Source organism: Anguilla rostrata, chromosome 5, assembly GCF_018555375.3.
Source record: "Anguilla rostrata isolate EN2019 chromosome 5, ASM1855537v3, whole genome shotgun sequence".
NCBI classification, from domain to species: Eukaryota; Metazoa; Chordata; class Actinopteri; order Anguilliformes; family Anguillidae; genus Anguilla; species Anguilla rostrata.
Window position 1 is genome coordinate 55,514,699 of NC_057937.1, and position 72,089 is coordinate 55,586,787.

At 48.4% G+C, this 72,089-nt stretch overlaps 3 protein-coding genes across 3 annotated transcripts in view; 1 reads left to right on the forward strand and 2 right to left on the reverse strand.

The window, feature by feature from the left end:
• The window catches only part of ankrd11 (ankyrin repeat domain 11), a 117,712-nt gene extending 110,783 nt beyond the window's left edge, over positions 1–6,929 (reverse strand). Inside the window, exon 1 of the mRNA XM_064337255.1 lies at positions 6,554–6,929. The gene's annotated coding sequence lies outside the window, so the exon portion shown is untranslated. The remainder of the gene's footprint in view (positions 1–6,553) is intronic.
• A 1,895-nt stretch (positions 6,930–8,824) lies between these two features.
• On the forward strand, positions 8,825–16,575 carry spg7 (SPG7 matrix AAA peptidase subunit, paraplegin). Its single transcript, XM_064337257.1, has 17 exons — positions 8,825–9,303; positions 9,600–9,702; positions 9,840–9,929; positions 10,572–10,813; positions 11,056–11,195; positions 11,574–11,676; positions 11,810–11,935; positions 12,047–12,209; positions 12,540–12,713; positions 12,859–12,983; positions 13,130–13,232; positions 13,667–13,777; positions 13,878–13,993; positions 14,488–14,644; positions 15,017–15,180; positions 15,675–15,752; positions 16,138–16,575. The coding sequence occupies exons 1-17, from the start codon at positions 9,052–9,054 to the stop codon at positions 16,345–16,347; spliced, it is 2,457 nt and encodes an 818-aa protein (XP_064193327.1). The 5' UTR covers positions 8,825–9,051; the 3' UTR covers positions 16,348–16,575.
• Positions 16,576–18,742: 2,167 nt separating this feature from the next.
• On the reverse strand, positions 18,743–34,810 carry cdh15 (cadherin 15, type 1, M-cadherin (myotubule)). Its single transcript, XM_064338014.1, has 14 exons — positions 34,338–34,810; positions 27,208–27,381; positions 26,569–26,724; positions 26,036–26,180; positions 25,560–25,741; positions 24,722–24,850; positions 23,686–23,871; positions 22,611–22,855; positions 22,048–22,190; positions 21,341–21,571; positions 20,672–20,911; positions 20,165–20,307; positions 19,411–19,617; positions 18,743–19,039 (listed from the first exon to the last, which is right to left on the reverse strand). The coding sequence occupies exons 1-14, from the start codon at positions 34,392–34,394 to the stop codon at positions 18,743–18,745; spliced, it is 2,535 nt and encodes an 844-aa protein (XP_064194084.1). The 5' UTR covers positions 34,395–34,810.
• Between the last annotated feature and the right edge of the window lie 37,279 nt (positions 34,811–72,089).

Here is a 72,089-nt window from a genome sequence, read left to right on the forward strand (position 1 = left end):
CTGCATGCTAAGGCTGCGCTGTCTCGCTCTGAGTTTCAGCCTGCGTAACAACACTGGGAATCTCTGCATAGCAAAGAGCGCTAGCAAAGCCAGGCTAGCAAACGGACTGGGAAAAGTGACCCTGAGATAGAGATCTCACACGTGCGGCTAGTCGCCTAAACGTATATAAACATTGACCAGTTTACTTTTTATTATTGTAGAGCTGAAAGCTGAAAGAAACACTGGATCACAGTGAAATGCTGCATAGTCGATACAGCCTGCACATTCCCCCCCAGCTTTCCCTGATCAGATCTTCTGATGTTACGTAACTGCTGCAACAGTAACACGTCAGGCAGGTGATCGCACGAGGAGGTTCACATCTGAACAATAACAAAGATTCCAGAAGTTTCTTTTTGCGTGAAGACGGCGAGCGTCCGTGCAGCGCAAGCCTGAGCTGAAACAGCTCCGCTCTTATTTACAGAGGCCGGACGCAGAACGAAGCGCTCCCGCTAGCGTAGCACTGTGAGGCTAGGCGGGCGACCAGGGGCCGGGGGGGGGGAGGTGGCAGTCAGAGGAAGGCAAGGCTGTGGGGACTGTGGCTATCTGGGGACTGAGTTCTGAATTCACAGACAAGCGGTTCTCAAGTCGACCAATTAAAAACGTCTAATGAAATGTGCGTATTCGATCCCGTGGCCTTGATATGATTGGCTCCCCTCTCTCAGATCTCCTCACGCTACCCACGCCGCCCCACGCCGGAACGACCTCTGCCACCACACACCGCGCGCCGTGTCACGCTACGCGACGCGACGCTATCGCGCTACGCTAACACAGGCACTCGCTGTGGACGCAAGCACGCCTCCCCGCCTCAAACTGCCACCACAGCCAGCCGGAACACATGGTAAAGAGCCAGTGAGTAAACAGCACTGCAGGAACCAGGAGAGGAATGACAGGTCTACTCTCCCGTGCTTGGCTGAGCACGTAAGCGCGTTACAGCTTTTTCAATTAATCATCGCTTCCCTCCTTCAGCTGAAAGACTAGCAAACGCTCAGGGGCGTGGCTCCAGATTTCCTTCCAACAGAAAAACTATTACACCAAAAAAAAACGTTCCTCCAAAAAGAAGCAGCCGCTTAAAAAATATCATCCTAAATGGCCCGTGCAGGCTGGAAAACAAATGCTACAAACAAGAACCTTTCCCTCCACGTAGCAAAGAGGTATAATGCCAGGTTTTCAGAAATACTGCAGCGCAAGACACAAACAGAATCTGAATCCCAGAGCAGCCGAAACACTGGAGCCTACTGTGATTAACACGCCCCCCTCCCACCCCACAAATCCTGACCCCTAGGTCCGGGGAAGGATAACATGGAGGAGTTGCTGCCATTCTGTTCTTAAAAGGGAGGGGGAGGGGCCCATTTCAAAGGGGGCTGAATGGCTCTCAGCTGTCCGTGGAGAGTGAGAAGCACAAGGCCCCGGGCATAAAAGATTTTTTTTTCCTCTGACGGAGAAAGAAAAGCAGGAGCCCCATTACCCATAAAAACAGAGAGACGGGCAGATGGGGAAACAGCCATACACACACAGCGAGGACAGGGAACCAGCCATACACACACAGCGAGGACACGGAACCAGCCATACACACACAGCGAGGACAGGGAACCAGCCATACACACACAGCGAGGACAGGGAACCAGCCATACACACACAGCGAGGACAGGGAACCAGCCATACACACACAGCGAGGACAGGGAACCAGCCATACACACACAGGGAGGACAGGGAACCAGCCTTACAAACACAGCGAGGACACGGAACCAGCCATACACACACAGCTAGGACACGGAACCAGCCATACACACACAGGGAGGACAGGGAGCCAGTCATACACACACAGCGAGGACAGGGAACCAGCCATACACACACAGGGAGGACAGGGAACCAGCCTTACAAACACAGCGAGGACAGGGAACCAGCCTTACACACACAGCGAGGACAGGGAACCAGCCATACGCACATAGTGGGGACAGGGAACCAGTCTTACAAACACAGCGAGGACAGGGAACCAGCCATACGCACATAGTGGGGACAGGGAGCTAGGTTTACACACACAGGGAGGACAGGGAACACAGCCTTACGCACATAGTGGGGACAGGGAGCTAGGTTTACCCACACAGCGAGGACAGGGAGCCAGCCTTACACACACAGTGGGGACAGGGAACCAGGTTTACATGCACTGTGGGGACACGAAAACAGTCCTACTAACCGTCAGGACAGAAAATCTGCCTTCCACACTGTGGGGAAAGGAAATCAGCCTTAACACACACAGTGAGGACCGAGAATCAACCGTAGACCACGTTCACACGGATCACGTTAGACGGTAGATAGCAGAGCAGATCTTTGGGGACAGTACAGAGAGAGAAAAGGCAGGACGGCACGACAGCAACTAAAATGCACGTTGCTATGGTGACGCGGCTCGGAGGTTTTGCTATAATACAGGCCGCTTTCAGCACGGATAGAAAAAAGGATGATTGCGCTTGTTTTGCCGCCCTAACCTAATTTTACCGTTGTGCTCTCGTCCACTAAAATGACGTCCGGTTTGTCATTCACGACTCCGATCCATGTGAACGTAACATTGCACACACTGTGGGGACAGGGAATTAGTCTTACACACACCACCACAGTGGGGACAGGGAACAAGCCTTATGCACTCAGTGCGAAGACGGAATTAGGCTAATACACATACTGTGGCACGCAACCAAAGGGTGTGGGGGTTGGGTCTAAGCCTGGAAAACACTGACCTCTTTAAGTATGTGATTCAAATAAAACCCAACAGTGTGGTTAGCCTTTCAACGGCTACAAAGCAGCACATGACATCATGACTTCCCTGACACTGCTATGACCCACTGTACTGTACATCTTTGGTGACGTTAGGAGGACACGAGACAAATCTGTGCATCTGACCACTTGCACTGAAGAAAGGTAAGGCCCCTTCATTTGAAACCGATTCTCTGTAACGAATCACACACAAGGCAAGGAGACGAATTATCGAAGACAGAACAAGTACTCTACTTTGCTCAGAGTAAGAATCGGTTACCGAGAAATTTCTGCAAACCGTATTTCACACGAGAATAAATGTACCCACTTTCACAAGGCCACCCTGTCATACCACGGAGGTCAGATCCATCCCCGTTAAAGTTTTATTCTTTCTTTCTTTCTCTCTCTATCCCCATTTGCCGTGTCATCACACCGGGCAATTATTTTTGCTGGGGCCCGCAGCTGCAGAAATCCTAAAGAGCGCGCGTTTGACTCAAAGGTACCAGCGGCATTGATCCGTCCGCGGCTCGATCGCCACGGTGAACCCTGGGCTAAGAGGGGGCAGAGGCAGACACTGGCTTCCCCTCACTGGGAAAAACACCAGTGTAAAGTCCTGAACACCCAATGAACCAACACAACCCGCACTTCACCGTAAAGCCCAACACACACACACACACACACACACACAGGCCAATGCAAACCCTTGAACATGCAATGAAACAACACAACCTGCACTTGACCGCACACCCCAACACACATGCACACACACCTCTGGACTTGGGCCTGCTCACACAGAGCGCAGACAAGCTGCGGTTTCACACGTGGGTCACATGCCGGAGCGAGTAACACGTGGGCACGTTGCTGGATAAGAACACGGAAACACCAGAAACCCCAAAGCGAGTGAAGTGACTGACTGACTGACGTCAGCGCAGCCGACCAAAGGGGGGGGACGCGGATGAACTATCCCGCCAAAAACGCTCGCAGATAAGCACGCCGACCGCAGCCGGCCTCGACCCGAACCTGCGGATTTTCCTAGCCACCGAAGACAAGCTCCAAAGGGAGCCCGTTAGCGCCCGGCTAGCCGCCGCCATGCGGTCACCGCCAAAGACGGACTGGATTCCCCCGAGAGGACGACGCCGCCATTCCGGCTCCGTGAAGGCCTGCCATTGTTTTGTGACGCCAGGCTTAGGTTTCCCTCCCCCTCTCTGCACGGCGTCTTGTTACAGGGCTCCAGAGGAGGGCGGAGAAAGCCGCGTATGAAGACGATATGGCCTGGTCCTGCGTTCCGGGGGGGGGGGATTTTGACCCGGGACAAAAGTCCTACTGTGCCCCCGCCTACCCCCCCAGACCTTTCCCCCCCTATCCCCCACCCCCCGAGCCACTCCAGTCTCCCACGACTGGGCCAGAGCCGAGGCACATGATGGGAAGTCTAGAAAGCGGCCCTGCAGCAGGAAATGAGCCTCCAGTAACGCAGCTCCAGTGAGCTCCCGTGACCTGACATCACCATTTCCTGTCTCGGGCACATGCCCTGGGGCGAAGTGCTGAAGGACACCCCATCTGAGCTAATCAAATGGAGGCTCGCAGGAGTCTCGGTCCCAGAACACAGCCAGTGCCTCTTCTGGCTCAACGACAGCCAAAAAAAACATCACCCCATCGATTAGGTCACAGAAACACCCCACTATTCCCAAAACAAAACCTGCATTAGGTTTGCATTTCCCCCTGGTCTAGACATAAAATATAGATGTCTAGGTACTGAAGACTAAGGGTCATGTAGTGAAAGCCAAACATGTCCCAGCTGAGAGGTTTACAGTTAAAAAGCTAAACCACTAGGATGATTATAGAAAGTGGCTGGTGCTTTGGCAATTGTTTGTCAATGACTGTGTGAAAACTTACCAGAGAGACCACGTTCTCTCATATTTCCAAACCTAACCTCGTTTTCACAACTTCACATGAATCTGTTTGCCCATAGCTCTGAAACCAGGAAGGAAGATGTTGCAAAATAACTGAACGAAAAAACAGACGTGAAATTAAGAGTTTACTAAGCGGAACTGACCAGCAATCGTTACGAAACCACGACACGTTTTGCTTGATATGTTTGTCTGCAGTGAATATCAGTGCTACTCCACGTATCAGTATCTCGTGTAGGAAGAGCCACAGATACGCTGCAGAGTTCCCCCGGTGTTGACACTGCACCAATACACCACCGCACGTGAGCCTCCCCCGCCTCCGCGCATCATGCGTTAATCCATGCCCGATTTGGTAAAGAACCGTCCAACAACTGTGATGCAGGCAGATATTTTGATCTCAGCAGGGCGCAGTGCCTTCAAAAGCTCGAATAGCCCGTGCCGGATTTAAGACCCCGTCACATAGGAGGTCGGTTGGTTTAGATAGCATCGCTCTCTTTGATTTTCTGCATCCATTTCCTCAATTACTCTCAATGGCCTTCCTATATGTGGTGTGAGCCCAAGCCACTCCACCCAGAGTACTGGTGCATCCTGTTCGCAAATAATGCGTTTTACGCAAATGTAATAGTTCAACTAACGTTGATCAATTTAAGACAGTCACTCGTACCAACAACAACATAAGGAAACGGCAACTTAGATGGTTAGTTCTCTTGTACCATTCAAGAGCAAACCAGTTATGTTATTCATCTAACGTAGAACATTAAAGGACCATCCAGTGAACCGTCAACAAACAAAATGCTTCTGCAACAACGAGAAACTACAACCCGACCCCAGAATGAATTTTCTGCTTCGTGGAGCAATCGAAAGCACAGGCGACTGCACCATATAGCATTATGATTTCACAAACACAGTTCACTGCACTGCTTCACTGCCATCGCCATTGCATCCGTGTTTGGCATTTTCCCGTCAGATATCCAACTATGAACACCGTTCTTCGACATTTTAAACTCAAAACACTGCCAAATGTTATCTGCATACCTACCTAGCCTAATTTATCAGCCACATTAACTGAGGATAGAACTGTTTATGCAACCATAAAATATATTTCAAGGAAATATTTGGCAGAAATCAAATATGATTTTGAAAAATGTTGCTATATAATGTTATACCACCAACATGTGCAACCAAAAACTGCTGGTCTGGATGTTATTTTGAAAAATGTTGCTATATAATGTTATACCACCAACATGTGCAACCAAAAACTGCTGGTCTGGATGTTATTTTTCCCAAACACGCTCATTTGCACTCAAACGTTGGGTGTGCACAGTAAAAAGGGTAGACAAGCTGACCAACCATCTTAAAACCGGGAAACCTAGGTAGCAATCTAGATATAGCCACATCTACAACGAACAAAATAGGCAGATGCGCAGCATCATAACATGCAAAACAACTGATATCACAAAATTAACTGCCTCGGTGCTACCTATCCGCAGGTTGCAGATCCTATGAACTCGATAGTAACGTTAAGCACGACGCTGACTAACTGGCGTAGCTGGTTCTTTAAATATATTCAGATTCATTCCCACTTTGCCTAACGTGAAATTATCGTACTTACTCTTGCTAGCTAGATACATTATGTTACTACGGCAGGCCAAAAATAGGCAGCTTTCTGGCTTGCGACCGTCGTTAGCTTGTTGGACAGACTACCGTTTAAGAGCTCGTCTGCAATGCTAGCTAGCTATTCAGCTAGTTAACTAACGTTGTTTAGCTAAAGCAAAGTTACATTCAAGAACACAAGTTTGGGCATTAGGTTGTTATGCTTGCAACTGTGCTATAGAGACAGCGACTAGGAAAATGTATCTTACCTTTAGCCAAATCTGAATTGCGTCCACTTTTTTATGGTCAATACTCCAATCCGAGGCCTTGCAGCTCAACAGACTGCAGTTCGGAAACATCCGACGAAAGCGGCACACATCTCAAACACAAGAACGGCTGCTCCAAATTCCCGTGTACCCCAGATCGAAACAAAAATCTTTAGACTCCTCCAACAGTCAAGTTTACCAAAGGTTTTAGGCGATCCACGTCTTCCCAAGCATTATTGTTTGTTGAAGGTCTGTTTCTGAAGGCTTGTTTTGATTTACCAGTATTCTGCAATGTTTAGTTTTTACTTTAATCCTCTCTGTCCCACTCCTTACGAACCGTTTCCAGGCGGCCTTTGACTTGGACTGCGTTGCTGACGAAAAGGGAATGAGTCGTTTTGAAACATGGGATGTGATTGGCCACTGAATGTAGGCGGTTTCTATTTTGTGCGCGTACGAAGTTAACGCCATTCTGGCTCAGGAGGTGGCGCGCACATTTTACAACAGTAGTGTCGCTCTGGAGCCAACATGGTACCGGAGCACTACAGTTTCACAGCATGGACCCGATCTCCATTAGAGAGCTGGAGCACTAAGCAGAGGAAATGGAGAACGCTTAGAGGTTTTGTATAGGTTAGACATGTGGCCAGCAGCGCATCGCCAGGACGAAGATGAGAGAGTATATATAATTGGTTGGACCCTGAAGTTGGCGATTCTGTGTTTATTGGCCTATTTAGATTACCACTAATGTGACGACAAAACATAGACTGTGTTTTGATTACCCCCAATACTATAAATGAAAAGACCATATTTCAAAAATGTTCATGATGGTTCACGAGAGTAATTATGCGAGTTAAATGTTTCTGCAACAACTTCTTCACGGTGGAAAAGGAATATACTTTCTTATGAGTGCAGCTCACAGCGAAGTATGTTTTATTATTTTGTCGTGAAACAGCGTATCTGCTGAGCGCGTCGGGTAGCCTGTAGCCTATTTTATCACATGGCAAAGTCAATGGAGGTCCGCAGAGGCATATTTCTAGTTTATTCACACTTTTCACATCAATTGCCAGCTACACAGCGCAAATTTTGTTATGAACATTTAAATTACTCAAACCAATTGGACACCCCGTCTCCAGTGTTCACACACGGTTAGTCTACTGTAGCAAGTAGCAGTGTAAAATGTTTAATTACGCATACTGTGCATATTACAATGTGAACCTACTGTCCCGAAAAATATATCTACATGTTGCACACACAAATTAAAAAGTATTACACGAGCAGGTGATTTGTTTATATTTAGGCCTAGGTCTACGTTATTTTGTTTTTGTAACATTCGGTTGTGCACTTATTATGAAAATCTCAATTATTAACAATAAATATATAGTTGAGATCAACCCCCAATATTTCTTCTATAATTAATTGCATGTAATGTAACCGAATTGCAAATATACCGATTTTTAATGAAGTAGGCTAGTCAAAAGCAACGCTTAGATTAGTCTTAGAATCCATCAACCTGCTTGGAGTTAAAAAAAAAAATAGGAGCAACATCTGGAAGAAACCGTATTAAAAACCGATACACTTCCTTGTCAACAATCAATATACAATATTATTCAAGACAAATATGACGTTAGTCGTCAATACATGTCACCACACTTATCTGAAGCTCGGGATTGATTAACTTTTGTAAATAGCGCTCTCTGCCGGATATGCTGCAGCCTGCATGTGTGGCGCAGACAAACGGAATCTTAAAAATGTTTACGCTGACGTTACCTATCTTTCTACCGGTGCTGCTGAAAATGAATAGTAGCTAAATTCAACTGAAATGTAGGCTGGCCGCACACATTGGTGTTTGTTGTTGTTTTATGAGACAAAACAAAAATATTAATACGTTGGTATTCCATACCAAAATATGCATTAATATTCATTTTATTCAAAATAAAATGCATTTGAAATGCAAATAAAATGTTTGGTTAAATAAAATGCATTCTGCTTACAGAATGTACAGTACAGATGTTGTTATTGCCATCCCATGGCATTTGTTCCTTGCTATTTATTTATTTAACATAGAGCGGGTTCTTACGAAATTCACACTACTTGCGGCACGTATTGATGACATCATGCAGGTTAAAGGTTGCCAAGTAATTTCCTGTCCTTTAAAATAAGTAAAGAGTATACGATAGTATTTAAAACTATTCAAGTTAATGGCTATCCATAAAATTAATTTAGTCGTGCATATATATTTATGTTTGCATTTATGGTGTGAGCGTTAAGCCAAAGGTGAAAGTTCATTAGTGGGAGGGATCAGTTTGAGGTTGAATAACAATTACCTAGCAGAAGCTTTCCAGTAGGTTACACTAATATTTTTTAACTGGACGTTAACTTGCGCGATCTAAGACAGCGAAATGATTTACAGTGTATTCGGCGTCATGTCTTGCCATAGTATCATAACATAATATTATGTTAGTTAGCCAGTTTGCTGCTTGAAAGCATAATAGCTACATCTGAAAATGGCTGCATTACTTTTGCAGCTGAACAGAAAATCGTGCAGGAATCTCAGGAGCAGGTCAATTTGGACTTCTTTACAAAACACCAAAAGCCGACACTTGGGAAATACCAGCGTCTTTACCACTACCAGGAAAACGGCGCAATGCACGGCTTTTGATACCATCTGCGTAAACTGTAAACTTTCCAGATATGTATGTTCCTCACGGTCGTTTTCAAAGCAACAACTTCGTGGCCTCAAAACTGGAATTATACAGGTAACGTTAATGTTATAGCTGCTCGCTGCTTGGTTCCATACCATACGCTTTATCCAGCTAGTTTTGGATACTAAAGCGTTTAAGTTTGAATAATATTTGACTTATAAGCCAATACCGATGTCAATACAGGGTAGTGAATTAGCTAGGATATCATGGAAATTACCAACTGCCTTTGCGTGTTACAAGCTAACGGAGTGCAAGTAGCTCACAGCTAAAATGACGTACAAAAATGAAGTTTCATCTTTCTGAACTTGGTGTGCTTTTGCTTTTTTATGATTATAACAATTCTCTTGCAGCAAGTCTTGCACCAGCCACCTAGCCCAATGTTGCTTGCGATCAGCAAAACCTTATTTAAAAACCAGCTGGTCAAAAACCCATTTGGAATATGGAATATTTTGGGTAAGCTTGCGGTCATTTATGTATAAGCTTATGTATGATACTATTGGCATTTTTTTAAATTGTTAACTTGCGGCGACATTTTCGCTCAGGGAAGGCTTGTGTGCGGTGTGCTCATGATTGAATACATGTTCTTTTAGGTTCCATTAACTACTTCAGCACTACTCAGTCCAAACAAGACAGAAACAAGAGGGACGGACCTAAAGGAAAATCCCCTGAGGAAGATGAAGGTAAACAAAAAGGAAAAATAAGTATATGGACTTAATTTTTATTAGGGTTTTACTTTTTGGACACATGGTGGAATTATGGAGCTCTTCCAAAACTCGCAATGCAGTCCTGGCCTGGTCAGTGCTGACTATGGGCAGGTCATTAGTGGGTAATTCTGAATTTTCCATGAATGTTTCCTAAGGACGGAGGTTTAAAGTCAGGCAGGTATTCCCGTTCTCCTAACCCAGTTATTACACTGATCTGTTCGCACCAGCTGTTTAAAATTTGTTGTCCTATGATGGATTGGCTTTGAATAACTTGATGGTGGATCTCATTTGGCTCAAAGAATTCTGTGAAGCATTGCACAGTTAAGTAGTATGCATTTGCTCACATGACTATTTCCTTGTTAGCAGAATGGGTAGTCGAAGTCTGTCTCAACTGAAGTTAAAATTTAGATAGACGAACTGTGACATTCCCAAGTAACAAAGCGCAAAAAGTGGGGCCTTTTAGTTCTTGAACCCACTTTGATGACGCTGGATAAAGCCTAATGAGTACTCTTAAAGAGAAAATCCGCATGGCGGTTTGGGTCCTCTGTAAGAGTGCGGGAGTCGAGAGGCAGGCGTTCGGTCTCGCGTCTCGCTTACCGCCCCCGTCCGCTGTCGCAGAGGACAAGAAACGCCGCGAGCGGGAGGACCAGATGTACCGGGAGCGACTGCGCATGCTCTTCATCATCGCCCTCATCATGAGCCTGCTCAACACCATCAACAGCAGCGGCGGCAACATCTCCTGGAACGACTTCGTCAACGAGATGCTGGCCAAGGGGGAGGTGGCGCGCGTGCAGGTGGTCCCAGAGAGCGACATCGTGGACATCTACCTGCACCCCGGCGCCATCATCTTCGGCAGGCCGGTGTGTCTCTCCCCCCCCCCCCCCCCGACGTCATCACAATCCACCTGCTCTTTGGGGATTTAAAAAAATGAATACATTCACAGAAAATGTGTGCTCTTCATTATTTATTTAACATAAGACCAAACATCCAGCAGTGGAGTATGATGATGTCATCGTAGCAGTGATGGAGTCAAGTGGCTGCAGTAGCATATGACGATGTCATCGCAGTGGTGATGTAACGGACGGTTCTCCGTTTTGCGCAGAGGATGGCCCTGATGTACCGCATGCAGGTGGCCAACATCGACAAGTTCGAGGAGAAGCTGCGGGCTGCGGAGGAGGAGCTCAACATCAACTCCAAGGACAGAATTCCCGTGTCCTACAAACGCACCGGCTTCTTTGGGAAGTGAGTGGCGGCGGGGGGGGGGTGTCCGCAGCAGCTGCAGGGTGCTTCTCCAGGGGTGTGTCCCGCTGAGTCACCTGTTCCTGGAGTGACAAATCAGATTGAGTCTATATTACGAAAGAGAGTTCCACAGGATGAGGCATGATTAGGCGTAGCCTCAACCAGAGAGGAAGGGGCATCTGATTGCAGGGTTTTGGCTACCAAGTCTTTTAGTATCAGGGCTGCTGATCAGTTTGGGCTCCTGTGATTGGTCCCTGCCTGCTGCTTAGATCTCCAACTGTTGCGGCTCAGTGGGTAGGTTGTGGGTTGAATCGGGGCAGGGAAAGTGCTGTGATGCTCTGTGTGCTGTGTTCTGATGCTCGTCCTCCATTGCCGTTGCAGTGCCCTGTATGCCCTGGGCATGGCAGCCATTGGAGTGGCTGTCCTCTGGTACATTTTTCGTCTGTCTGGCATGGGGGGCAGAGAAGGCGGATTCAGCGCATTCGTAAGTACAGCCCTGTGATTGGTTCACAGTTCCTCCTATAACCCCTGGGTATTCCGAACTTTGGGCAGGCATGCTTATTCTGGCTGTCACTCCTCCTCCCACTTTCGGTCCCGACCCCCCCCCCCCCCCAAAGAACCAACTGAAAATGGCACGCTTCACCATCGTGGACGGGAAGTCCGGCAAAGGCGTGAGCTTCAAGGACGTGGCGGGAATGCACGAGGCCAAGATGGAGGTCAAGGAGTTCGTGGACTACCTGAAGGTGAGGGTGCAGGTGGCTCCTGAGCCTGGCTCGAGAGGAAAATTTGGGAAATGAAGATCAGAGTGCCGATGGTCTGCAACTCATCCACCCTATGCCCTTCTCCGTTGGCAGAACCCCGACAGGTATCTCCAGCTGGGGGCCAAAGTACCCAAAGGCTCCCTTCTCCTGGGGCCTCCCGGCTGCGGGAAGACTCTGCTGGCCAAGGCCGTGGCCACCGAGGCCCAGGTCCCCTTCCTGGCCATGGCGGGGTCAGAGTTCGTGGAGGTCATTGGGGGTGAGTTTGTGGGCCTTTCTGTTCTCCTAGAGAAAGCCACGGTCTTGTTTACGAAAGCTATTTGATACATAATTAGGAAATGTCCCCAGGTCAGTAAATGCAGATTTTGGTGACAGTATTACAGCACACCTCCATGTAGACTTTCCATGGAAAATTTGAACCAGGCAACATTAGGTCTTTGTCAGATGGCAGGTTGCTCCTGACCGAAAAAGGTTGTATTTGTGTCCTCATGAAGTTGCTGGGTGATGGTGGGTGATGTCATCATGGCCTTTGCAGATGTTGGGGGCTGGCACACTGGCGCATGATAGCGGGCCGTTTCTCTGTGCGTAGGGCTGGGAGCTGCCAGGGTCCGAAGCCTGTTTAAAGAAGCCCGCGCCCGCGCGCCCTGCATCGTCTACATCGACGAGATCGACGCCGTGGGCAAGAAGCGCTCCACCAACATGTCGGCCTTCTCCAACACCGAGGAGGAGCAGACCCTCAACCAGCTGCTGGTGGAGATGGACGGTGAGCTGAGGGAGAGGGGGGGGGGGGGGGCTCTGCCTGGCTTCTTTAGTAATTGGAGCAACTGTAGTTTTCCCTCTCCACTTTATGGTTTTTGTGAAGGGGGTTTAAACCGTACTTCTTTCGCTCTTGTTTTCGTTGCTTCCAGGAATGGGCACTTCAGACCACGTGATTGTCCTGGCTTCCACCAACCGAGCGGACATTTTGGACAACGCGCTGATGAGACCGGGGAGGCTGGACAGGCACATATTCATCGATCTCCCCACCCTGCAGGTGCGGACGTGCCAGTTCTCTCTTTACATACAGCAGGCTCCGCAATAGTATAGAAGAAAATGTGGGTTTCATTTCTAATGTAATTGAGGCTAATGCACAAAGCTAATGCCGTGAGTCTGTCTGTCTGTCTGTGTGTCTGTCTGAAGGAGAGGAAGGAGATCTTTGAGCAGCACCTGAAGATCCTGAAACTGTCCCAGCCCGCTGACTTCTACTCGCTGCGCCTAGCCGAGCTCACCCCGGGTTTCAGCGGTAACCACTTCCTCCGTTCGCTTCGCTGTGCATAAACCCTGGGTCCTGCCTGACCTCTGACCCAGGAAGGAAACGATCACATCCACACTGACTGCTACACAACACCATACAGTTCAGCTGCCTTTCACACTGGTCAATATATTTCACTGAAGTCAAGGAAAAACTTTGGCTGGGCATGCTGTGCATTTACCAACCATAAGCTGCGTGTTCTTTGGTTGTCCAACAAAACACTTTCCCTGGGTTCAATTAAAAAATTTGGACAGTCCTTCCAGAAAATTCTTACTTAATTTCATGTTCTACATAAAGTGATACATGACCACTGTAAAGTCAATTGATTATGCCCCTTTGTAAGCTAGCCTGCATGTTAGTGGGAGGACTAAAAGTGTGGTCCAGTTGGTTTTGGTTGTACTGAGCACGGTGTTCGCGCTCTGCAGGAGCGGACATCGCCAACATCTGCAACGAGGCCGCGCTGCACGCCGCCAGGGAGGGCTACAAGTCCATCCACACCTTCAGCTTCGAGTACGCGGTGGAGAGGGTCATCGCAGGTACCGCCCCCGACCGCACCGCAGTGAGCCCCAGACCCCCACAGCCTGGCAGCGGTGGAGGTTCCCAAGTCTAAATCTAAATCTTATCTTGGGCCTACAGGGAGCGTAAAGAAGAGCAAGATCCTGTCCAAAGAGGAGCAGAGGGTGGTGGCGTTCCACGAATCGGGCCACGCCCTGGTGGGCTGGCTCCTGGAGCACACAGAGGCAGTCATGAAGGTGAGCTCACTCAGGCCGTAGCTAACCCTCACAAGGGCCTGCATGGGGAGACCGTGACCTATAACACAGCGTTTAGGCTAAATCTAATGGGTCCCTCATTACATTTGCTACCATTAATTCCATTCTAACTATTACACCAGGCCGGCCAGCAGAGGATGGGCTTCACCTCTGTAGCAGGGTTCCTTCTGAGAATTCTGCCCATTTTTTTTGCTACCCTTTCAGTGTTTTTCTTCTTTTTGGGGAGTTCATTTTATTTATATATTCCCTCAATTGCTAGCATTTGGGTTTTTTTCTTTTTGTACACTTTTCTATTTAAGCATGTTAGTGACAATGTCTCTGTAAAAAGCAGTGTACATGTAAAACTGAGTTGAACTGAAGCACATTTGTGGCAGCGCAGCTGCAGTAACAGGGATAGAGTGCTGTCTGTGTTAGAGTGATGGAGCCGGTCTGAGGTCTGGAGGGGGGCTCACCTGCAGTGTGACGCTGTCCTCCAGGTGTCCATCGCGCCCCGCACCAACGCAGCGCTGGGCTTCGCGCAGATCCTGCCGCGGGACCAGTACCTCTTCACCAAGGAGCAGCTGTTTGAGCGCATGTGCATGGCGCTGGGGGGGCGGGCCTCCGAGGCCATCACCTTCAACAAGGTCACCACGGGTGAGGCTCCTGTCCGTCACCACTGGGCCCCGCCCCCCGCGCTCCTGTAGCCCTGGCACATGTGTGTATGTGTGTGCGCGTGCGTGTGTGAGACTCTTCTCTCCACCCCCGTGCTCCCGGCGCCACGTGTGTGTGCATGTGTGCGTGTGTGCGTATGTGTGTCTGCGTGCGTGTGTGTGTGGTGTGGGGTGCGTGAGACTCTTCTCTCCACCCCCGCGCTCCTGTAGCCCTGACGCCTGTGTGTATGTGTGTGCATGTGTGTCTGCATGCGTGTGTGCGTATGTGTGTCTGCGTGCGTGCCTGCGTGCGTGTGTGTGTATGCGTGCGTGTGTGTGTGTGTGTGCATGACGCCTCTCTCCGCTCCCCCGCCAGGCGCCCAGGACGACCTGCGCAAGGTGACGCGCGTGGCCTACTCCATGGTGAAGCAGTACGGCATGGCGCCCAGCGTGGGCCAGGTGTCCTTCCCCGAAACGGAGGAAGAGGGCGCCATCGGACGCCGGCCCTTCAGCCAGGGGCTGCAGCAGCAGATGGATCTTGTGAGTGACTCCCTGCTGCCCGGTGCAGTGTCACTGCTGCTGCCGTAAAGCAGGACTGTGGGGAAAATCTCTCAACCAGGGGTTCCCAAACTTTCTTCTGAGGCAACATCAAATGAATGAGCACAAATCTACGCAACCCTAACACCTTACCCACGCACACGCCTTGTGCCTCACAACACCCTTAAGCCATTACTATACTGGTGATATCGCATGACCTCTCCTGACTCATTGCTTTATTATAGGTTGTTTGTTGCCTACATTTACACATTTTAAAGAGACAAAAAATGACTAAATTGTGCTACATTTTTTCTTTCACGCAAAATGTTCTGGCGACCACATCGTCAGATCACACCACAGTTTGGGGACCCCTGCTCTAAGCAGTCTTTGCTTGCTCTTTGGTTTAGCACGAGGATTTATGTGCTTAAAATTGAGCTGAAGTGGCAGGAATGTGCAGATTCACCCTCTGTTCTGCTGATGGTTTTTCTGTCTTTCAGGAGGCAAAGTTGTTGATTGCCCGTGCCTACAGACACACTGAGAAATTACTCCTGGACAACCGAGACAAACTGATCGTGGTTAGTGCTTAACTTCCCTTGATCATATCCAGTTTGGTATTGTTGTTACTCTGCATTGGTCTTTTTGGGTGCGTGTCCTTATTCCAAAATGTCTCAGCACTCTGTATTTCCCAGTTTGTGTTTTCATTTGGGCAGCAATGCTTACCCCAGGGCGCTGATGTTTGAATTTATTTGCCCTTGTGTGTGTGTTCAGTTGGCCAGCGCTGATGTTTGAATTTAATTTTCCCCTCCCCGTGTGTGTGTTCAGTTGGCCAGCGCTGATGTTTGAATTTAATTTTCCCCTCCCCGTGTGTGTGTTCAGTTGGCCCCAGAATTTATCTCCCCTGTGTGTCAGTTGGCCAGGCTGATGTCTCTGAGATCTACTTCCCTCCCATTGTGTGTTCAGTTGGCCAACGCCCTGCTGGAGCGGGAGGTGGTGAACTACGACGACATGGAGGCCCTGCTGGGGCCCCCGCCGCACGGCCCCAAGAAGATGATCGCCCCGCAGAGCTGGATCGAGGCCGAGAAGGACAAGCAGGACACGGGGGAGGACGAGCCCCCCAGGCCCCGCCGGCCCCCGCCCAAGGAGGAGGAGGAGCTCAATCTCAACTCCTAACCTGGCCCCCCCGCTCCCAGAGAACCATCCCCTCCCCCCCCATTTCTGCCCCCGTGGAGGAAGAGCTCAATCTCAACTCCTAACTGCCCTGCTCCCAGAGAACCACCCCCCCCCATTTCCGCCCCCGTGTTCAGTGCCTACGTGGAGATGCTTGTGATTTTTCACCCCAAAGATGCTTCTTAACCATCACATCTTAAAACCGCTCCCCCGCCCCATTCAAGTGTTAAAATGTCCGCTATCTGTCCATCTCTGGAAATCCCCTCGTCTCCTCCCTGTCCCTCATTTTCCACAAATGTCTCTTCTCAGACATCTTAAAAATCTCATAATCTGGCAGCCCTCAAAAGGCCCTGTAGAAACCGTAGACTGTGTCCACTTATCCTAACTTTGCCGTGCTGTGGAAAACGGGTGGGGCAAAATGAGGCTACGTGCAACTAAACAATCCTTCAGTCTGCACCACGTCCTCTGCCCCCAAACTCTGAATGTAGGAAATGAACCTTAGCCTGAACTTGAACTGAAAAATATTTTGGATGAAATACTGCAGCGTCGGCATATTATTTAAGGATTAAGCTTGGAGGAGTTTCTGTGAAATACTTTGTTACTCCAGTGATGGGGATAAAATCTCCAAATAAAGTCTGGTGGTGTTCCCCGCCTGAGAAGTGGAACTGCAACGTCTCTTGTCAGTTTTATTCTGATTCCAGGAAACCAGGAAATTGGTTTGCAATCTTGGTAGTATACAAAGAAGCAAACTCAGGCCAACTAACAATAAACAAAAAATGTATTTATTCCAGAAAGCAAGAAGAGTGAGCTTGTTAACTCTAAAGTCACTTTTGTATGCCGTATTTCCATACACATACGTTGAAATTATCTTACACATATATTTTTAGACCGTTTCCTCTGACTGAAATAAAAATCTTAAATTAGTTCAAAATATATCGTGTGCCAAGAACATTAGTGTATCATTGTAAGATACAATTATTTCCTTTTTAACACCAAATATATAAACAAATATAAAAACTAAAATATTACAATGATGTACACATTCTGAATACAATTATTTCAAATCCCTGTGAGTGAACCAAAAGCCTATATTCTATTTCTGTATTTCATAACCAGGCCTAATTACATTTTAAAAATGTTTTTACAAGATGCCTGCACTCTACAGACTTAGCCTTCCTTCTACAGAAAATAATTTTTATGCAGTTATTTTTACATTGTACACGAGTATATTTTGTGCTTGTGATATGTTGGTTATTTTGTATTGGTGCAGAAATGATAGTCTAAAGACAAATCCACCTAACTCACCCTACAGGTGAGGTCACCATTGCAAAGTTTTCAGTCTTGAGCAATCCTAGTAACCCTACTGGCTAACACTGCAAAATTAGTTTCCTAGAAAATTAGCTTGCCTAGCTCTCTTCCTGCCCTCAGTTTCACATGGTAATATTTCAAATGTAAACTAATGTATAATTTGCCATTGAGTGAAGTGTTTGCTAAGCAGATGTGAAGCAATATTCATTTGCTGTATAAATGCCCGTCTCTGTATCTCCCCCAATCACACCTCTCGACATGCTCTGCCCCTCCCTCTCCTGGGACAGGTGATTGGTCCTCACATCCTTCAGTTCAGAACTTCAGACCCCAGAGATGTTCACTGTCAAATCAATACTCTCAAAAAAAGTCAGCTGTTCCCCAACATGTGTTCAGTTATTATTTCTAATATTTCTATATATCTTTTTATATATAAATATATCTTTCTTTGTAAAAAAAAAAAACATAATAGTTTTAAAAAGTTGTTTAGGCAACTGGAGCAGCAGAAAGTCTGGTTCTGCTACTGCAAAACCTGTATCCCTCAGAACCTCCCCAACACGACCATCACACAGTACGCGTGGTAAAGGTCAAAGTTCAACACACTGCCACCTGATGAGCGACAGTCATACTGCAGCCGGTTGGACTAAACAGGACCAAGAAGAATCTCATTTCGGGTGTGACTCAATTTAAGGTGTCACCATTAACAGTGCAAAAAGAGTGCAGTCTGAATCCTGCTACTGTGTGTAATAGTGCAGTATGTTAGGTATCCCTATTACAGCCCCAAAAATGAGGGGTGAGTTCAGGGTCAGTCTGAGCTGGGCACGGGGAGGTGGTGAGGGCAGCTGGAGCAGGGTGGGGTAGTGGAGGCAGTGGGTGGCAGTGGAGGCAGTGGGGTGGGGTAGTTGGAGGCAGTGGGGTGGGGCAGTTGGAGGCAGTGGGGTGGGGTAGTTAGAGGCAGTGGGGTGGGGTGGTTGGAGGCAGTGGGTGGGTGTTAGGGATGGGGTGGGGTAGTTAGGGGCAGTGGGGTGGTTGGAGGCAGTGGGGTGGGGTAGTTAGAGGCAGTGGGGTGGGGTAGTTAGGGGCAGTGGGGTAGTTAGGGGCAGTGGGGTGGGGTAGTTAGGGGCAGTGGGGGCAGTGGAGGCAGGGTGGGTAGTAGAGGCATGGTGGTGTGGGGGGTGGGGTGGTTAGGCAGTGGGTGGTATCGGTGGCCCGGCTTCAGGGCTACATGCGGCCAGCTGAGGGCCAGCGCTGAGGTGGCCGAGTCTGTCGCCGCGCCGGCCGAGGCGACGGAGCTGAGGCTGCCCGCGCGCGAGCCCTCGCCCTCGTAGTCGTAGACCAGCGCCGTGTCGTAGGGCGGGGCGGTGGGGTCTCTGTCGGCCGCGTCCACGCTCTGCAGGGAGAGAGACGCGCAAAGACACACGCGCAAAAAAAAAACTTAGGGTTGTAACTAGGCAGCTGTTTCGTAGGTGACTAGGTGCATTAACTGTCTTAACGACTACTTGTATTTTTTCCATAGATTGCGTTGTTGCCGTTCTCGTTGTTAGTGTTAATCAGTTTAACCACCAGGGTCCAGGTTGAACTATGCGGTTGTTCCCTGCACTTGAGACCAGCGCCTTCGTAGGGCCGTCGGTGGGTTACCTTGTCGTCGCGATGGCTCCAAAGCCTGAAGGAGAGAAGAGGCAACTCAGCTTAACACCGCGAAAAACCCTTCGCCCCTCAACACGCCTCAGCGACCCACACGGGGGGTAAACCCGCCCTCACGTCGTCGATGAAGTCCTTGATGTCGGTGGGGTCCGGCGGCGGTATGCGCGGGCACCAGGAGGTGGGCAGGGTCTGGGGGGCGTCCTTCCGGCGCGGCTGCCTCCCCTTGGGGGGGGCGGAGCCTGGCGATGAGAAGGAGGGCGGGGCCAGGGCTGGGGGCGGGATGAACGCGTCGGGGTTCCTCAGCTGATCCAAATTGTACCCCTTCTGGAGATTAGAGAGAGCAGTGCAGCTATTATCAGCGTTAAAATGGACACCAACAAGGTCTAATATGACTGACAGCATGTAAAAAGGTAACCTGTACAAGTCACCCTTCCTAAGGCATTGCTATTTTTTATAATTATTTATTGGTATAAATCTATTTAGTTTGCATTATTCATTCAATGTATAATGACACTGCATTTTTAATATTTTGACCAGTTGTCATTTTCTGAAAATAAATTTCTTGAATACATTGAATAGTTAATGAAAAAATGTCAAAAGTTAGATTTTACACAGACACCTACCCCTGTGAAACTGAAAATTTGATGTGGTCTGTTCATTTTTTCCAGAGCTGTGCATGCATTATCCGGAGCAGCTTAAAAGAAATCATAAACCACAAAGATTTAGGCAATGAACACAGCCAATAACAAGCCAATTAGCCACCGGGCTAGTGTGTAAAATTCAAGCACAAGGTTGAGAAAGAAAAGGAGCCAGGTGAGGTCACAGGGGAACACAGGAAGTGGGGAACACAGAACGAACGCTGGCGTCAGACCTCGTCCTCCTCTCCGCCCCCCTGCTCGTCGTAGTTCATGACGTTGTCCCGGACGTCCTCCTCCGACTCCCCTGCCAGAAGCCCCGCCTCTTTGACGGGCCGCTTCCTGCAGCTCCACACGGTCAGCGCCAGGAGCAGCAGCACTGCACCGGGAGACGCGAGACGGGACCGTGCGAAAATGAGGATTTCAAACAAGCACAAGCGCTCTTAACTGAAATCAGTTCCTCTTCAGTAAGGGTGGGGTGCAGTACAGGAAGAAACGGCATGACCACAATGCATCAGAAACACGTCATTTTAGGATGTAATTACATAACGTTGAGGCCTATGCCCATATGAGAATAAAGACGATTCAACGTGGAGCGTTTTTTCACATAACAACAGGACAGCAATATCTCTGCATTCTCTCTCACAAGCTGTCAATCAGAGTTACGTGTATCTGTTGCAGTGCTACAATCTCCCAGCAGGGGGTGCTTGCGCGTGCGTGAGCGGGATAAACTGGGCACGTACGGAGCAGGAGCAGAACGCTTCCGATAACGATCAGGAGAGCGACGAAGCTGAGCCCCGCCCCCGCGCCGACCAGCGCCACGGCGACGGCGTCGCAGTCCCCGGCGGCCCCGCAGTCGCACAGGGTCACGTTGACTGCGTAGACGGCGTAGAGGGCGGGCGTGCCCGAGTCGGACACCGCGACGAGGACCACGTGCAGGCCCGACTCCATCTCCACCAGCGGCTGCAGGACGGTGTGAGTTTCTGAGAGAGAGAGAGAGAGAGAGAGGAGGGAAGAGGGAAGGAGAGAGAGAGAGAGAGTGAGAGAGAAAGAGGGAGAGAGAGAGGGGAGGAGAGAGAGAGAGTGAGAGAGAAAGAGGGAGAGAGGGAGAGAGAGAGGGGAGGAGAGAGAGAGAGGGGGAGAGAGAGAGTGAGGGAAAGAGAGAGATGAAGAGAGAGAGAGAGGGCCCATTATGAACACACCCTCTTTCTAGAGCAGAGCTATGCCTAAAGCTGCCTTGCTAGCCTAGCTCAACCCTGTAAATGTTCAAACCACACCGTGCCAGACTAGCCCTGGGCAAAGCAAGATTAAAGTCTCCTGTGTGCTTGTACAGCACCATGGTACTCTGCATGCTCCTGTATAGCGTAATGCAGATTTCACACAGCTTTAGGTTCCTCTGTTTGAGCTCTTACCGTTGACCTTATTGAGGGTCCAGTTGGCTGCCGCCGCCTCATCCTGCAGCAGGAAGTAGAAGGGGGCGGCCTGGGGAGGCAGGTCCTGGTCCACGGCGCTCAGAATCAGGCTGGGGGTCGCGTCTGCGTCCCTGCACATGGTCCCCGTCTGGGGGACCAGCAGCGGCGCAAAATCGTTGGTCTCCCTCAGGGTGAGCTCCACTGTGGCCGAGCTAGAGACTCCACCGGCGTCTGATGCACACACACACACACACACACACACACACACACACGCAAGGACACACATACACACACACACACACAACAAAAGAGTACTGACTCACAATGCTGTGATGGGGTGATCACAGCAAGATGAACTGTGCTTCCAGCATTCATACAGGCTGGGAGTAAGTCCTCTGTGGCGCATACAGAAAGTGCTGATGGGAAATGGAGTCCATAGCATGTCAAACACACTTCAAAATCAAAAAGCCTGGGCACTCTGACATAACCTTTGGAACAAAGAAATATGCCATAAAAATGAAAAACGCATTCTTCTGTAATGCCATCTCACAGCCAAACAGGAATCTGTCTAGAAGGTTCCACAATGTTCTTAAAACATTAACTGTTAACTGGGTAAGCGCTCCCTCTGTCATTGCCATTCGCTCCACATGGGCTGGACTGGGAGGGGTGAGGACCCTACTCTGGTGATGTCAGTTACAGCTCCTCACCCGTGTCAGTGGCTTTGATCACAGCGCGGTAGATGTTGTTCTTCACGTACGGCGACCGCAGATTGAACTTCCTCCTGGCTCTGATTTCTCCGGTCTGGGGGTTAACCGACAGCCACTTCTCAGGGTCGTACTGGACATCAAACCTGATCGAGAGACAAGTAATGTTACAGCGCCCATCCGCAAGTGCTGCTCAGACATTTCAGACAAATTGCACGATAGGCAACCAAACTACATTATTTTGATGCCCTTGTTCGTTTATGCTTATGTTTTGGGTATTAACAGTAGGACTATGTTCTCATACTAATGTTTACTGTGCTTACATCTGCCAAATAAATGCAATGTAATGTGACATTCAAAACGCAAAGCACAGTCTGAACACATTAAAAAATGAGATAAGTGTAAACTGATAAGAAACAGCCGTCCTCGTTAATGTTACAGTACGCTGACCAGGTGCTCTGCACTTGGAACAAGTGAGAGTGTGTCCAACTATGCTAGAACTGCCAGGTTCAGGTTCAGGTTATTTATTTTGTAGCCGTAGGTAGATCTGCCATGCACACCTTTACCTGAGGTTTTTGTTATCCGGGCTCTCTGCGATGTTCCGGGCCAGAATCGTACCCGGGTCGACCGACTCCGGCACGTTCAGCCTGAGGGGGTTCACCCTGAAGCGCGGGGCCTCGCGCTCATTGGCCACCGTGACCGCTACCGTGGCGACGCTGGCGGGCGCCTGGGGAGCCTTGGGACTGAGCGGGACCTCGTTCGCCACCGTCAGAGCCAGCTCGTGCTCCACCTGAGACTCGTAGTCGAGGGGCTGTGGAACAGCACGCAGTTAGCCTGAGAGCCACTGAGCGGAGGCTAACGAACATGGTAAATGGTAAATGGACTGCATTTATATAGCGCTTTTATCCAAAGCGCTTTACAACTGATGCCTCTCATTCGCCAGAGCGGTCAGGGGTTAGGTGTCTTGCTCAAGGGCACTTCGACATGCCCAGGGTGGGGTTTGAACCGGCAACCCTCCGACTGCCAGACAATCGGTCTTACCTCCTGAGCTATGTCGCCCAGCAGCTAGCGAACAAGTAGGCTTGTCACTGTGGCAGAAGAAACAGAGGCTACTCCTACTATAGGTCTGGCAAAGCTATTCCATGCATTTACAACTGTACAAAATCCACCACTATCTGATGTTCATGAGTTTCCTGCTAGTTTCACTGACAGAACTCAACTTGAATGGGAGCTACATTATATTACATTACATTTAGCCGAAGCTCTCATTCATAACTGCTCACAAAAGGGGCACAACGGGAAATGTCCTGCTAGTCTTGTCTTCTAATTCATCGGATATGTGAGAGCAGACTTTTACATATAGTACAGGGTACTATAAATACAGTACACCCTGGTAAAAAGTTCTCACAGGAAATCTAGGCAGGCAGTTCTACAGTCTACCAGCAGAGGGCGACAAGGGTCACATGTGAGAGAATTGTGGTCCAAGAGTTCAAACGAGTCCACGATCATAAATTAGCTCACATGTAATCATGTCAGTGGTCCACAAGAATGTATGAAAAAAATAATAAATAAGTAGATTAAATAAATATTGCGTCAGGTCCTCTCTGGTCTCTTATTTGCTGGTTACCTGTGATCACTTACCTTCACAACAGACAGGATGCCTTGGTTAGTTTCGGGATCCGTTCGAATGGCGAAGTGTCCGTGTGGATCGCCCTTGGCGATGGTATACTGGGCCTTCCAGTTCACCGAGCCGGGCTCGTCTCTATCTGTGGTGTTGACTCTGCCGATTTCGTCCAGCTCCCTGTTTTCCACGGCGGTCATTCTGTACTGCAGGCAACAGAAACAGCGACTGCTGATCGAGAAACTGCTGACATCACGTTATGGTCAGAAAACAGATCTGCTGAGAATAAAAACCAAGACTCATAACCAATGCATTCTCCTTTGGTTTATGATTTTTGTTTTACTGGATTCAATTTTGAAATTCAAATTATTTCATCTTTGTTGATATTGATATTTTACAGTGTATTTCTGAAAACTCTCATGGCTGATTACATTATCATATACAGGAATGAACTAGTGTGAACTAGACTTTGAAGACTACAAACATCCAACGTGTAATAAAAACTTAACCACTAACATATCTGCGTTTTATTTTGATAACCAAAAAAGCCATGTTGTGATGAAATAAGAACAGCAGTGATTGCCCTTCAGACAAATCAGACAAAACAAACTGAACTCCACTGCACCTACAGACGACTCAGACAAAACAAACTGAACTCCACTGCACCTACAGACGAATCAGACAAAACAAACTGAGCTCCACCGCACCTACAGACAAATCAGACAAAATAATCTGAACTCCACCGCACCTTCAGACAAATCAGATGAAACAAACTGAACTCCACTGCACCTTCAGACAAATCAGACGAAACAAACTGAACTCCACTGCACCTACAGACGAATCAGACAAAACAAACTGAGCTCCACTGCACCTACAGACAAATCAGACAAAATAATCTGAACTCCACTGCACCTTCAGACAAATCAGACGAAACAAACTGAACTCCACTGCACCTTCAGACAAATCAGACGAAACAAACTGAACTCCACTGCACCTTCAGACAAATCAGATGAAACAAACTGAACTCCACTGCGATCTGGAATTAACGGGACTTACAGAGGCCGGGGTAAAATGGGGGGCGTGGTTATTGATGTCCGTCACATATATGAGGGCGGAGGCCAAGTCGGACAGCCCCTCGCCAGCCATGTCCGCCACCTGCAGCGTCAGCCTGAAGCCTTCCACCACCTAAAAAACAAACGGAGAGAGTTGGCGGTCAGCCACAAAATGAAACACAACGGCACATCCACGCATCATTAGAGGCAACAATGTTACACTGTGAGACAGAACTACAGAACTGTACAAGAACTAGGAAGGAAACAGGGTCAAGCGATTCCATTCAACCCTAGTCAATATGGTATTTCCACCACAAGATGGTCGCCACGCCCCGGAAATGCTATAACTGAAGACCTGTGAATTATGTCCTGTGAGTGTTCCACAATGCTTATACAGTTCTGTGGATAGAAGAACAGCAAACATCCTGTGTAGTGCCTACTGCCAACCACTGTTACTTTTTACTAGCAGTCCATCGGCTGTGTTGTCATTTCATCAGATGGCACAGCTGGTGGACATACAGTTTGTTATCAGTTGATGCAGGCAGACTGCAGGTGCTTGATTGTCCAGAGGTGTCGCTATTGTGCAATGAGACAATCCTGCCAACTGAAACCCTCCTTCCTCAGGCCAAGCAACGGGCAACTATGTATGGCTTTGTGGATACTGCGGGCACTGGTACTATTAGCAGTCAATGTCAGTGCATGAGATGCATCCACACTCCTGGATGAGCTTACGCACCAGCCCCAAAATGTGACGGCAATCTAGGCCATCGGAGTATGTCACTTCCCGCGTGGGGTACAGATCGTGGCTGATTGGACACGCAGGAGCGCAGGGCCCCACCCACCTCCCGGTCCAGCCCCACGTCTCGGGTGTAGATCGTGCCCGTCGTGTTGTTGATGCCGAACATGGTCCTGTTGATGCGAAATGGCGGGATGCTCTCCTGCTCCACGATGGAGTAGCCCAGGAGCGCGTTCTCCGTTTCGGGGTCGTCCGCGTCCGTCGCCGAAACGCGGACGACGGCGGTTCCTGCGGGGGACGTGCGGTCTGGGGTGAGCAGCTCATTCGCGCGGGCGGGAGCCAATCACGAAGGCACGCGCCGCCTCCCCACCACAAAATTAATTTCTCCTTGGGGACCGATAAGGTAATGTCTACTCTCGTCACTTCATCCCAACTGCAAGACTGACTCTCTGAGTACAGCTGTTTAACACAGTCACTCTACAGAGGGGCAGAAGCTAGTTAGTATAACAACAGAGCCTTGCCAGTTATGTCATGCCAGTGTGTGCAAGTACGTATGCTGGAAGGAGGTGGATACGCCCTTACCTGGTATAGAGAATTCCGGGACATAGCCGACAAACTCGGACTGCGTGAAGTTGGGCCTGTTGTCGTTCTGGTCCAGCACGACTATTTCAATGGTGGAGGGGGTCTCCAGGCTCTCGCCGCTCGGTGAAAGAGCAAAGGCCTTGAGCTGAAGAACACCGGAACGCTGCAGTTACCCTCCCCATTGTATGATATTATCATACAATATGTTAGTTGGTGCATCATTTTCTTTTCATTGACTTTTATGTGAAATTACTTACTAAAATTTGTTCTGGTGCAAATCTTTACAATGTCTGACGGAAACATTCCCCGTCACATTCTGTGCAATGCCACCCATGATGCCACTGTTTACTGTGATGCTACTAAAATGACTTGATGGAGAATCTAGATTATTTGCATGAAACAAGTTCATTGGTTTAATGAAAATTCCATTGAGAAGCCTGTCCAATGGGAGGCGCCTGTCTCTCTGTCGTACGATGGCTATTGGTTTATGAGAAGTGAAATAATTTGAGTGCTGTGAAGAGACTCGACTTTACCGTGAAGCTGCTGTGTTGCTCCCTGTCGAGAGGCACCAGACACCTGATCCATCCGGTGTGAACCTCAATTTCAAAGATGCCCTTTGGATCTTGGTCCACCCCGCGTCCCTCCAGCCTATAGATCACCTCCGTGGTGAGCACCTTATCTGACTTAATCTGGAAACGAGAAGAAACAGGACGAGCCTCTACAGTGAGAAACAGTAGTGTGGACTACCTGTGAGGGGAAAGTATTCAGACCGGAGGACTCTTATTATTTTTAAAAACTGTTTCTGACTTGCCACCACAATTAGGAAGGAATCATTTGTACCTCTCTTTCCACCGTCGTCCCGCCTGCACCCACACAAGGTTCATGTACCCCTTCCAGGTACCCATGGGGCGAGTATTTGAGATTAGCTAATCGAGAAGTTACTCATGGAACCCAGACTGAACTAACCCCAGCGTACCCCTGGGGGTCCAATTAAATTCCACCTCTGCAGACTCCCTGACAGGATGCATGGCCCAGAAATACAACATCCAGGATGCATTTCTGCAGGGCGGATCCACCAGACAGCCACTGAACAAGCCTAATGGACCAGACACAGCCACAACCACATCCCCCACCCACCCCACCCACCCCAATAGCCTGTGAGGAGAGGGTACCTCCACCAGGTTTTCGGGGATTTGTTTGCTGTTCTCCGAGACCCGTATGGGAGGGATGATCCAGGCCCTCTTCACCCGACTGAGGCCCATGCTGTCCCCATCAGGCCTTCTGCCCCAGGGGTACAGGACAGCCGGGCTGGCCTCCTCCTGGCCGAGCTGAGCAGTGCAACTGACCTGAAATAGCCAGTCAAAAAAAGTCAATCAAAAAAGTCAGTCAAAAATCCAGTACACCTTTACATGCATCCATACATTAATTGTACAATACAGTGCAAGCCAATATATGCCTTTACACACCATTCAACACTTCTATTTGTAAAGGCACATTGCAGTGGCACACACAAGAGCACACAAAGTAAAACTCATTTGAAGCGATCACATAAGTCGAACAGATGTGAAATGTAACTGAATTGATGAGGAGTTTTTTTATCTGAACACTGAAGTTTAACAGCATTTGGAGCCAGGCAGTCACCTGCCTGGGGTTTATAATTTAGCAAAACATTCCACCTGACCGCTATAACATTTCACATTCAACCTGTCCTCACTGGCTGGTCAGACCGTTAAACCATACATGCGTGTACGTGTGCATATGCATATGTACTCCTTTAGGCGCTAGGAGGCTGGTGACCTCTGGAGACCCCGTCTCTAATGTGGAATCCACAACCTGGCGTTGGCAGAGGGGGGTGGAGATCAGGTTTCGGGACCACCCGTGGGGAGAGGCTGGATACCCCCAGGTCTCCCGCCAAGTAACTGACACAAACACTCCTTTACCATGTGTGTGTGCGTGTGTGAGTGTATGTGTGTGTGTGTGTGTGTGTGTTGGGGGGCAATGTCTGCTCAAGTGATAAAAGGAAAAGTGAAGAAAGGAAGCTTCTTCTTATGTGCAAGGACAGATGAAAACTGCTAGTCAGTACAAGCACAATATGCAGCATAACCATAAAAGAAAGCAGATGCTCTCTTGGAAGTGGCATATTTTCAAAGAATCCTCTTCTACACTGTATCAAAATATACATATATATATTAAATATATTAATATTTAAATATATTAAATCAGAGAGAGACGCTCTTGAATAGTGTTGGGTTACGTGATGCAGGGCAGCCACGACAGAAGTGTGGAGAGTCGATAAAGAAAATTTACAATACCCCACTGCTAGGCGGCTCACCCTGTTCAGGCGGTGTTTTATTGAGCAGATGGGCACTGCAGTCCAGTACTGATTCCAGACTGTCTCTCCTGCTGCTCATCAGCGCCCCCCGATGGTCAACTGGGTGCCAACAGCCTGCCTGCTCGAAGTTACACATCTGTGCAAGCTCAACTTTTTAACTGCAGTGTGAAAACGATACAGCGGCTTGACTTCACACGTTTCTGAGGAGAGACTCTGCTTGTCAGCATTTCCCCCCAAAACGATAGCAAAAGGTTGCAGGAACGAGCGTGGCTGGTGAACGCAATCTGGCGTTCCAAAGTAGGAAAAAAAAAGGGGAGGGGGAAACATTTTTAATAAAAATCTCTGTAAAATAGTCAGTCTAAAAATAAAAATATTCTGTCCATTACCTCCTAATGGTGATCAGTGAGGAATAACAGCAGATATCTGCGGATATACAGCAAAGCACAGACTCTGTGGTAACTCCAGACTGAAATACCGCGTACTGCTGTACTACTGTATTTCAGCGGCGGGTTGGCATGGCGATGAGCGCACGGTGCCCCACAAGGTCGTCCCCGCGGCATGCCTCCGTCCGGCTGGCGAAGCCGAATGCCAGGGATGACTGGCGTGTGCCAACTGAGGGCCGGCACTAATCTTAGAGCGTCCCAGACACAGGCGGCCACGGGCCACGCAGTCTCCAACGCCAACGTACGGAGGCGATCGAACACGAGAGGCACCCGCGGGCCAATCAGCACCCGCTCTGGAGCACTTCTGCTTTACTTACACAGGTGAGCCCCGCTGAGATTTTTAAAAAAAACTCTGTCAAGGGAGGCTTCTGGCTGCATTTAACAGTTATGAGTTGGCGACCAAATACGTACAGTACATCACACGTTATCCATTCTCGCTCGTACAACCACAGGAAGGAGCAGTTGATTCATATTTCACAGTATTTACCGGATATTAACTGAAGCGGGAAACCCAAGACGCGCGGATGGCCACGTAGCGCGCAGGTTCACAATGCCTTTACCAGGCCCCGAGGCAGAGCCGCAGCAGCTGGGTGTCACCCTATCAGTCAGCCAACACACCCCGGGCTCCCCATTAAAAAGCTGGGGTTACCGGCAGCGCACCTGCCCCTGGCCTCTCTGACTGCTCCCCAGTGTGTTCAGGGGTTCTCTGAGAACAGTACTGCTGGAGATCTGTACGCCTCACATCAGGCCCTGTCCCCAGTCTGTCTGTAACAGTCATGCAGTTAGAGCAGGGGTGCACAACAAGGGCCAATCCATTTCAGGGTTTTGTGCCAACATTTCCCCACATTTACTGAATTGGCCCAATCATATCTTGATCTGACATGTGTACAAGCAACAGCTAGAGTCACAGTCTGCAAGTGTATCCGAGATTTTCACTGTGCTCAAGCACAGGAGTGAAGAAGTATAGTTTATAGAGCTGTAAGAAATGGTAATCGGTTGGAACAAAAACCAGCACGCAGGCCCTCCAGGACCGGAGTTGTGCACCCCTGAGTTAGAGAGACTAACTTATCTTAACTATCTTATCACTATATACATTTTTTTTAAATGAATTTTTTTAGGAATGTATGCATATATTTGTGTGCAACTCATCGTAAATGTTACTTAATTTAACTTAATGTCACTTTAATAGCCATTCATACCACCATTTTCATGATAATACGATATTTATGATTGGACAGTTGCAGCTTATTTTTAGTAGTGAAATTGGGGTCGCGCGGGGCGAGATGTTGGAACCGTCCCATCTCTAAGCTTTATTTGTTTACCAGGGCCAGGGACACGGGACGGGGAGGGAGGGGCGGCTGGCTCCAGATTTCGGGGTCAGTTTCCAAACTAGATTTAACACGGAGGTACTGACACAACTGGTGCGTTCAGCAGGCGAAGCTCCTGCTACTTCCCTAATTAAAGGACCTGTCTTAAGAACAAGCTCCATGTCAACACATTTCGGGAGTTTGTTTCAACGTGGCTTTCATCTCAGGCAGTAGCTGTGTGATGCAGGTTTGTTTTATGAAGCATCACAAGCAAGCATTACACCTCAATCAATGAAGGATTATTATTCGACATTATTCAAAAATACACTACACGGCCAAAAGTATGTTGACACCCCTTCTAATTAGTGGGTTCGGCTACTTCAGCCACACCCACTGCTGACAGGTTCGTAAAAATCAAGCATACAGCAATGCAATCTCCATAAACAAACATGGCAGTGGAATGATTCGTACTGAGGAGGTCAGTGACTTCCAACGTGGCACTGTCATACTGCATGCCAACTTTCCAACTAGTCAGTCTGCCAAATTTCTGCCCTGCTTGAGCTGCCCCAGTCAACTGTAAATGATGTCACTGTGAAGCGGAAATGTCCAGGAGCAACAACAGCTCAGCTGTGAAGCGGTAGGCCACACAAACAAGCTCACAGAACTGGACCGCCGAGTACTGAAGTACGTAGTGCACAAAAATCATCTGTCCTCAGCTGCAACACTCACTACTGAGTTCCAGACTGCCTCTGGAAGCAACGTCAGCACATTAACTGTAAACACGAGGAAATCGCCACGTCTGACATCTAAGACCAGTTTTAACGTAGTGAGATATCGTGACGTACTGCGCTGCGTTTAGGAAGTCCATGTAAATCAGACGGGGGCATCGACGTTCCCGTGTTAATTTTACGCTGCCCCGTCACGACGGGACGCGGCTTTTCTGTCGACGCAGCCTCCGGGTTTAACGAGGCTTCGTTAGGCGCTCCGTCTCCAGGGAGACGGGTAATTGTCTCAGGTGTGGTTAATTAAGTCTCTTGTGAGCGCCAGGTCATTTCCTGCGCCTGTAATGGGCACACACGATTACCGCAAGCACACCTGCGCCCGGCGCGTGAAATCACAGGAGCCATCAGCGCTTTCAGAGATCCGTAAGCAAAGGAGGGGGGGGGGGGGTTTAAAATATGGACGTGATTTCAGGTTGACTCAATTTACCATGGGTTGGCAGGAGGAGGGGGCGGGCAGAGTTACAGAAATTTTCCATTGAATGTCATCCCCTTTCACCTATACAAAACAACCGAATCCCAACACTCTTTCACCCCACCAAAACTGTGCTGAACTACAGGTTACCATGGTAACACCTCCCAGTCAGATTCTGAGAGATGGTGATAGGTGAGGATAGGTGTGGGTCGACGGATTCTAATTTCTCATACTTTTCAAGTGCTCCCACGAAGAGAAAAACCGCATTGCCTTCAGATTGCATGAACGTGCACATTTCTGACTATATTCTAATCGGGTAATATTATGCTGCAGTATATTACACAGAATAACAGAGGTTCTTTATTAGGCTTGGCTTGGTTGTTGCCTGTGTGTGAAAAACAGCTACTGCGGGCTGGTTACATCCATTCCAGCTGTGGCTGCAGAAGGCCTTCATCTGTCTAACTGCGCTCAGTTTATTCTTCCAACATTCCTGCTATTCCTCCGGCAGATCGATCGCTTGCAGCCTCACGTGCGGACTCCCACGGCCCTAACCCTGACCCTAACCCTAACGCCAACACCGGGAACATCGTTAACAACACAACCCTGCAGGGCAGTAGATGGCAAAGGAGAGAAGCGGAGAATAATTACAACCACAACATAAACACATGTATTGACCTCGCTCGTCTGAGACAGAGACGGGAGAGACAACGCTGGGCGTGAACAGCAGAGTGGGACATCTCACACCGAGAGCTCGGTCTCTGCCACCCTTCAGTCAATTTGGCGAAATGAGTAATCCGCTCCAATTCACCACAGGGTTGTACGTAAAGCACTTCACAGCGCACATTATCTTCAGTCAGCCTTGGGCGAGCACTGCTATGTCAACTACAGATGAAATGACAATTGTGACAAAAACCTACAGGGGAAATTGGGAGTCTACACAGAAACACAAGTACCAATTGATCATCTTGACAAAACTCTAGAAGGCAACAGCACAAAAGACGACAAAAGGAAATATTATTCCTTTCTAAATGGCCCGACTTCCTCAGGACCATTTTTTAAAATCAGACTGAGAATGGAACCTCTGGTGCATAACAGCAAGAAAATGGAACCAAGAGAGGGCAAAGGAATAAAAAAGATCCCATGAGCTGTGAGGAAAGCAAAATGTGTAACTATGACCAGTAGAGGAAACGGAAAACACTAAACGTAGCTTAAGTGGCCCCGAGCAGCCAAACAGAGCAGGAGGAGCGCGTGTGAAACGGACATTCCCCATCTGGACCGCCGTCCATCTGGAGCGATCGTTTCCAAACGAGCGATTTTCTGGTACGGAGTCAGCGCTGTTGTGTTATACCGCCTGAGCCGCCTGGTCCCCGAATTTCATGGTCTGGGGGGGGGGGGCAATGTGGGGGTGGGGGGCGCGAGGCTCCTTGCCTCACCAGCCTGGATTATGTGGAGCAGGACGTACGCCGAACACACGCATCCTCACAGCAGCTGTCGAACCACCACTGAGCCGCAATCAAAGCACCCCTCGCTCAGCGCGAAGAGCACTTCATTGCCCACACTGGGACTGTTCCTGAGGACATTCCTCAGAGATCTCCCCTGAGTGGGGGCTTTCACATTTGCAAAATGTTTACGCCACACGCCCGCCCCCCTCCCCCTCCAAATTGAGAACAGTCCTGGGAGAAACATCTCTGGCATTGGACCACGGAATCCTTCACCCATTACGTTTACGTTCCTTCACCAACATTGGCATGGAGGCCACTAGTGATCCCCTGGTCATCAGCCGTAACATCGCTCGGTTCGCTGCCGCCTGTGTCCCCCTCGCGGCGCACGGACCCACTACGCCGAAACCAGTCGGACGCCAAGAGTCTCCGATGTCTCATCTTCGGTCTTGGGAGGAAGAGTCATCCCCCTGCCCACCGGACCGTACGCACACAAGCACGCATGCTATGTTGGCGCCATGACACACTTTGCGCTGACCTGGCCGTGAAAACCCACACGTGCCTCGGCGCCTCCGTCTCAGCTGAGTCCTGCTCACATTTAGCTCTGATCAGGGACGCGTTGCTCTCGCCCGTAGCTGTCGATATTCCTGTCGTAGCAATCGAATGGAAATCGGCTCTGCTCTCTCAGTGGACCTCACACCCCATTACCTGCGGCTTAAGGGCCCTGAGAGTCTTCTAAACATCCTAAATATGTGAGGTAGGAGAACATAAAGCTTTGGGGAAACGCCATCCTTTTTAACTTCCTTTTGCTTTGCTGCTTTTGGAAAACCAGCGAGAACTGGCCTTCGGAAACTGAGCAAGCGATGAATGCAACTTTACGTAAAGAATAGTCTGTGGTGCGCGACAGCTATATACAATGTCCATAACTGACTGCAACCTTGAAACTCATTTTCCTTCTGTCACGGTTTGCAATATTATCATCCATACCAAATTAAATAAGAGTGCTGCTGATGATGATGAGGATGATGAAGTATGCTATACACAAAGTCAACATAAATATCAATAATAAAGGCACAAATAAATCAAAGTCTCTCTCTGAGTATTTAAGGTAATTCCTTATTTTAAAGTCATCATTGCAGAGCTTGGGGTTCAGGCAGTGCCCCTGCTGTTTAATATTTCCTTGATTACTTTCAATAACAACAGTCTAACAAATGAGCCATCCAAGGACTGAACAGCAGTATTTCCTGTACCGCGGAGCCCTTAACGTCCCAGTTAAAGTTTGGCTCGGTGTAAATGAAAACAGTGGCCAACCCGGACATCGCACGGCACGTGGCCATTAAGAAAATACCGTGACCCAAAGCGTTGACATAACGCACGAACCACTTTGTGTAGGTGCAGGCTTTTTAGAACACATGAAGTAAGGGTGTAAGCCTCAACCCAACTCCTGACTGAGGTTGCATATCATAGCAGTGACTTCCGAAGCACGAGGAGATGGCGGTGCTCCGAGCTACTCACAGCAGAAGTTAGAACCACAGGCGTCACAAGAAATAAACAGAGCAACAAGCAGAGTAGGGAAAAACTCCTTACCTGGAAAACCACTACTACCACCAGCACACACCGCGCTACCAGCCACCAGGGCACCATCTTCTCAGCCTTTCAATCTCTCACCCTCCAGGACACCCCAGCAGAAGAGAGGGCGGCGGGGGGCGTGGGGGGGGGGGGGGGCTCTATATCCTGGTCTATTGAATTTGCACCCTGAGCTCCTCACAGGATGGGTGCACAGAGCCAAATGCCTTGTGGCCTGCCCCTGTTCTCTCTTTCCATCTCTCCCTCTGTCCATCTCTCTCTCTCTCGCTTTCTCTGGGCTGCAAGCAGGGTTGAGTGACAGCACATGTGCATATGGGTGTATGAGAGGTGAAATACTAGCCCCCAACACACACACACACACACATACTCTCTCACTCTCTCTCTCCCTCTCTGTATCCCACTATCTGTCTATATATCCAACTCTCTCTCTCTCTCTCACACACACACAAACTCTATACATCCCACTCTCTCTCTCAATCGCTCTCACACACACACACACACACACACAAACACTCTCTCTCTCTCTCACACACACACACACACTCACGCACTCCTCCACACACTCACACAAACACACACCTCACACACACACACACACACACACACACACACACTCACACTCACACTCACACTCACACACTCACACACACACACACACACACACACAAACACTCCCTCTCAAGCGGGGAGGGGGGCTGGCTGCTGTGGTTTGTCAGAGAGATAGTGGGTGAGAAAGGAAAGGAAGGCGGAGCATCTGAACCCAGAGCCCTCTAAAGGTCAGGGCCGGCCAGGGTACACTCGCCGCCCAATACAACCTCCCCATCGAAACCCCCCCCCCCCCCTCCTCCAGGTGCCACTCATTTTACAAATGAGCCTGTCCTTCACTCCGACAAATGCTTATTTTACTCTTTGGTGGAAAAGAGAGAGAGAGCGCCATCATGTTTTCGAGAATTTACAAGCTCGGGCTCTGACTTCCTGTCTATTTTCGCCACCCCCCCAACTGCAAGACGCCTTTGTTCCTCTGCCAGCACACTGACTGACGTGAGGCAGCGTGTCACATGACTTTGACCACAGGGCAACAAGGTGCTATTCCTTCCCCGCTAACCTCTGACCCGCTTCTCGTCGCTGTCGCCAAAAGCACCCTGGTCGGTGGCCTGGGGTCAAAGGTTAACACGACTCGCCCGTAAACCTTTGAACCGTTATTTTCCAGGGCAACAGAGAGGTCAGGGCAACCGCAGACATGCGTCTAAAGTGGTCAACAGCCTGAGAACAGCAGCAGAGGGCGCAGCTGAACAATTAAACTCTTCCCTGCACTCTTGCTGAAGACTTTGGGAAATTTGGGCAACACACGTACAGCCCCAAGGTTCCTTCACATGTAATCGTTCTTGCTTCCACTGGCAGAAACGTCAGGTTGGGGGAGCGGGATATGTACATGCCAGCATCCAGCAAAAAGGCATGCAAGACGTGAAGCTCACGTTCGGTGGGTGACAGTTGAGTTTGTTTGCTGTTGCCATGGCGTTGTGAGAATGCCTGAATTACAGCAAGCTGGAGGACAGGGATATGGCACTGGGGCTCGAACCTGTGCACTGCACAAGGTCAGGGAAGCCAATGAGGAAGCACCTGCTTCTGTCAGGCAGGAGAGCAACAGGCATCATATGGCCTACCTCTCCAACAAATTTCCAACCCCCCCCCCCAAATCCCTACCCCTGCCACACTGCCAACAAACTCCAGCACCCCCTTTCCCCAACATTTCCTGGCACTGAACGGAGCGCTTAACGCATCTAGGGAAAAGCTCTAGCTCGTCCTGATGTCAACAGCTGACCCGGGTTCAGTTTATCCACTCCCAGCCCGCCTGATTAAGATATTTGATCTGATCTGGCATCCAGTGTCTCTGGTGTCCATAGGCAGACCATATCTATATTTTCTAGTTAGCTCAGTCTGTGCACGACGTAAACATATGCTCTTTTGACTATGACTCCATTTTCCCCACTGTTACGATACACATTTTTATGTGTCAAGAGGACCTACGGAACGTAAACTACTAAAAATTACATTATCTCTACACAGTAATTGTTAAATTTTATCTTTAAAAAATATAAACTGGTAGCACAGACAAACCACTACGATATGTTACCTGTAGGCTATCTAGCACAGCGCTTCTAAAATAAATCAAAAATTTGCCCCCGTGTAATTCATGGCAGCTTCTTGTATTTAAAAACAAATATCATTTATGAGAGTACTGAAATATTTCTAGTAACGAAATTCATGTTCTGGAGCAATTGTGATTTTAAAATACTGCAACCAAAACGTATGGAAATAAAATACAGCATTTCGTATTTTAAAAATACATAGAAATACGATTCCCGGGAGCATTAGATCAGTGGTTCACAAACCTCCACTTCATATACAGTGCCCTCCAAACCAAATAGTTGAAACGCTGCCACCCATACCTCCTCTGGCACCGTCTTTATCGAGTAGCCTACGCTCGTCTCCATTATAATAATGGATCTATTAGTGGTGGTCATTGCGGCTTCAACTAAACCGCGTGCACTGGGGAGAAAATGATACCGTACCTGTACTCTGCTGCGCGAGGCCAAAAGGTCAGTTCTGTCTCCTCGACCCCGTGGGCTGCGGCCGCCGCTGTGAAAACAGGAAGTGCCTCCGGATGGACTTGCAATATTCGCTTCTTTCTCATCCCCTAACCCCACTCGGGAGAGGGCTGTATAGCGCGCGATTAGGCTGCACGCGTGCTACTGTAACAGCAGTTTAACTGCCTTTTGCAACGGTTGGTAAATTTCTTTTGTAACGAAAAGTACTACCATGCGATTTTTGCACACCCCTAATTCACCTAGCCAAGGTGTGGGGCAAATTGAATTGCAGCTCTAACAATTTACATTATCGCCTGAATTTTCCATTATGTTTCTTCGGTCATAACGTTTTTTACCAAATGTTTGCTATTTTTACGTGCACAATACATCTCACGTGTACAAGTTTCTAACAATTCTAAAATTGCATTAAAGCATGCTACTTGGAGCAGCTATATTTGGATTATGACGTTAAAGTCCGTAGGCAGAAGATTACTCGTTTAAGTAGCCGCGGCAAACAATCATCAAATGCCACGATTTAAAGTTGTCGTTCTCTTCAAATAAAACAAAAGTAACCTTTAACAAAAAAACAACAATTCTAATTTATTTCTTAGAATGAATTTCACGGAAAAAATGAAAGTGGCGTGGAGACTTACCACCAGGGGGCACAGGAGCTCCATCTATGGACTTTACAAATCAGAATCTCATGTTTTCTTCGTGGGTAATACATTTATTGACGCGCGACTGTGTGTTCGTGAGTTTGTGCGTGGGTGTGTGTTTCCCTAATATCTAGAAGGCCTTATTTTAATGGAAATGTAAACAGTTGCATGCAAATCTTTGGGCACCCCTGGTCAAAGTGTGTTACCATGACTCTCTTTGTGAACAGAAATTGACCTGACCTCTACATGTTACAAAGTCAAACGTAATATTTTGCCAATTTTTAAAAATACGTGATCACTACTTATTTGCATTTATGAGAGGGTAAACATAATAAACTGAAGTGAACATGGCACACCCTGTTCCAATCATAACCCCCACTTCCAAAGTTTAGCATTTGGAATTTCAATTAGGGCTGGGTCTTACATCAGACAAAATTAGAGCTTTCTGGCCATGCACACCAGTGCTGGGTTTGGTGTAGGAAGAAGGGCTCTCGCTGTGAAAAGGATGGTATGTCTACAGTGAAATATGTGGTAGTGGCTCTTTAATGTTATGGGGATGTTTTGCATCTACCAGCCCTGTGGCTCTTGTTGACATTTTGCCCAAAAACCTGATACCCCCACCCCCCTACCTCTATGGATTGTTCAGTAAGCCAAAGCTCTCGAGCATACTTCAAAATCAACCATAAAGTACTTACAGCGAAGAAGGTCAGGAGGTCAGTTCAGCTTCTGTTCATTTAGAGATTCATTGAAACGTAGGCTAGTACATACAGTGCAGAATCGTATGTTCATAAATGTTTCCTTGAAAAAAAAAAAAAAATATATATATATATATGAATAAAGACCATGAAGTGAAATGAAACCTTGGAGTGAAATCTCACAAATTATAGATACTGAAGAGAGTGAGTGTCCTTGTGTTTGAAGACTTGCATGGTTTGCAATGTGTTTAGATATGAAACACGTGTGGGTGTAGGGGTACAGCAGAAAGAGGGGAGCTAAGGACATTGTTGGGGGGTCACTGAATTTGCCCCCCCCCCCCATCTCCATCTGGTTTGGGGCAGTCAGAGGGGGCAGGAAGCAGCATTTAAAGATGACAGTCGCCGGGGTGGAGAGTCTAATGTCTCCCATCAGCTGTCAGAGCGTGGAACGTCAGGCTCTGCGTCCCCCCCCCCAAGCACCCTGCGCCCCCCACCCCCCGCGGCCAAGCTCGCTCCACCGGCAATGTCATCTTGTCAGCCCACATATGCTCGTCTGTGGGTGGGGGGTTGAGGGGGGGGATGTGGGGCAGTGGGCCACCTCCGTCTTTTCCCTGTCCTTCCCAAACCCGCCTGTCCGCCAGCGGGCAGCCCCTCCACCCCCCCCCCTCCCACGGGCCCCCATCTGAAGCACTAACCCCCCCCAAGAACAAAGAAAGGACAATTCTCCATTAAGGGCACCACAGGTGAGCAGAAGTGCCCCCGCACAACTCTCCGTATGTTCATATATTCTCCAAAAAACTGTCCAAAGCGTATTTGTTACAGTCCTCTTTTTTTGCGATGAAATTGTTACACAAAAAAAACCTTGAACACGCTTTTCCCCTGGAGTGGATTGAAAAGCCAGAAAATTGTGAATTGGTCATGGAGAGAAAGTCTACAAAGGTGCTTGAGAAAAAAAAAGAAAAATGGCTTCAAAAATGAAACATATCAGAACAGAATGAATACACGAAAGTTGGTAATATTGACAGATAAACATTTCTCAATTTCAACGTATGCACATACATGCGGTGGAAATCATACATCAGTTCAGCACACAAATGCAATTTCGCGGATCATCTTTCTTTGGACAGAGCATAAGAGTGCTGAACATTGAGTAGCAGTCGTTCCAAAATTTTTTCGATCAGGCGCCCCTTTGGTAATAGTACATTTTTAAAGCCCCTCCCCCCTCCCCTAACATACACAAATTTGGTTCCGCTTAGATGCTATTTTTTTCTTGGAGTCTAATGGACTTTTCTTTCAACTCTCACCATGCCCCCCCCCGCCTCCTCTGTCTCTGTATGCCCCCCCCCCATGCGGCACACCCCCCCCTTCTTTGGGAACCACTGGATTGCAGATCAGCTGTTCAGAGCTGTGCAGGCTGAGAGGCGTGCCTCAATCAGATAGCGACTGCACAAGAACACGGTCACAGGGTCTTTTTTTATTTGGATCAGCGCAGTGCAGATTCATTGGTCCTTGAATCATCTGGATGGCTTTTCATTTGAACTCTGCCCCTCTTGATTGCTTGCTGTGTCTTCCATGTCTTAGGCCCCCCCAGGTAAGACTTTAATCTTGGAATCGTCTAGGTAACATTAGTTCCTCCTCAGTTACGCTGTAGTGAATCTCCTGTTCCCTTTCATGAAATTACCAGGCAGTGAACACTAATCTAAATAAGGAAATGTCACACATAGCCGGAAGCAATCCAAGGGCCAGATTTGCTTTGTTTTAACACACAGACACAAGGCACGTTCTACTCTGGTAGATCTACCCACCCCATGTGACCCCCATGGGCCAATTAGAGATAAGCAAAAGCTCTGAGCGAAAATACACCCATGAACTCTGCTGCTAGGGAGTCTGCATCCTCCACCTGAGTCCAGTATTATCACCTGTTCACCCCATTGTCTGCTGTCATTTTCCCCTGCAACTCTCACGCTAACTTAAAAAACCAGTGTTTGAAAAATGTCCTTCTCAGCAGCCTCTGCCATTGACGCTCTTGTCTGGCCCTTCCTGAAGCACGTTACTGCCCAGAAGTTCTGTCTTCGGTCCTGAGGCCAGCTCCATGTGTAAAATACAGTGATAACAACCTATTGTAAATATGTGGACTAGTACATTTTAAAAATATTATACCTTTTTGAACACAATTCTAAATATATTTAACAAAAAGGTATACATATATATATATATATATATATATATATATATATATATGAGAAAGTGACAAAAATTGTATATTTGCATATTTACAAATATATTTGCACCTTTAGTGTTTAACAAAAACGATGTGCAAGACCTAAACCGTTAACTTGTTAGAGGCTTGCAGACAGTGACTCTGTTGGCGATTGTGTGTTTTCTTACTTTCTGTGTGCTCAGCTGTACCCCCAAATATTCCCACCCCAACCACCAGTCCACCAACCCCCCACCCTCCACCCCCTCCATCCCTGATTGCCTCCCCTCAGTTCCCCCTCCCTCTGTGCAGTTTGAAAACAATAAAGGATAAGCGATGCGTCTTGTTCAGACACTAAATAGCCGCCCCCACCATCCCCCTCCCCACCAACCCGGAGGTGGCTGCACATCACTGGCTGCCTCATTTATCAGCGAGGCACACCGATGTCTGCGAAAGGGTCTCCCACTTCCCGGGATAAAGATGATAAATTCCTCGTTTGGCTCTTCCAGTGCAGTGCAGAGGTAAAGGGCTGAGGGAGAGAGAGAGAGAGAGAGAGAGCCGTGCCTCCCACAGTACCAGTGCTGCGGTTTCCTCACCGAAGGCGAATCTGTGTGCGTACCTGTGGGCGGACGACCTGGACTCACCTGGGAGTCTGCCCCAGTCTGGACATCACAGCACTGACCTGAGCTCAGCAGCAGGTCAAACCCAAATGGAACATACTGGAAATATACAGCAGATCTTGCAACCCTTCACAATATATGCGCAAATGTGAAAATTATTGCCACTTTCAGACACTGCAGTATTTATGTTTTTCAATATACTGTGTGAACTATATTAATACTTTTTTAACATCCACATATATATTATATATTGTGTGAAATATATTAATAGTTATCAATTTACACATATATACAAATATATTGCAGTTCGTTTTTTTTCCATGAGGCTGTGTACACACAGATTTAAAACCAGGCAAACAGCTACTGAACCAGTAGAGATCATAATTTGAAGCGAGATGAGGCTTCATTTGGCCTCTGGGAGTGGCGCACAAGAGCTCCACAGCACATGGGACAGCAGATTCAGGGAGCCCTTGAATGTCTTTGACTCCTCAGCACCCTGGTGAGATGACCCCCCTCACACACACACACACACACACTCACACAAGCATATACACAAACACTCACATAAGCACACTCACATAAGCACACACATGCACACACTCACATAAACACACACACTTACACAAACACTCACATATACACACACTCACATGCACACACACACACACACACACATACATGCACAAACACACACACACACACAAACACTCACATATACACACACACACACACACTTACACAAACACTCACATATACACAAACACACACTCACATAAGCACACACACACTCACATAAGCACACACATGCACACACACACACACACACTCACATAAACACACACACACACTCACACAAGCACACACACACTCACATAAGCACACACACACACACACACATGCACACACACACACACACAGACGATGAGGGAGGGGGGCAGGATGGATCGAGGGGCAGGTTTACGCTCGGGTGCTCAGCCAAAGTCAGGCGGACGTGGCCGCTCTGCTCGCCCACAGGCCTTCCCAAACAGGGGGCCGGAGTGAGCGCCCAAGCCTGACTCTCACACTCTGTGGCAGGGGAACCAAAAGACAGATGTTCCCTGCCAGTGGCGTGGTGGTGGAGGCGAGAGTTTTGCTGTGTGTGTGTGTGTGTGTGTGTGTGTGTGTGTTTGTGTGTGTGTGTGTGTGTGTGTGTGTGCGTGTGCGTGTGCGTGTGTGTGTGTTTGACTCCCCATCTGAATGCCTGTGAGCGGGCGGACGGCTGTGGAACAAGGAGAAATATATCAAGTCAAATCAAATTGCACACAGCGCTGCTGCGGTGTCATTACCAATCCTGTCACGCCTCCTTACCCAGCGAGCTCGCCGGTGACAACGGACAGTAGGCCAAAGAGGAATAGTAACACCCCCCATCCCCACCCCCCTCGCTCCACACTCACACACACACGCGCACACGCACACACACACAGCCATTAATGCATTCACCTGCATTAAGGTGGACTGAGGTAGAAAATAGATGGGTGTTAGTTTGATGCACTGGCATTCCACATATTTGGATCAGTCTGACAAAAGACTCGATAGACACTCAAACAACAAAAAGAGATAAAATACTGAAACCATCAAAGATGGTTTTATGTGTCATCAGCTCTGTAAACTTTGGCTTCATGAGTGCACTCAGTCAGCTCAGCACTAGGGATAATATCTCAGATTGATTTCGGAATGGAATTCCATCCATCCATTCCTCCATTATCTAACCCACTTATTCCTCATTTGGGTCGCTGGGGGGGGGGGCAGGAGCCTATCCCAGCATGCACTGGGCCGAGAAACAGAAATATGCCCTGGCCAGATCACCACACATTGTAGGATCCACATACTATTCACTCACATGCTCATACCTATTAAATTTTCAATTCAGTTCAATTCTATTCAATTTTATTTGTATACCACTTTTTACAGGGAACCGTCACAAAGACACTTTACAGAGTAGCAAGGCAAGAGACAAAGCAAAAATGGGCAATTTAGACTCTCCAATTAGCCTAAGCTGCCTGTCTTTGGACTGGGGGAGGAAAGAGGACCTGTGGAAACACGCAGACCTGGAGAGAATGAGCAAACTCCACACGGAAAAGCTCTGGCCAAGATTGGAACTCGGGACTTGGCTGTGAGGCAATAGCCACTGCACCACCTTGCTCCCTCAGAGTGGAATTAAATTTTATGAAATGTCATTTTTTGTTTACACAACACAACCATTAAGGGCTTAATATTTCCAAGAATATTTAGAAATCTCCTCAGCATCCTCATGACCCCCCCCCCCCCCGCCCCTTTCCTTCTCATACGTTATGTAATCCCATTGGGGCCTGGCACGGGGGAGGGACGGGGCGAGGGGGTGACAGGAAGTGACAAGCGTACCCCCGAATGTTAAATGGTCTCGACGGGATTGTTCACTTCCTGTGGAAAGTGGCCGGCTCTGGAGGACGGAGGCAGAAGGCAGCGTAGCGTGAATCCCTGCGTCTCTCCAGCCCGGCGGGCTTTAATGCGCAGATAAAAAACGGAGCCCGTTGAATAATTAATACGGCCGGGTCCATTAACGAGACATTAGAATGCGTTTCGCCTCCCATCGATTCCCCCCCCCCGCCCCCCCCGGTGGCTTTACTCTGTGGTGTGTTGGTGCGATGGTGGCGGCGGCGGCGGCGGCTCTGTGCTGTGAAATATGTTCGGTCCTGTTTAAATGTCAGCTTTGTAATTACACGTGCGGCGAGAGTGTGGCCACCCCCGTGACCACCCCCCCTCCCGCCCCCCACCTCGACCGTGATTTATGAACGGGGGGGGGGGGGGGGGAGCATCCGAACAGCCCGCTGCAGAACGCTAACCTTTACCGCTAAAAAAGCCTGTGTGCGATGCTGGACGGTACTGCCGCCAGGGGGCTGCACTTCCAGTTTTTTTTTTTGAAAAGACGCGTTGGGGGTGAAATCCACACACACACACACATACACGACAGTTCCTCCGCATGTACCCTGTGGGAAAACCAGCGCCGTCTCCAGCACACCCCTGAAAATCGCACCTGAAGACCTGACCTCTGAAAGGTCACGGCAACCTGAGATGGCGGATGGCGGCGATGGGGCACCAGGGCGCCTAGAAAATTAGCCGCTACCAGGAGGACAGTAGCCAGGAATTGTGGACCCCCGAAAAAATAATGCACTGGCCCCTTTAGTGGACGCAAAGCATATTGCAAACAATTTGTGTGTCCCCCCCTACTCAACTTTGGGTCCCTTAGAAACCTTTCGCCACAGGACCGATGACGCTGGCAGTCATCAAGAACACCATGGACACGAGCCTATCCAGATCTGTGCGTAGTCATCAACACAGAGGCAAGCTGGCCTAGTCTGACGCCCAGAAGATCGGGAGACTGACTGACTGCCACCGGCGGGAACAAGGAGTGCTGAGAGAGAGAAGTGTCTCCCACACACGGCGCAGAGACCCAACACTAATCTACAGCTCCACAGGACCCGCTGACTCATTGATTCAACGCGAGAACTCGAGCTGCATCTGCTCATCAATGAACAGTGATCCACTTGGTGGGGGTATCTGGGCCACGTGGCAACAGGTTTCAATCAAAAAGCCCACGTGCAAGTCCTTAACAACAAAAACTCAATGACCACGTCTTTCAAGGGCTCTCCTCTCTGTGAGAACCTGCCAAGTTAAAAAAGACAAGCCTTTTTTTGAAATAATGCCTTTGATCTTTAGCTTTTTATTTCTTTATTTTTTCCAAGAGGTCTCAGAAGCGCCTCTGCCCATCTTCCCAGGGAGCGCTGGGCCAGGTGTTTTTATAGTATTTGCGGCGCTGATCGTCCATCAAAGGGATCGATCACGTCCACCGCAGCTTTTATTAATGGCGTCGTCGCCCGCACAGCTCCAGGCTGCCTGGGCTCGTCCAGAATGAGAGATCATCAGTCGGTCCACCTGCTATTTATTCTCCGGTGACCTCGTCTCTCTCCATCGTCGAGTGCACGAGAGTTATGAGCGCGCAGACATGATAATTTAATATTGATCCGTTTCTTCAAAAGTTTTAAATTCTCGGCTCTCCAGTCCATTAAAGATAAAGAGGGAAAGAAAACTCGTCCCACCGAGGCGATGTCTCCAAAGTCCATCGTTTAGATATCGTCTGTGATCAAAACGTTTCCTGGCTTGCGTGTTATGTATTTAAATAACAAAACACAAAATATTCAAAAGAAAATGAGACTGCAGCTTTATGCTCAAAGACAGTCATAAAGACAACACAGGGGATCAATCTCCTCACATTCTCACACAGCGCCTCCCAGTGGACAGTACAGGGGGAAAAAAACCCTGTTCTGGAACATTCTACTACCTAGAAAATCCGGCAGAATGCTCCAGATGATCGAGCTGAACGCACAGAAGTTGGTGGAGCTCCAGCAATGGCCGACTCTGTGTTATGGTTTTTGCAGAAGGCTGTTAAGAACACAGGCTACTCTGAAATCTGTCGGGATGTGAGGGAAGAGCTTTGCGAACGGCCTTTAGCTGGAGTAAGTCAATTCAAGCGTTGCCACCTCCCAACTCCTGAATCTGTTTTTCCAAGTCATTTATGAGGGGGATCACTCTAAAAACATCCACCCAGAATGCCACTAAACAGGCACAGCAGGGATCTTTTAAAGAAGCCATTTTATTCTCTCACTGGCAGTCTGCATTTCCATATTATTTCTTCTTTTATTCTATTCAAGTGCATCCCAATTTATTCTATTCTTTGCATTATTTCTTTCCATGTTTGTCTCTTTCTCCCTTTCTGTAATTACTTCAGACGAAGCGGACCTGTTTACTCAGGCACACACACTGTTCAGAGATAGGCCCCGTATAAACCTCGCGCTGAATCATTTATGAAGAAGCCCTTTTTCATGTTATGCAACTTGGGGGAAAAAAGACAATGAAAAGAAGAAAAAAAAAAAAACAAACATCTAAGATAAGTCACTTTGAGCCCAGCACTGCAAGCTGAATACAAAAAAAATCTCACACTTGTCAATGTCAGGCAGTGGGAAATCTTTTTTTTCTTCTTTTCTCTTTTTTTTTAAAAGCCTGGGTTGTTTAAGTCATTGAACTGAAGCTTCTTACCGGTGGTTCCCCTTTTAGAATAAGACGGCGTTTGGATTCACAGCTCACTTCCCCCCCTTTGGGTCCTGCACTTGGGGATTGCATGAGTATGGGGTGGCCTGCTGACCGTGGCGGACACAAGACCAAGCTCAGTCAAGCCTGTACACCCCCCCCCCCCCTCCCACACCCCCCCCCTCCCCACGTCCCCCACCCCGCCCATCCCTGCCAGGCCTCAGGGGTTCAATATGCAGTGTTCCTGCTCCAAAAGTCTTCTTCACACTCCAGTGTGCGGCTGATGTGTGTGTGTGTGTGTGTGTGCTCGAGTATGGATGCACACATTCTATCACTCTGGAGATTTGTGCGTGACTTCCCAACCTCGCTGCCACCACCATCAGCATGGACAACCCCCCCCTTCCCCATATTACCCAGACAATGCCTGCCCCCGCCGCCCCCGCCCCCCGCCCTACCTGAGCCTGTGCGGTCAGCCTGTCGACTTGCTGCCACTACAATACTCTCCGCACATCCATCCTGCCCTGCCAAAGCAGAGATCCATAGCCCTGCTCTCTTAATCAGGCCTCTGGTGACTGGAGGCAGGGGGCGGGTGGGGGGTTGGGCGGTTTGGATGGAGGGTGGGGGTGGGGAGGGGGTGGACGAGGAGAAAAACTCCCGCTTCTCTCCCCCTCCATCTACCCTGGCAGGGCTGTGTCTCCTGGCTGCACTTATCTCCTTCTCCCCAGGACTCTCCTCCTCTCTAATTTCCCCTCCTCTGCTCCCTCTCGCCAGTTATGTTCTCTCCCTCTTTTCTTTGGCAGGTCTCCAGTGCAGAGATTAAGGGGGGGGGGGGGGCCAGGCTGTCGGGCCGAGCCGGGCCGGGCCAGGTCAAGCAGCATCACAGGGTCCGTTCCTGGTGCCGCCTGGTACCACTTTGTACTGCTCAGAGAGTGACTGCAGTAAATGAATTTGTATTATGTTACTACTGCCATGGCAAACAAGTGAACACTAGCCTAGCCAACACAAAGGATACAACACAATATTCGCAACCATGCACAAACACATACACACCCACAAATCCAGATGTTTCCCTGCATGTTTTCTTACCGCATTCTTCATCATAGTATTAATAGTGATTAATTACGTTTTCGTAGCCTAGTCTGGGTTTTTGCACCTTAAACAACAATATGTAATTATTCTTAAACACTAGATAGCTTCCTATGGGGTATAGGCACGTCCTTAACACTTGATCCATATTTGTTACTCATCTTGCAAGAGTAAGCAGCATGATGCAGTTCTGTATTACAGAAACAAAGCAGAGAAAGTTCTCACCTACGCTATACGGCATGCGTGTGAGCGGGAGACGCAAACACACAGCACCCAGCATCACACCGTAATGATGCTGCACTGAGACCACCTTCTATTGACGCGCTACACTTAGCAGCTGGGTCAAAATGCCACGAGACTGATTCGACGTAAACTGAAAACCTCAGAAAACATCACAATGTAAATGTGAAATGACGGAAAAACGCATTTCGTGCGTGTGAGTGTATTTATGTTTGTGTGAGTGTGTATGTGTCTGTGCGTACATGTTTGTGTGAATTGGACACTAGTTTTGCAGTCCCTGTAATTAAGGAGCGTGTGGTGTGTGGAGGACCACTCTCAGAGCATCACACCCCCCGCCCCCGTCCCCCCCCCCCCCAGCCCCTCGCCCGCCGAGCACAAAATCAATCAGCCGAAGAGGAACATTAATCAGAGGACTGTCCCACCCGCTACACCACCACACAAGCCCAACCTGGCGGAGGGGACAGAGGCACCACCACATCCTCATCATCCTCATCATCCTCATCATCCTCATCACCCTCATCATCCTCATCATCATCATCCTCATCACCCTCATCATCCTCATCATCATCATCACCCTCATCATCATCATCCTCATCACCCTCATCACCCTCATCATCCTCATCACCCTCATCACCCTCATCATCCTCATCACCCTCATCACCCTCATCACCCTCATCATCCTCATCATCTCCTCATCATCCCTCATCATCCTCATCACCTCATCACCTCATCACCCTCATCATCCTCATCATCCTCATCACCCTCATCACCCTCATCATCCTCATCATCCTCACCTCATCATCCCTCATCCCCTCATCATCCTCTCATCATCCCTCATCATCCCTCATCACCTCATCATCCTCATCACCCTCATCACCCTCATCATCCCCTCATCACCCTCACTCATCACCTCATCATCACATCATCACCCTCATCATCCTCATCACCCTCATCACCCTCATCATCCTCATCACCCTCATCACCCTCATCACCCTCATCATCCTCATCATCCTCATCATCCTCATCACCCTCATCACCCTCATCACCCTCATCATCCTCATCACCATCATCATCCTATCATCACCCTCATCACCCTCATCACCCTCATCATCCTCATCATCCTCATCATCCTCATCATCACCCTCATCACCCTCATCATCACCCTCATCATCATCCTCATCATCCTCATCATCATCCCTACTGGGCCGGGCCGTACTCCACTCCTAAAAAAAGAGTCCTCACCGGGCCCCTGAGGGGCTCGGACCATAAACCTGCTGGGTCAGCCTGGGCCCTTCAGCTAACGCCAGGGCAGCCAGACGCCATGTACAAAACAGAGATTGAGCCTCATTTCACCCGAAAAGGGTTTGACCTTGTCCCAGTGTCCTAATTATTTTACCTGCTATCAATGTAGGTGACCGAACTGAAAAACAACGCAGATTCCTGAAAAACTGTAACAATTTAGGGAATATCCCACCACATTTGTGTCACTGTATGGCAGAGCTTTTAAAACTAGTTCCTCACGAGAATCAGATTCTTTATAAAAATGCAACATATGGGCCAGATTTTTTCCATGTATTATTAATAAAACAACACATGAATAAGGTTTATGTAGACACCTTCTTAATATTTGCATTACTTATTATTATGTCACGAGTGGGAAGGCGTGCTGACACTGTACAGATTCAGATTAAATGGACAGCTGGGCCAATGAGTGTAAGATGCAGAGCCAGTGTATGAGTATCCACATACACAGCAGTTGTGTGAGTAACTCTGTGCTGTACACAGCAGTTGTGTGAGTAACTCTGTGCTGTACACAGCAGTTGTGTGAGTAACTCTGTGCTGTACACAGCAGTTGTGTGAGTAACTCTGTGCTGTACACAGCAGTTGTGTGAGTAACTCTGTGCTGTACACAGCAGTTGTGTGAGTAACTCTGTGCTGTACACAGCAGTTGTGTGAGTAACTCTGTGCTGTACACAGCAGTTGTGTGAGTAACTCTGTGCTGTACACAGCAGTTGTGTGAGTAACTCTGTGCTGTACACAGCAGTTGTGTGAGTAACTGTGTGCTGTACACAGCAGTTGTGTGAGTAACTCTGTGCTGTACACAGCAGTTGTGTGAGTAACTCTGTGCTGTACACAGCAGTTGTGTGAGTAACTCTGTGCTGTACACAAGCCAGTTCCAGCCCCAGAGAGAGGCAGGCTGGTCCGGTCTGATGCAGATAGAGGCTGACAGCTGCAGCAGAGGCACTGAGGACTGAGCATCCATAGGCCTGCTGGCCCCCCACCCCCCCACCTCCCACTCTGCTCCCTCACTGCACCTCCTCCAGGAGGGGATGGAGGACAGGGGATGGGGAATGGGGGGATGGGGGGATGGGGGGGTTTGGTCAGGTCGCTGGCTCGGACATTAATCCACTGCATAGGACCAGCAGGGCACAGCAGGGGTGAAACAGCGTCCACACACTCCCCCCCCCCCCCCACCACCACCACCCCTACTTCCACCATATGGAGCGCCACGCGCGGCTGCCTGCTGTCAGCCAGCACAAAGACGCAGAGAGAGAGAGGGAGAGAGGGAGGGGGAGAGAGAGAGAGAGAGAGAGAGAGAGAGCGAGAGGCACAAAGAGAGGGAGGCAGAGAGAGAGAGAGAGAAAGTGCCCTCAGCCATCTCATTGAGAGAGGACATGTGTCTCCTGCCAGTGTGTGTGTTGGGGGCAAAAACAAAGGGAGTGACTTTTAAAGACAGCAGTGTGAGGAGGTGCAAGCAGGGCCACAGGCCCGGGCATGGGGGGGAGGGGGGGGCACAGCCCATAATCACCCCCTCCCCCCTTTCCTCTCCACGGACTGTTTACCAGGGTCTTCGTTAATGACAGCTCATTACAAAGCTACAGGTAAAAATAACAGAGGCCTTTCACAAGCCTTTAGACGTAACTGAAAGGGCTGTTACACACATGAAAAAAGGACGGGTAGAAAAAAACTCTCTGACTACCAACCCTGATGCTGCAGTTGGTTGTTGCCCCTGTTGAGGGGCGTCTTCACGGGTCAGTTACCCTGTCCTGTGGCCTTCAGTCCCTCCGCAGTCAGGTTCTTACCTTGGTTTTGATTGGTGGCCCCAGAGTGATGATCCATTTCTCATAGGTCTCAAAAAAGATATTAAATGCACTAATCAGATTTTTAAATAGCGTGCCCCACCACAGACACACACACACACACACACCTCCCTAGCAAAAAGCATTGATAAACTGGAACTAAGGTTGAACAGAGATCATTTTCCTTACCTATTTCAGGCAAAACATTTCCAGGTGAGCACACAGAACATCTTTGTTGAGAACTCCTGGAAACAGTACAAATCATAGCCTGCATCGTCACATGGTGCGTTGTGGACCAATGACAAGACAGAATGCAGCATCGAGGAACAAATGGGACAGGGAAAGCAAGACAAGCACACAAACAGACAAACAGTCCCATTCTCCACCGAGCTCTTCATATGGGCTGTTCCATTGGTGTGTGCTTTGAAAAGCACAACCGTTGCGACTAACTTACTTGTAATTCCAGGGAGGGCCCGCAGATGGCCCTCTACTTCAGTTGCATCGATCTTGGGCTCGGCTCTGTTGTTCATGATGTCAACCGCTGTGTGGGCCAGGTTTCGGCACATCCCGTCCCTGTAGAGCACCATATTCCCTACAGGGGACATACCGAAGTGAGAGGAACACACTGAGAGAGAGAAGGAAGGAGAGGGAGAGAAAAAGAGAGAGAGAGTCTTTCTCTGGACAAACAGGCAAACATCTACATACCAAAGGCCCAGCAAAACTTGCTCTTAACAAAATCATGCTGTCCCACTCATCTCCAAAATCACTTTCCGGAGGTATATGATATACACCTCATAGACAAAATAGTATCAGCCCCTTAACATGGACAAGACCATTTACAGACTTGGTCCATGGAATGTGCAAAGATTTTAGAGAGCAGAAATATTTTGGAATAAATTTTAGAGAGCAGAACAGTACAATGTTTACTGAACCAACAAATACTGATGTGTGATGCCTGGTCCCATACATGTCATTCACATATACACTATATATATATATATTTTTTTGTCCTGTGGTGTAAATGCAGGACAGAGTCAGCGCTGTGTCCAGGAGCGGGTGCTGAGCGATATTCGGGGCGGTGTGTTGGGGACACACAGACCTCCAGCGCCCTGCATTGTGATGCATTCTGCCTTCACTTCTAATAATAGGCAGTATTGAACCTCCTCGGCTCCGTCTCTCCTGGGCATTCTGCTGAGAGCAGCTCAGCTGGAGCGCTCCTTAATTACTTCCCCCACGCACTGATCAGCAGCACTGAGGCAGGATCAGGTGTGCTGCTCCCCCAGCTGCCTCACACGCGCACACACACACACGCACGCACACACACACACACGCGCGCGCCTGCACACACACACACGCACGCACACACACGCATATACACACACACACATGCACGCACACATATACACATGCACAGGCGCACACACATATACACACAAACACACACATGCACACACATACACACGCGTACACACACGCGCATACACACGCGCACTCACACAAAGACACACACACACACACACGCACGCACATAAACTGGATCACACACCAGAGAGTTGTGATCCAGTTTGTTGGTTGTTGGCGTGCTCCTCGGCCACTGGGCCGTGCGCATCCTCGATGCCTGACCCCGGCGGGCCAGAGCGGGACCGTCCCGGTGACACACTTTCGGAGAATCCAAATCCGGCCCTGGTTTTCTTTTTTTTTCCCCAGGTAATTAACTGAACTATTAGTGCCACTGATTGGCCAGACGGTCCTCACACCTGACTCCCACGTAAAGGGAGGATGGAAAACCCAGCAGCTCTCGGCCCTCGAGGGCCGTGATTTGAGTAGCGGGGCTATAAGAGCTCGCTAACGGTCGGAGCTGACTGGTTTTGACGAAGCCGCTGAAACGCGTAATCGCCTGGACAGTGACCCGGTACCGGGCTGGATGATGGCGGATGCAGTATTGGCCTTGCTGAGTGTGAGTGTGTGGTGACATGGGTGATGTGCTGTATGGGTGATGGAGCGTGTGTGTGCGTGTTGGGGGGTGATGAGGATGATGATTTGGGGGGGTAACAGGCGTTGCACGCTCACAGGTCGTGTCTGATGTGACCGGAAGCGGACGGCGGACACACTGCAGCTGGTGCGTGTCCGCGTGCCCTACCGCCCCCAACACCGCTGGCACCGCTACGGACACGCCGGCGCGGCGAAAGGACGGCACGGCGCCACGGCAACGCGGCGGTGCGTCCGCCGGCAAGGACAACGAGCGGGCCGCACGCAGAGAGGCCAATCAGACGCCCACAGAGACACGGCCAGGGGCTCACTGCAAGTGCTCATACATCAGCCAATCAGAGCTCTGAGCTGGTGATGGGGGGGTCAGGGAGGGGGGGGGAGGATTCATAAAACATTTGCTGACTAAAACCTGTGGAGAGACGGGGGGCTGTGTCATTTTCACATTGAATTCACCTCCTAAAAAAAATTTCAACCTAAAATAAAAAATATTTTTTTAAATCACCCATATACAGTCCTGGATTCGTTGAGTCTGTTCCCCCTAGTCTTTTTTTCTCTCGACCACTTCATCATCTCTTCTTCCACCCGTCCATCTGTCCATCCATCTTCTCTCTCAAGCCTCTCCCTGTCACTCCATTCTTCCCTCTCACTTTATCATTCCGCCTCTCTCCATCTCTCCTTTTCTGCAGTCCCACTTTTTCTCCTTCACTTGCTGTCTCCCTCACTACCTCTCTTGCTTCTTGCTCCCTCCCTCCCTCCCTCCCTCCCTCTCTTTCTCTCTCTCTCTGTCATCACTGCCGCTCACTCCCTCCCTCTCTTTCTCAGTGTCTCACTGCCTCTCCCTCTCCTTCTCTCTCTCTCTCTCTCTCTCCCCCTCTCTCTCTCCCCGCCGAGGAGCGCAGCGTCAATAGCGGGCCCATCTGCTCCCATACATCACGCTCTTCATTTCGGTTTATTAGCCGGGATAAATCATAAATATTTCATTATCCATCACGGGCGGCTGTCGCGGGGATCCCGCGCGATTCATCACCGCTGCCCCCTCTCAGGACTCCGCAGCCCCGCAATAAGCTCTCCAGTCTATTAAACAAGATTGATACAGTGTGTAAATTTAGATATCGGGGATTTCTCCACACACCACTGCTCTGCGCTGATAGGCCATGGTAATGGGGGTGCGAGGTTGGGGAGGGAAGAGGAGGGGTGGGTGGGGGGGTGGGGGGGTTGCGGGGGGTGGTAAGGTGTTAACAGCAGTGATAGCGCATTTACAGTTAACCCCCCCCCCCCCACCCCCAACCCCCTCAATCCATTTTTAAACCAAAATGAAACGAATAATTTAGTCACACCAAACGTACCTTTGAATCTGAATGTTTTTTTTTTTCTCATGTAAATTAGGAGAAGAATATAAAAATGTGTTTTACATGCCTCCGGTAAACCGGCTTGGTGGGAACACTCGGAATAAATATAACTCCTCCCTTTGGTGCTCAATCATGACTCCGGGAACGAAGGTTTAAGAAGCGACGTAAAGCGGCGTTAAACAGGACAAAACACCCCCTGTCGAGAGCCTGTTTTGTCTCCGTGTACGTGGAGGCAACTTGGCAGCGACCAACAACCCATGCTCGGGTTTTTTTTTTTTTTTTTTAAATCAAGGGCACGCGCCGAAGATTCCGTGGGGACTTAAAGCGCACGATGCGGAACAGCACTTCGCCGGTTAAAAAGAAGGGAAGTGTTGGGAAGCGCGTTATCAGGACACAGTGCCGTCGGCTTCCCAGCCTCTCTCCATTGTTGTGGTGCCGGCGGAAGATATGGGCGAGTGGCTTCCTTAATTAAAGCGATAAGAAGCCTAATTGCGTCGGGGTTTTTGTTTTCGGTGCTGAAGGAAAGCGGCGGCGCGCAGGCAATTAACGAACCGAGGAAGTGGCGAGCGCGAGCCTGCGCTGGACGTCAGGGTCCCGTTTGATGCGTCCGCAACAGACTCATTTAACTGATAATGACGGCGGCCTCCAGAATCTTCCGTCTTCTTAATAGAGGAAGAAATAGCCTTGGCGTGATGAACTCCGGTCTGGACAATGCTTTGGTGCCCTAAATAATAGTGTCTAAATAATCAGTGAATGCAATTAAGCAGCCACTTCAGAACACAGCTTTACAGATGAATTAGCAGCAGTAAGGTCTGGGAAAACAGTAATTATCCAGACGACAAACTAATTTAGGCATTGCTTAATCGATAAACAGCGCACAAACATTAACAGACGGCGTAGGTCTGTACGTTAAGGGATTTCCTTACTCAGAAAACCACGTCATTATGAACGCACTATCAGCAAACAGGCATCGGTTGGTTTTATAAAATGGCTGACTGGTCCATGACTTGAATTTTATTTTGTGTTACACATACACACGTACATATGGACAGACGTTCACATGTACACAAAGCATTATAACACACACACACACACACACACACATTCAAACATACTGCACACACAAATGAACCCTCTCATGCTTTCAATCGTGCACCCTGTCAGAGCACTGCTGCAGCAGGTCTCCAGTGTACTTGTTCACTGAGACACATGCGCACAGGCATGTAGAGCTTGGCTTCTGTCAGGCTGCCCTTTTTAAATACTGTCCTGCTTTCTCACCCTCCAGACCCCCGCTTCCCCCCCCCCGTCCCCACCGTCCCCACCGACTCCTCCCCCCACCATCGACCATCCCCATCCCTAGACTTCTTGCCAGTGATATACCCGTGGTATACCCTTGGAGACAGCAGACTGTGTGTCGGTGAGTGCGTGCGTGTGTGTGTGTGTGTGTATATGCGTGTGTAAAAGCAAAAAAAGTGCGTGTTTGCATACGTGTTTTCTTTCATTTGGGGCAAGTGAGTGTGAATTTGTGTGACTTTTGTGTATCTCTGTTCATGTATTATGTGAGATGAGCATATCAAACCGCTGTCCTCTTCAGAGGACTCGATAACAGACACACGCCTGCTTCCATGGAAGGCAGAGAATCTGCCTCACGCATTTACAAAACTGTTTAACCGAACGGTTCACATATGCGATCCCGGCCCGCCTCCCTCTCCATTTCACACCGTTCCGTTTGTCGAAACGAAAGCCCTTATCTGTGCTCGACTGATGAGGCCCGCTCATAACCGATCACACTTATGACAATAACAATAAACACGGCCCTCAGTCAGACGCATGAATATTAATGGAAACATTAAAACGGCGAAAGTTAAATGGAACAGTTAATGAGGACGAATGGCGGACGATGCCCACAAAATGGCCGCTCCGATGTTATTTATCTTCCTTAACTTTGGTCATGGCTCTTTTTTTGTGTAATTAATATTGTACATAAAAGCACTTTGCACTTGGATGAGCGATCTAATTCGTCTCTTATAAACGGGGATTAAAGGGGGGGAAAAGGCGACGTTAATGTTTACGGTAATGGAATTCACCGTGCGGCTGTGCCGTGGGTTTTTGCATCTCTCATCTCAGGCAGCTATTGATTAGATCCTCCGGCCTCTGCTCGACTCGCCACGGCGACAGACAGACTCGCGCCGCGTTGCCAGAGCGACTGTACAATCAGAACAACAATTAAAAAATCAGAACCACATAACTAAGGCGACTTCTGAGGGGGGGGGGGGGGGACCACGTCACTACAGTAACAGCCGGACCCGATTACATTTTCGCGGTTACCGTGCAGACGTCCCACATAACTACGGTTACGGCGGAACCAAACATCGTCACCACGGTAACCCGCCTATATGATTGCCAATATTCCCTCAGTCAAATATTGGCCTGAACACAGTGAAGCAGGCTAAGGTGGGAGAGTGTGGTTGTGCCTATTGATGACATCATTGAGTTTGGGGGGGGGGGGCGTGGTGTTGGGGGAGTAAATGGGTATATGTAACGTCTATTTAATACTATTAAATGCAGAATATGTATCAGATTAATGGCATTTAACACACAGTAACCATATAAGAACCGGAATTTGTTGGCCATTAACACAAAGGCTTTTTACAGAACAGGCCGTATCCAACAAATATTTTTTGACTGAAATATATTTGAAACTGTGTAGACCATTCCCTAACTCCACAATCAGACTATATCACCTCAGAAAATCCACCCACAATCAGGCCACATCATTCCATAACTCTACAATCATCACAGTAAGGGCAGAATCAGAACACTACCACTGCACAGTTCAGCGGGTGATCTGTTTGCCCCATAATCCCTCAGCTCTAGAAAAGCATTCGGGAAAACACTGATTTGGATCCCTATTTTGTCCATGATTCCTCATTATCTAGTACAAAAATATCCTTGACAACACAAATGAAAAGCAGAAACAGAAGCAAACAGTGGAGCAGTGTGGAACAAACCTCAGCACATTCCATGGCTCTTTTCTAAAGGATCTGCACATGAAGACAACGCAGTCCATGATCACAACGAAAGCTTGTGCCGGTGACACCCAGATCTCACCTCTCTTGCTGACCTCGGCTGCCCACTGCGATCTGCGTGGTGACTCACTCCCACCCCCCTGGGTGCCGTGTGAGTGCTTCAGTGGACCGGCCTGCCAGAGGGTCTGAGGACCGCTCAGTCCCTGCACAGTTTTAACCCTTTGAAGAGTAGGTTTTCTGGAATGTTTTTTTCCCCTCAACATTCTAAGTCAGTGTTCTAGAACTCCACTGCTTTCAGTTACCAGCAGTGATTGTTACATCACCATTGGAATGTTCAGTTAAGAACATTCTAATCGCATATTTGTGATCTTTGAAAGAACTGAAGATGTACCTTTTTAGTACTTTTTTTTTACTGGAGTCACATAACGATTTAATTTTACAATTCTTTGTTGTTACCTTGTCCCCTTTTTTCCTTGCATTTCCACTTTGTTTATTCATGAAACCTATTTAATTTATTCCCATTTTACTTTTTTTGTGAAGCACTTTGTGTTGCACCTTGGTGTATGAAAATGTGCTTTAGAAAAGACTGATTCCCTGCTAAGCTGAGGGGCAATGGGGCAGCCAGGGGCTCAGACCCACAGAGTAGATGTTCTGCTTCTCTGGGCGCAAAGCCAACAGCCTGAGAGCTGCCAGTATGTTTCCTTCAGGACATGAAGACTGCGCGCAAAGACTGACTGCAGCTAACCTCCATCCCGGGCTCAGGTTGCGGTAATTGGTTTTATCTCCATTTTCTGACCATTTTGCACCGAGAGTGAGACAGTAGAGCAGCACACACACACACACACACACACACGCACCCACTCGGACATGGGCACATACACACACGCACAGGCACCCATACACACACACAAGCACACACACACATCCACAGAGAGAGAGAGAAAGAGAGAGAGCGACTGAGAGAGAGAGAGAGCGACAGAGAGAGAGAGAGAGGGGGTAGAGAGAGAGAGAGAGAGAGAGAGCTCTGAGCGTTGGTGGGCTAAAGAGGTCCTGTATGTGATGAATGTACTTGACATTCAGCTCTGCTCGTTTCCTTCCAGACCAGTGAGCATAGCGCCCCCTGCAGGGCTTCCTGTGCCTCCCAGACCGCTAACCTCTCTGCTGTGGGGTCATTTTCATGTTCGCCGCTTCAGCTCGTTCACAACATGAGAGAGGAGTTTCTTTTGTCTCTTTCGACACAAGGCGCACACACACACCGACACACATACACACACACACACACACACACACGCACACAGAAAACCTCAGGAGATCTTTTCTCCGTCTCTCTGGAAGGTAAAAGGTGATGTGCAATTGGGGCGGGGCGGGGGGTAGGTGCCAATTTCTGACACGGCACATCCCAGCAGGGCGCTGCTTCTGCGGGGGGAGGCGTGTGAGAATGGGGGGGGGGGGTGTGTGCCCATACCTGGGGTGGAACATGACATTGAACAGAAGGCGCGCAGTGTGACCTGAGATGGTGTGTGTCATTGCGATAGGGCGTTGTGGAGGGGGGATTTGGGGGGGGGGGGTGAGGGGGATGGTGCCCCTGGTACAGATGAGTAGTGTAGAAAAGCTGCAGGCACTAGGATCTACCTCAGATCCCAACTGACAGGTTACCTGGGTAACCGTGACAATCCGTTGCACCATGGCAGACACCTACCCCAAGCCCGGGGTGCGAAGGTGGGGGGGCGGGGGGGAGGAGGGGGGTTAAGGCACAAACACAAAATATACAACAACAAAAAAAACTCACAAGATAAAACAGACAATAAAAATATGCAAAGTGACCATGCTTACACGCAGGCACACACACACACACACACACATATATATGTTTGTATTGCTATACTTGTGAGGACTTCCCATTGACTTACATTCATTCCGTAACCTCTAACCCTAACCCTAACCCTAACCCCAACCACTACATGCCTAACCTTAACCTAATTGTAACCCTAACCCTAACCCTAAGTCCTAACCCTAAAACAACCTCTTGAACTTGTGGGGACCAGCAAAAAGTCCCCACCTTGCGTAGTTTTCCTGATCTTTCTATCCTTGTGGGGATATTTGGTTCTCACAAAGATAGTAAAACATGCCCACATGCACACACACTCACACACACGCACACACACACATACACACACACCAGTGCTCTTACACGCGTTAATCACCATCTTTCTCACACTCCCCCATCCAGTCTCATGACTGTCCGTAGTGCCTGTGCATCGGGGCCTGTGGACAGCTCAGCTCTGACCCCCCAGGTTAAGTATCGGGGGGCGGGCCGGTTCCTCAGTGACCCCCCCAGGTTAAGTATCGGGGGGCGGGCCGGTTCCTCAGTGACCCCCCCAGGTTAAGTATCGGGGGGCGGGCCGGTTCCTCGGGCCGGTAACCCCGGTTAACACGCCCTCCCCCGCCGGCGCCCGCGGCCCGCGGCATCCGCCATTCCCGTTATTTATGGGCGGCGGGGGCTAATGCGCGGTCCCAGACCGGTGCTTACCCGAGCACCGGCTATCCTTAAGAACCCGTCCATTAGTCATTAGCGCGTCCGGGCGGCGGGTGAAAAAGCGCTAATGTTCGTTTTCTTTTTGTTTTTTTTTGTTTTTTTAACACCATCTTTTCCTTGTTTTTTTTTCCTCTCCTCTTTTTTTTTTTTTAAAACATGGCACGCCATTGCCTGAAATGGTAATCTGGCTTTCAGTGGAACAGCTGAACTCAATGCGCCAGGTCTGTTTTTTTTTTTTTTTGATCCCACTGGCAGTAAAAATAAAGACGTTTTTTAGTGTAGCCATGGTTTAATGCTGGCGTCTGTGCTATTCTGGCTATATTAAAAAATAATTAAGGAGCACCTGAAAATAGCAAGCAAACAACATGGTTAAGATTGTCTCAAAGATTGTGTTAAAATATTCAGTGAGGAATAGCTACTAAAAGATCCTATCGATTAAGAATTAAGTTAATCTCATAGACACTGGAACTGCTGCACCCAAGTTTGAAGGCCCCCCCCCCCCAAAAAAATTTTTTTTTGCAGGTGCATAGAATATGCAGAACTTAATTGCAAAGACCCCCCCTCCCCCCAAAAGAAGTGCTCATAAACATAATGTATTTACTGGGATAGTACCCCCACCCCTCAGATTATCTGCAAATCTGGCGAAACCACTGCCCCATCCACCCCCCCCCAGAAAAACATTTCAGCGAGCATCTGTCATCTGACATCATCGCTTCCCAGTTTGAGGTTTTCAAGACAAGCCAGGATTCAACCATAATTTGTCCTACAAACGTTCTCTCTCATTAAATGCAAACAATAGTTTTCTCTTCAACACACCTTTTTCTATGAAGACAAAAAAATGACAAAAACCTTGCACTTACTGGCAAATCAATTCTAAGGATGAATGTTTGATGGAGCCCAGACTACAGTCTCTCTGTGAAGTCACTTTGTAAATTTCTCTCACAGAAGGTCAAGAGCTCAGCTCAGCTTGCCAATGAATCTACACCTTAATAGTAATTTCTTTCATTGGCAGACTAACCTCAAATAACCTGTCTTCAAACAAGGCAGTGGTGCAGGGGGGCACCCCACGTGTGTGGACAGGGGTCCGATGGACCCAGAGGTGTTTCCGGGGGGTAACTGAGTCTCTGTCCTGCAGTTTGGGCGATCCGTGGACACAGATAGCGGGCAGCGGACTCCTGAAAATGCGAGCAGGAGAAGCGAGAAGAGAACAACAAAAGGCAGCGGGGTGGGGGTGGTGGAGTCGGGGGGGGGGGCGGATCGATGGCAACAAACGAGGCTGGAGATGCACAAAGTGAGCACTCAGGACAGGGTGACAGATTATCCGCACAGGTGCCAGTCGCACCGAGGCCCGGGGTACTCACGCCATTAAGACCACTGCCGGGCTCAAGCTGGGGGGGGGGGGGGCGTATCGATCCAGGAGCCAGCGCCAAAGAGCTGCTCACATGGAGAGTGTGTGCTGAGGCAAGGGGAAGTACAGAGAACAGGAAAACAGAGAGAGAGAGAGAGAGAGAGAGGATGAGGAGCTGGGGAGAGAGGACAGGTAAGAGAGTGAGGAGGTGGGGAGAGAACAGGTAAGAGAGTGAGAAGGTGGGGAGAGAACAGGTAAGAGAGTGAGAAGGTGGGGAGAGAACAGGTAACACAGAGAACAGGTAAGAGAGTGAGGAGGTGGAGAGAACAAGTAACAGAGAACAGGTAAGAGAGTGAGGAGGTGGGGAGAGAACAGGTAAGAGAGTGAGGAGGTGGGGAGAGAGGACAGGTAAGAGAGTGAGGAGGTGGGGAGAGAGGACAGGTAAGAGAGTGAGGAGGTGGGGAGAGAGGACAGGTAAGAGAGTGAGGAGGTGGGGAGAGAGGACAGGTAAGAGAGTGAGGAGGTGGGGAGAGAGGACAGGTAAGAGAGTGAGGAGGTGGGGAGAGAGGACAGGTAAGAGAGTGAGGAGGTGGGGAGAGAGGACAGGTAAGAGAGTGAGGAGGTGGGGAGAGAGGACATGTAAGAGAGTGAGGAGGTGGAGAGAACAAGTAACAGAGAACAGGTAAGAGAGTGAGAAGGTGGGGAGAGAACAGGTAAGAGAGTGAGGAGGTGGGGAGAGAGGACAGGTAAGAGAGTGAGGAGGTGGAGAGAACAGACCCAGGAGTCACAGGGCACAAATAGGCTCAAATCTCCCTTCTGCTTTCAGGAACAGTAAGAAGGAGACCAGACTCAAGGCATGACTGGTGTTATCGAGGTTAACCGTTGTAAGCTGAATATTCTAACGCTGATGTAACAGTAACTACTGGCAACTGAAAGCAGTGGAGTTCTAGAACACTCACTTTGAATTTAGAAATAAAAAAACATTCCAAAAAAGAACTACTTTTCAAAGGGTTAAAATCACTTTAGCCCAGACGCTATTTGATACTCTTTTCAATGCAGAGCTGAGTTGAGACGGCAGTGTGCCCAGGGTGGATTTCAGCAGGGTGTGTGTGTGTGGGGGGTTGGTTGGGGGGTGGGGTGTCAGGGAAGGCTGCCGTGGCCCAGGGGGGAGAGGGGGAGATGGGGGGGGGGGAGCGCTGCCTGGCTGCTGTGGCCTGGGGACTCGTCTGCTGGGAGCTGATTGCGCTCTCTCTCATTATCCGGCCTGTGTGTCTAATGGAGTGTGACAGCAGCGCGCAGCGTGCCGGAACGCTGTCCCCCCCACCCCACCCCACCCCCCACCCCTTAATGCCAATTAAACCCACTCCGCCCCTGCTCTCCTCCTTCCCTCCCTCTCACCCTCTCTCTTCATCCGCATTCCCTCTCTATCCTTCCGTCTCTCCCTTTCGCCTTCATTCTCACTCTGTATCTCTCCCTCTTTCACTCTCTCCATCCTGCAGACCTCCTTCTTTTGCCCCACCTTTCCCCCTTTCTCTGTCATGTCATTTTTAAGTTATTTGTCCTTTATGAGCGGGAGAAATTAAATTAAACGTTATCTTGGCAGTTACATGCATTGGAAGGAGTTGCAACAAAACTAACTATAGTAGGATACAGAACCCAAAAACTCCTTAAGACTTAAACACAGATATAGATAAACATAGAACACAGAGCAGTAACATAAGTATTGTTATTTATTAAATACACAATATTAATTACTAGGTACCAACAATTATGCAGCTGAAAAATTGCACACACACTCACACACACGCACACTCGCACACACACACACAATACACCTACATTCACCCAAGCAAACAAAGCCCAAAATGTATCCCACTACACACACACACACACACACACACACAGAAGTTAAACCAGCGTAATATACACACTAGTGCCTGTGTCTGACCCAGGTAGATAAGAGCGAATGAAAGAAGCTGAAATGACACTTTCTCCATGTTTCTCTGACAAGGCCGGGTGGCTATGTCATTTCACAGGTCACTGGTCTTCCAATAAAGAACAATGTAGACAAACCGCGATTAACCATAATCCCCTCTATCGCACAGACCTAATTTACTTAACGGAAATGCCAATCTATCAACAACAAAAAAAGAGAAAAAACATTTAAATCTGAATAAACATGAAGTGTAAACCAATAGCATTTCTCTAATCTCAATTGGTTCAGACTGGCAAAGGCCAGCCACTGCATAGTGGGATGTAGTTTTAAGGGCATGCGTTTAATTCAGATGAGTCTCTGTGTGTGTGTGTGTGTGTGTGTGTGTGTGGGCATGTATCACTATCTTTGTGAGAACCAAATGTCCCCACAAGGATAGAAAGATGAGGAAAATTATGCAAGGTGGGGACCTTTTGCTGGTCCCCACAAGTTTAAGAGGCTGTTTTAGGGTTAGGACTTAGGGTTAGGGTTAGGGTTACAATTAGGTTAAGGTTAGGGTTAAGGATAGGCATGTAGTGGTTGGGATTAGGGTTAGAGGTTACGGAATGAATGTAAGTCAATAGGAAGTCCTCACAAGTATAGCAATACGAACATGTGTGTGTGCATGTGTGTGTGTGTGTGTGTGTGTGTGTACATTGCTTTAGCACATTGCTTTAGGGGAGGATCTGAGCTCTGTGCTCTCAAGGCCACCTTGATTCACTAATCAATGACAGAACTCAGTCAGTCGAAGAACTCAAAGAGTGAAACAGGCATATTGTATATGCATTTTCAAGTACGGACAGTAGGGCAGCAGTGTAGTATAATGGGTAAGGAACTGGTCTTGTAACCTAAAGGTCACAGGTTTGATTCCCCAGCAGTATAAATGGATGCATTGTAAATGGTATGTAAAAAGTTATGTAAGTCGCTCCGGACAAGAGCGTCTGCTAAATGCCTGTAATGTAATGTAATGGATGGATTTGCCTGGCAGTCAAGTTCTCTCTTAAATGCAGGTCACAAATAGCGTCAAAGAGAGTAAAAATACTAATATGGAGATTTTGTTTGTGCTTAGGAAACCCCATTGTAATATCATCCTGTGGGCACGTTCCCAGCCTGATATTCCAAGTGATGCAGAGCAGGTCACATGTCATGAAGTACCAGCATGAGTTACACCAAAACAGTCTGTAACTGGCCATAAGAAAGAACATGCAGCTGTAGTGACACAGGTGAAGATCTTCAAGCTAAAGGAGAATATCCCTCCTCTTAAATGAAATAATGAGTTCCTGTTCTGGGGGAAGTAGGGGTACATCTCTGTAACTACGTGACACAAAACAGGAATTCCACACACTGTGGATGCCACACAAATATATTTGTTTCTAGCACAAACTGAAAAAAGTTACATTTTTCATATTGTTATATAAAACAAAAACAATGATATTCTAATATATACAGGTTCATTCAAATATTCAAAAGAAATGCTTCAACAAATGTTTGAACATAATAACATAAACTGACGCAAAGGTGGCATGGGTAGCTCCAAAGTCTGTACATAATATATACATAGAATGCCATTTTTGCCGTCTCCCAATGAATTTTGGCTTTGGTGGATTTTTGTAATTTTTTAATAGTCTTTTCCTTATAGGAATCCTATAGAGAAAGCATTTTTTGTATTACTGAGCAGGATAACTGGATGAGCATATCTGCTCCAGTCTCTTGTGGACTACAATGCTCCCAAGGTTTCCAGGATTATTTATACCTGCTCCTCACACCTGTTCTTCTTTCTCCCCCTCACTCACACACACACACATACACACATGCATGCATGGATGCATTGACTCACACTCACACACATACACACACTTACACACAAACACACACACAAATGCGTACGCACACACACACACACACACAGACACACAGACACACACACACACACGCACCCACACACACTTACACACAAACACACACACAAATGCTTACGCACCCACACCCACACACACACACACACACACAGACACACACACACACACGCACCCACACACACACACACACACACACAGACATAGATGAGGTAAAAATTTAAGAAGCCGTATAGGAAATGAAGTGATCCGGCAGAGAAGCTACTGTGCTGGATGTCGAGTGACAGTCTAAAAATAGCCGGTGAAATGCTACCCTGACAGCCTAAGAAAGGTGAAAGACACTAATGATGTCTGGATTAGAGTCGCAGCGAAAAGGAGAAGAAGAAAAAAAAAAAAACCAGCCATCCTCATTATAGGTATTTTATCAGTTGCAGAGTGTTCTGGCGTGTTTGTGATTTTCTTTGTGTGCCTGTGGGGAGCCCTGTCTCTCTGCTCACTGCGGTGTGCGTCTGGCACGTGTGAGCGTGGAGTGTGAGGCCTGCCCCGTTGGAGTGTGTGTTTTGCTGAAGAATATAATGTTGAGATGTACGCACAGTGCTTCGCCTGTGTGAAAGAGACAGAGGGAGAGCTCTAATTATGTGTGTGTGTGCGTGTGCTGTGTGTGCATGCATTTGTGTGTGTGTCTGAGTGAGTGTGTGTGCATGTGTGTGTGTGTGTGTTTGAGTATTTATGTGTGTGTGTGCATGCATTTGTGTGTGTGCATGTGTGTGTCTGTGTATGCGTGTGTGTGTGAGAGAGAGAGTATTCATTTTTTGTGTGTGTGAGTGAGTGTGTGTGTGTGTGACAGACAGAGAGAGGGAGAGTGTGTGATGGGCTGGGGGGGGGGGGGGGGGGGCAGTAGGGGAATGCAGCAGCCCCTGTGGCGACATCTTGTCACAGACACAATGGGTCCCCTGACTGCAATGACAACCATTAACGAGGCTTCATCACCGCGCCCATCTGACCCTCTAATTAAGGCAGCGGTAGCCCCTGCCCACCCCTCCAAACGAGCCCAACCGGGCAGAGCAGCCCACCGCACCCCTACCCCTGCCCCTCGCACGTGCTTCATGAATAATTCATAAGCCGCTTCAGATTCCCGCCTTGCCCCCCCCCCCACCCCCCCCCCCCCCCCCCCCACAGCAGCGTTGCCCAAGAAACGACTGCGCCCCCTGCTGTCCTGCGACCTCAAAACCTGTGCCCCCCCCACGCTCCTGCTTGGGGATCACATCCCCCCCCCATCAAAACCAGTGGTTGTTATAGCTACCACTCTCATTAATATCACAAAATATATGGTTGTGTCATTTTAAGGAGCGCCCTGAGATTTGTGCCAATAAATGCAATTATGAATCTGAACTTGTGTATGAGAGAACAACAGAGAGAGAGAGAGATACGGAGAGGGCAACTGAAGGATAACTGAAGGATAAATAGAGCACGAGCTGTCAAAACAGAGAGGGATGGGGGAGAGAGAGAGAGAGAGAGAGAGAGAGAGAGGGAGAGAGAGACTTGGCTTTTAACGGTCCTATATTTACATTGTATTAAACTGAAGGCATGGTGGAAAGGCGAGCTATTAGCATGTTCGATTGTGAGTCACTCAACACTAACCAGCACAAGCAAAACCACAGCACCATGGAAAATGCAAATACTTACATAACTGCATAAGCTGAGGAAAGAACAATAACATTTTTTGTGGACTGTTAGTGCTAGCTCTCCTTTGTTTACATTGAACAATACCTTGTTAGTTGCTCATTTGCTGCAGAACTCCAGGAAGTTATAATGTAGTCTGAAGAAAGCAGAGAGAGAGAGACACACAGAGAGAGACTGAGAGAGAGAGAGTTAAAGAGAACAAAATTAGTCTGTCCAATCACTTGGACTAAAGCCATATACAGTAGGGTCTCTCTGGCTGAACAGACACCGTGACTGCATGCCAATGTAGCACAGCTCTTATTTGCAGTGTGCACAGGTCAGACCCGCTGGTTCAGTATTGGCCACAAGACAATAAGGCAACCAATCAAAATCACTGCTTTTAACATTATATTTGTCAATATTCGACACGTGCACGGCTGCGACGTCACTTCCTGTCAGTTTCTCTCCTCTACCTATTCCAACATAAGCAATGCCCCCTGTGAATTACCATTCATTCAATGAATGAAAAATATTTCTTACTGAACGTCATTTTCAAAATATTTTCATAAATGTACATTTATTTTTTTATTTACCTTGGCAATGAGACAAACGTTCGGTGCCATGGTTACGCGCGGCGCTCGCTCGCTCCGCGGCATTAGATACAGACGCTGAAGAGGTCGGATTGCAGTAGTGCGGTAACTGAAGCGTCCGCTGTTTTTTTTCTTTTTCTGATTGCCTCTTGGGATATTGATTTGTTTTAACCTACTTTAATACGAGAAGGCATCACGCCGGCTTTCCGTCGGCATCTCGCGGGGCCGCCACAGAACGATCGATGCGACCGCAGCGTCTTCAGAACCCGTCTGCGTAATCTCCTCTGCGGCTTTTTGAAGACGGTCGTCGGCTTTTATTTCCAATACACCGTGTTAAAACAGCGGGACAGGTGGGCACTTCTGCACAGGAAGCCTGAGCCTGTACTTCACAGCACTCAAAACAGCCATGTACTTCCTTCGTGCTCAATAAAAAACTCTGAATACCACGTGACATAAAAGCTACAGATATCCTGCAAACTTTACCGTGTGTTTATCTCAGAGACTGTAAAAAATATGGACAAAGCTACTGTGACGTCACCCATTGCCTCTCCGTGGGTCTGTAAAACACGTTTTGAAGCTCAATGGCGGGCGCGGCCATGTTCTCGATTTGGAGCCAAAACCATAGAGTTAAGCGGTCTTGTGATTTTTACAATGTGATTGACAGTCCGGTGCGGAAAAGCCCATCAACCTGAACGAACGATTGCAGAACGAACTTGAGGCTAGCTGACTGTCTGCCGTTATGTTTTAAAATATATGATCAAATGTTTACGGAGTTTAATTTCCATCCGTGACTGTAGCCTACTGTGTCATGTAATCACGTTATATGTATGACATTAATAATACAATTATGTTCAGTTATCTTCAATTTATGTTTCTCGGCAAAACGAATATGCTTAGCTAGCATATCAGCTTGCCAGTGAGCTAGGTAAGCTATCCGTGGTTAGCTCACGCATTAGCAATATGAACTACAGGGGAACATCGACTGCACTGATGGTCAATCAATCAGAGATGTGTAGACTACTGGTGATTTGACTAGGCTAATTTTTATATAACTGTCTGGTAGACCTGCTGTTAACCAAGCAAGTTATCGTCGTAGGTTTTCGCCACAGTCAGTTAATGAGCCATTAACTGCTACTACTCCATCGCCGTTTGTGGTGTTTACTTGCTGGGTGACGCTAGCTGACCGATCGTTCGCAAGTCACTTTTTACCGAATAAAAATTAACACTGTCAGCTCTGATTAACAAATCTACCAAGTATTTTAATAACTGATTTACAGGCGTGTAAATATGACAACGCACTTTGAAGAGCAAGTTTTCCACCTGTTGCATAAAGACAAAAATAATGTACATTGAATTTCTAATTATTATTATTTTCTTGTTAGCTTCTAGCTTTGTCACATTCGTGCAGCATAGCCCAGGTAGACATTTACGGAATGTACACGACTGACAAGCCGTCAAACACGTTTGACAGATGGAATATTTGCCGGTTAGGGTTAGCTAGCTAGTCAAATGGCTTGGTAGCCGAAGTTGCGAACTGTTTTAGCATAGGCTACTGGACTACCACATATAGCAAATAAGCGTTAGCTGATTACGCTTTCTGCCAACTAATTATTTGGTTAAGTAGGCTAAAGGAAATAGTAAAAATGACTCGGCTACCGAAAAACTTCAGAGGAGGATTATTTTATGGTCGTCTAGTGCAGCTGTAAATAGCACACGCCATAATGAAATCACCACGAAATGGGATGCCTGCATTTTCTGACTTCGCACAGGTGGACCGTGGCCGGAGCCGCAATGTCAAGGCCAAGAAGCGCCACCGCCCACCCCAGTGACCATAGACTGTTGCCCCTACTGTAGCTCAGTCCGCCGCAGTAATACGGAAGTGACGCAAGCTGTACCTCATTGGTCCAGAACAAATATTGGCACTGTGCCCAAATGACGCAATAAATCATGAAATCGACCCATGGACAGTCATAAGACGAATAAAATACACCTATTATGGCTATTTGTTCTTGTGAGAAAAAATTATTGACTTTGTATTTTGATCGCATTTGTACCGTAGACTTACATGGAAACCGGATATGAAAACACCTATACTGGAGCCATCCGTAGTGGCGCTAGTGAGCAACCAGGAACTACGACACCAGGAAATGAGCTTCAAAAACGAAGTCTGGTTCTGGCCGCTTGGTTTATCTCTGTAATAGGGGCCACAAGTCTTCTAACATAATAACACCACACTACTAGAGTGTAGAGCATTTTGGCCCGAACATTTTGATTATTAAACCCATATAGTTACTGTAAAATGTCTTATCGTGTTAGCCTGCACGTGAAGCATACCAAAACTATTATCAGCAATCTGCCATGATCGTTTATTATTATGGGTGTTGTTCAGCTTCCTTGTCGAAAATGAAACATTATCTCCTCCTCATTCAGTTTTGGAACTACCCATGCCACCTCTGCATCATTTTATGTTATTATATTCAAACATTTGTTGAAGCATTTCTTTTGAATATTTGAACAAACCTGTTTCTACTTGGTAAGTTTTTTTTTTGCCAAGTTGGCTTAAGGTTGGAAAGCTGTATAGAGCTACATCACACCATTAATATGAGCTAAGCTGACATTTGGAAGACTGCCAAGACCTTCATTCTGCCTGTTAGCAGAAAAAAAAAAACAGTGGTTTGAATGGACTTCTATTGTGGCTTTTCTCTTTGATTTAGATGTCTTTGAAATCCTGCAGGGTATAATACAAGAGACACCATTTTAATTTTAGGTAATGGCTTATACTGCCTTTCATAAGCACTCTTTATCTCAGATAGTCTGTTAACATACGCTCTTTGATATTTAAAAAAAATGACATGTTCAAGCCAGAATATGGGGGAAAAAAAATCTGGAATAAACACCTGCATATGTTTCAGTGTAAATGGATTGCTTAAAGTATCTGGATAAGCAGTGTCAATAAGTAATATTTATTATAGAAAGAAATATCATCTTATCTGCAGTGTTGCAAAGGTCAGGCTGATATGCACTACGAGAGCATCTTAGAGGGAATTAGGGGTAAGTAACAGAAAAGCCTGTTAATACACAGCACCAAAGCTGGGCTGTTTAGAGACACATGTTCTGTGAGCTTGAGTGATAGAGCTGCCCTCTACTTCCAAAGTCTGTGACAGAACAAATTTCAGACAAAAAGGTCAGGGATGTACATGTACATACGTAAACAGACAACAAAGATACACACACCACACAACTTCACACTCACTTGCACCAAATTAAAGAACACACATATGCAAACACACACTTTTTGTTTTGCTTTTACACACAGAAACACACTCACACACATGCATGCATGGGTACACACACAGACACATGCATGCACATACACACACACACACACAGACCCACACACACATACACTCACACACACACACACACACACACACACGTGCGCGCACACACACACACACACAGCCTGCACGCCTCAGTGAACATTCTGCACACAGTCAGAGGAAAGTGGGAATTAATTGAAGGTGAACGGCAGACTCCTTCCCTCCGTCCCCCTGGGATACTCTAACTTCCTTCAGCCCTCCTCTCTACCCCCCACCCCCCCTCTCTCTATATCCCTCCCTCTCTTTCCCCCTCCATCACTCTCTCTCCCTCCATCCCTCACACACTTACTCACTATTTCATTATTTCTTGCTCCACTGCATCTGTGCTCTTATCAGCCCCCCCCCCCTCCCCCCTCCCGAAAAAAATAAATAAAATCAAATAAAATATCTCTCTCATTATCTTCACCCTATTCTCACCAGGCCCCTCTCACTTCCTCTCTGTGGACTCAAGCACCCTCCCATCAATTATTTGTGTATGTGTGCAGTCTCTACTTCCTGCTACCCCCTCCCCACCCCCCACCCCCCACCACCATACCCTCTCCATCTCATTTTCCAGAATGGTGGCAATGTTGTCAGACAGTCCCCAAGGCACCTTACTGTCTCTCTCTCTCCCTTTCTCTTTCCCCCTCTCTCTCTCTCTCTCCTTACCTCTGTCCCTTTCTTGCTCTCTCTCTCTCTCTCTCTGTCTCTCTCTCTCTCCCTCCCTCTCTTTCTCTCTCTCTCTCCGATGTGCCATCACGTTGGTCGTTAGAGATGAGCTGCTGTTGTGTGAGAGGGCTAGCCCTGAGGAAGGGCGGCTTCGATGTCCCAGGGATCCTCAAAGGGAGGGCAGAGGGGTGAGGATGGTGGGCACCACCAGGGGGAAACAGCCCCCTCTCTGCAGGTCTAACAAGAGCTCCCCCCCCCAAGGTAAGACCGATTGTCTGGCAGTCGGAGGGTTGCCGGTTCAAACCCCGCCCTGGGCATGTCGAAGTGTCCTTGAGCAAGACACCTAACCCCTAACCCCTAACTGCTCTGGCGAATGAGAGGCATCAATTGTAAAGCGCTTTGGATAAAAGCGCTATATAAATGCAGTCCATTCACCCTTCCCTCCAGGGTTACCCAAGCATGCACGCCCAGGCCTCCAACACAGCGTACAGTTGGCCACACCCTGGGATAGCTGGTAAATGGACTGCATGTATATAGCGCTTTTATCCAAAGCGCTTTACAATTGATGCCTCTCATTCGACAGAGCAGTTAGGGGTTGGTTGTCGTGGATAGGCACTTAGCAACAATATTAGCATCGGAACAAAATCTAATCGTTCACGGAAGATAGCGGGTCATTGAAAAGGGAGACGTATCGTTTGGAAAACTGACAAGAACAGCGTGCTGTAATCAGATCAAGAGTACCGCTGGCATTATTACTGGGCATTAGCATAATCTGAGGTTCATAGCAGCTAAACGAGAGCGGCCTGTTATAAAATTAAGACGAAAGGATTCATGCTATGAAAATGAGAGTATTTTGATGTCACTTCCAAAGTCTTGAACGTGCTGCAGTGTAGCAGTTTACTTGCGTTTCCTGATGCTTTCTTATCAAAAGAGCCTCAAAGAGCCCTCCCCCAGGGAGACATACCTGCCCCCGCCTACGGTCACCTGCCTCACTTCAAAAAGGCTCATATCTCTCCTCTCTAACCCCTCCGACCCCCAACTGCAGCCTCATTCCCGCCCCACCCCCCAGCCCTCAGACCCTGTGTTCTACATCCCATAACCTAACCCTGCACCCTGATTTTGCACACG

Excerpts from the sequence above, each read along its gene's own strand:
- cdh15 (XM_064338014.1), bottom strand. The coding sequence starts at position 34,394 with ATGGTGCCCTGGTGGCTGGTAGCGCGGTGTGTGCTGGTGGTAGTAGTG. Across the intron at positions 27,382-34,337 it reads TGGTAGTAGTGGTTTTCCAG|GTCAGTTGCACTGCTCAGCT; the intron begins GTAAGGAGTTTT and ends TGGCTATTTCAG. Across the intron at positions 25,742-26,035 it reads CCCGGAATTCTCTATACCAG|GAACCGCCGTCGTCCGCGTT; the intron begins GTAAGGGCGTAT and ends CGTCCCCCGCAG.
- spg7 (XM_064337257.1), top strand. The coding sequence starts at position 9,052 with ATGGCTGCATTACTTTTGCAGCTGAACAGAAAATCGTGCAGGAATCTC. Across the intron at positions 13,994-14,487 it reads ACACAGAGGCAGTCATGAAG|GTGTCCATCGCGCCCCGCAC; the intron begins GTGAGCTCACTC and ends GCTGTCCTCCAG. Across the intron at positions 15,181-15,674 it reads TGCAGCAGCAGATGGATCTT|GAGGCAAAGTTGTTGATTGC; the intron begins GTGAGTGACTCC and ends TCTGTCTTTCAG.